Here is a 72,089-nt window from a genome sequence, read left to right as displayed (position 1 = left end):
GAGCATTTCGCTTGGGAGATCATCTCTGCCCGCTGCCTTTCCTGGTCTCAGTCTCCGGATCGCCTTCAGTACTTCCTCAACAGATGGCACCTCAGCCAGCCACTCACAGGGGGTGACTAATTCCAATATTTGAGGCACCGCAGCCTCAGCAGGGTCATCCTCACTTTGTGCCACGATGTTTTCCTGGCTGAGGGATTTTCCTTCCCCCAGGACCTCACGAAAATGCTCAGCAAATCTGTAAACCTGTTCCTGGGGGTCAGAGATTGGATCACCGTTTTTCCCCTAATGATGGTAATAGGTGTGGCGCTGCAGATTTCTTTTTTGATGGAGTTAAATAGAGATTTGTGATCACAGGCCACTGAGGCAGACTCCATCTCCTCAGCAACCCGCGACCACCACCCATCCTTGCAGCACCTCACGGCTCTCTGAACCTCCGAGCGAAGACTGCGGTAAGCCTCCTCATTCTCTGACGTGGGATTCTGTAGTCGATGACAGTGGGCCTGTCGCTTTTTCTCAACCATCCTGAACACCTCCTCTGTCAGCCAGGGTCTCTGGGGAGGTCTGGACCGCGTACCCAAAGCAGCCATTGCAGCTGCATGAGTCACAGTCCTAAACCTCGCCCATTTACCCTCGAGGGCAGATCAGCTCCACGGTAGGTCCTGGTGTCAAGGACATGGGCTCGCATCCGCTGGTCCGTCACTATGTAGTCCAGCAGACGTTCTTGCTTGGATCCAGCATGCATCCATGATGTTGTGTGGATGCGCCGATGCCGGAACAGCGTGTTGGTAATTACAAGCCCATGGGCTGCACAAAAATCTAGCAGCCTCCTACCGTTGTTATTGAGCTGATCTGGCCCATGCCCTCCAATCACTCCAGACCAGGTGCCAGTATGATGACCAACTCGGGCATTGAAGTCACCCAACATGATGACTCTATCCCGAGGAGCCACTTTAGCTAGCACCTGTGACAGGAGGTCATAGAAGGCATCTGACTCATCGGCTTTGCCTGCATCCCTCCACGGATGTTCATCTTCGGTGGGGGCATAAGTAACCACGACCACCATTCCTCGCCTCTGGTTGATGGGAAGGTGAGCCCAAAGTAGCCTGGGGCTTACAGCTTCCCACACCTCACCGCCACGCTCCCACGCCCCCTTCATTCTTTTGTTCAAAAGAAGAGCCACACCCTGTTGTTTGGCAGTCTGCTGCCCCGAGTAGAGGACTGTCCACGCCTCATGGTGGCAGGAGCCAGAGCCGGTCCACCGGTCCTCCTGAATGCCACAGAGATACAGGCGGTACCAGTCCAGCTCCCGACAGAGGAGTGGCAGCCTCTCCTCCGCAGTGAGCGTTCGAACATTCCATGTGGCCACACGAAGTGGCTTTTCCTTGTTTCTCGAGGAGCTCCGAGGGTAGAGATTCAAACTCCTGGCTCCGACAATTGGGGTTTGGTCAGGAGACGTCATAGACGCCTGTCCCGCCGGGGCCTCCGGCACAAGCTTATTAGTTACATATTTTAGTCGTAGTTTAGTGGTAATTTTTTTTAAGGTGGAGGGGTTACCAGCCCCTCGCACCCGTCCAGAGCCCCCGTTTAGCCACTGTGGTGGTCACAGACGCCATGAGGGGAGAGGGCCAATTGGAATTGGCCCTCCCTCCACAGCACTGTCCACGACAGAGCTACCCGTCCGGCACCGCGAGGAGGTAGGGGGTTGTTTTGCCACACACAGACATACACAGACACACAGATACACAGACACACATACACACAGACACACACAGGCACACACAGGCACACAGACACACAGATACACAGACACAGACCGGAACTCATCTTCTTTGGTTCTTTCGGTAAAGTCACGTAGAATGAGAATAAAATAATAAATTGATAAAATAAAATAACACAATAATATTCTCACGACGTTTCGGCCACAACACAAGCGGCCTTCGTTCGCTCCAGCGCTGTCCTCCAGACAGTCTCGTCCCTTCACCTGATGAAGGCCGCTTGTGTTGTGGCCGAAACGTCGTGAGAATTTAATTGCGTTATTTTATTTTATCAATTTATTATTTTATTCTCATTCTACGTGGTGGTGACTTTACCGAAAGAACCAAAGAAGATGAATGCTTGCAGTCACGAAAGCTTTAAATCGAAACAGACCGGGACGCTGCATCACTGCTGTCGCCCGTGTCTATCGATGGCCGATAGATTCCGGCAGCAGCCAAACTCCCCACTCACTGCTGCACTACACCGGCGTGTGGCACATTCTGATGATGATACTGCTGCTGATGCTGACGCTAGTGATGATGATGCCACTGATGACGACACTGCTGCCGATGCTAATGATGATGATGATTATGGTGAATGTTTGGCAGCGAGTGAGCTGGCTGTATCTATGTCCTCGCAAGGGACAACCCAAGAGGAGGGGATTTGATGTCCGCATTTCACTCGTGGCTGGATGGGACCCATGTCATTGTCCTCCCCTTTGACCCCGTGACCCTGTGACCCCGTGACCCTGTGACTCTGTGTTCCCCCCATGTACCTCCCCGTGTCCCCTCCGTGTGCTCCCCTTGTACCCACTGTGTATCCCCCTTGTACCCCTGTGTGTGTCCCCCTTGTACCCCTGTGTGTATCCCCTTGTACCCCTGTGAGTCCCCCTTGTACCCACTGTGTATCCCCCTTGTACCCCTGTGTGTCCCCCTTGTACCCCTGTGTCCCCTTTGTACCCCTGTGTGTATCCCCTTGTACCCCTGTGAGTCCCCCTTGTACCCACTGTGTATCCCCCTTGTACCCCTGTGTGTGTCCCTTGTACCCCTGTGAGTCCCCCTTGTACCCACTGTGTATCCCCCTTGTACCCCTGTGTGTGTCCCTTGTACCCCTGTGTGTCCCCCATGTACCCCTGTGTGTCCCCCTTGTACCCCTGTGTATCCCCCTTGTACGCCTGTGTGTCCCCCTTGTACCCCTGTGTGTCCCCCTTGTACCCCTGTGTATCCCCCTTGTACCCCTGTGTGTGTCCCTTGTATTCCTGTGTGTGTCCCTTGTACCCCTGTGTGTCCCCCTTGTACCCCTGTGTGTCCCCTCTCCCCCCATCCCCCAGGCTGGCACACGTGGCCTTCAACGTGTCGCTGCAGCTGCTGCTGGGGGTGCCGCTGGAGATGGCGCACGGCACGGTGCCTGTGCTGGCGCTCTACCTGGCCGGGGTGCTTGCAGGTGAGTCACGAATCACGCACACACACAGGTGAGTCACACATACACAGTGTGACACTGTGTGTGTGTGTGTGTGGCTCACACACACACACACAGTGTGACACTGTGTGTGTGTGTGAGCCACACACACAGTGTGAGCCACACACACACAGCGTGACTCACACACACACAGGTGATTCACACACACACAGTATGAGGCACACACACACACAGGTGAGTCACACATACACAGTGTGACACTGTGTGTGTGTGAGCCACACACACACACACAGTGTGAGTCACACACACACACAGGTGATTCACACACACACCGTGTGAGTCACACACACACAGTGTGAGTCACACACACACAGGTGAGTCACACATACACAGTGTGACACTGTGTGTGTGTGAGCCACACACACACACACACAGTGTGACTCACACACACACAGGTGATTCACACACACACAGTGTGAGTCACACACACACAGGTGAGTCACACACACACAGTGTGAGTCATACACACAGTGTGAGTCTCACACACAGTGTGTGAGACTCACACAGGTGAGTCACACACACAGATGAGTCACACACACACAGGTGAGTCACACATACACAGTGTGAGTCTCACTCACACACACAGGTGAGTCACACACACACAGTGTGAGTCTCACACACACAGTGTGTGTGAGACTCACACAGGTGAGTCATACACACACACAGTGTGAGTCTCACACACACAGTGTGTGTGAGACTCACACAGGTGAGTCACACACACACAGGTGAGTCACACACAGGTGAGTCACACACAGGTGAGTCACACACAGTGTGAGTCACACACAGTGTGAGTCACACACAGGTGAGTCACACACAGTGTGAGTCACACACAGGTGAGTCACACACAGTGTGAGTCACACACAGGTGAGTCACACACAGTGTGAGTCACACACAGGTGAGTCACACACAGTGTGAGTCACACAGGTGAGGTATGAAACGCAGTTGTGTAACCGGTGTGTATTTGTTGTGTGGCTTACGATACGTGTGTGTACGCGTGTGTACGCGTGTGTACGCGTGTGTGTTGTGTACGCGTGCGTGTTGTGTACGTGTGTACGCGTGTGTGCGCGCGTGGGTTGTGTACGTGTGTGTGTTGTGTATGTGTGTTGTGTACGTGTGTGTGTTGTGTACGTGTGTTGTGTACGTGTATGTGTGTTGTGTACGTGTATGTGTGTTGTGTACATGTGTTGTGTATGTGTGTGTGTGTTGTGTATGTGTGCTGTGTGTTGTGTACGTGTGTGTGTGTTGTGTACGTGTGTGTGTGTTGTGTACGTGTGTGTGTGTGTTGTGTACGTGTGTTTTGTGTACGTGTGTGTGTGTTGTGTACATGTGGTGTGTGTTGTGTACATGTGTTGTGTGTTGTGTACGTGTGTGTGTGTGTGTTGTGTACGCGTGTGTGTGTTGTGTGTGTGTTGTGTATGTGTGTTGTGTACGCGTGTGTGTGTTGTGTATGTGTGTGGAGTTGCAGTGTAGCGGTTAGCGCTACGCCGCGCTACGAACCCGGCGCACCGAGTTCGATCACCACTCACAGCAAAAATCGGCCACGAATAATCTGAGCCGGTCCCGGGCTTCCCCTAGGTCGACTCGGCCTCAAATGAGTAACCTGGTGCAGTGCGTAGTAAACATCGCCACTGGGGGAGACAAAGGCGGCCGGGCGTGATGCTGGCCACCCACCCCCTCGTGTGTGCCGTGCCGGCCTTCATAGGTGCTCGTTAACAGCACTTGCCCCAACATTGTGTTACAGGCTACACGGGGGGATCTTTGTCTTTGTGTGTGCAGGTTCCCTAGTGTCGTCCGTCATCGACATGTCTGCGCCGCTGGTGGGAGCGTCCGGGGGAGTGTACGCTCTGCTGTCCGCACACTTCACCAATGTCGTGCTGGTGAGCTATTAGGACACAACAAGGAAAGTTGGAAAATCTGAGATTTTTCATTTGAAGGCCCCCCCCTCCCCCCCCCCAAATCTCGATTTTTTTTTAAGGACCCCATCAACATGTTTGTTGTGCGTGGTGTCATTCACAAAACGTTCAAAATGATAAAATAAAAATTGCGTTTCCCCCACCGGACCCCCGTTTGATAGAGCCTTAAACGGCAACTGAAATTAAAGCGAGAGCCATTGTTGTATGTCTTTGATTGTTTTTGAGATATTTCGGATGCAAAAAAGTGAAATGCGTTTCGTGACGTTCAAATCTGAATAATTTTAAAACTGCGAAAGATAGGAGTACTTCTCCTCATAGACTATTAAGTTTATTGACTTTTTGTTCTTTCTAATATTAAAAAAACGAACGGAACCTTCAAATCGAGTGGTTTTCTGATGGGTACGTCTTTAAGTATATTAAAAGTTGAATCAAGTTGTCAAAAATAAAAATTTGTGCAAAAAAAATACAAAATGTTTGGAGGAGTAGTTAGTGTCTGATTTTGGATACGCAATTGTAAAAAAAAAATGTAAAAAAATCACATTGGATTAATTATTACAATTATTGAAAACTTTTGCCACCTTAAGCGTGATCAATCAATTAAGACCCGAAATGGTTGATCAAATCCTTCCAATGATTGCTAAGCCAGAATCCATCTGTATTGTTCTGTTTTGTCGTTGTATTTTATTGTTGTGTTGTGTACGGTTATGTATTGTTGTCGTTGTGTATGGTTATGTATTATTGTCGTTGTGTATGGTTATGTAATGTTGTGTTGTGTATGGTTATGTCTTATTGTCGTTGTGTATGGTTATGTATTGTTGTGTTGTGTATGGTTATGTATTGTTGTGTTGTGTATGGTTATGTATTATTGTCGTTGTGTATGGTTATGTCTTATTGTCGTTGTGTATGGTTATGTATTGTTGTTGTGTTGTGTATGGTTATGTATTGTTGTCGTTGTGTATGGTTATGTATTGTTGTCTTGTGTATGGTTATGTATTGTTGTGCTGTGTATGGTTATGTATTGTCGTTGTGTATGGTTATGTATTATTGTTGTGTTGTGTATGGTTATGTATTGTTGTGTTGTTTATGGTTATGTATTGTTGTGTTGTGTATGGTTATGAATTGTTGTGTTGTGTATGGTTACGTATTATTGTGTTGTGTATGGTTATGTATTATTGTTGTGTATGGTTATGTATTGTTGTGTTGTGTATGGTTATGTATTATTGTCGTTGTGTATGGTTATGTATTATTGTCGTTGTGTATGGTTATGTATTGTTGTGTTGTGTATGGTTATGTTTTATTGTCATTGTGTATGGTTATGTCTTATTGTGTTGTGCATGGTTATGTATTGTTGTGATGTGTATGGTTATGTATTATTGTCGTTGTGTATGGTTATGTATTATTGTGTTGTGTATGGTTATGTCTTATTGTCGTTGTGTATGGTTATGTATTGTTGTGTTGTGTATGGTTATGTATTATTGTGTTGTGTATGGTTATGTATTGTTGTGTTGTGTATGGTTATGTATTATTGTGTTGTGTATGGTTATGTATTGTTGTGTTGTGTATGGTTATGTATTATTGTCGTTGTGTATGGCTATGTATTATTGTGTTGTGTATGGTTATGTATTATTGTGTTGTGTATGGTTATGTCTTATTGTCGTTGTGTATGGTTATGTATTATCGTCGTTGTGTATGGTTATGTATTGTTGTGTTGTGTATGGTTATGTATTATTGTCGTTGTGTATGGTATGTATTGTTGTGTTGTGTATGGTTATGTATTATTGTCGTTGTGTATGGTTATGTATTATTGTGTTGTGTATGGTTATGTATTATTGTCGTTGTGTATGGTTATGTATTGTTGTGTTGTGTATGGTTATGTATTATTGTCGTTGTGTATGGTTATGTATTATTGTCGTTGTGTATGGTTATGTATTGTTGTGTTGTGTATGGTTATGTTTTATTGTCATTGTGTATGGTTATGTCTTATTGTGTTGTGCATGGTTATGTATTGTTGTGATGTGTATGGTTATGTATTATTGTTGTTGTGTATGGTTATGTATTATTGTGTTGTGTATGGTTATGTCTTATTGTCGTTGTGTATGGTTATGTATTGTTGTGTTGTGTATGGTTATGTATTATTGTGTTGTGTATGGTTATGTATTGTTGTGTTGTGTATGGTTATGTATTATTGTCGTTGTGTATGGCTATGTATTGTTGTGTTGTGTATGGTTATGTATTACTGTGTTGTGTATGGTTATGTCTTATTGTCGTTGTGTATGGTTATGTATTATTGTCGTTGTGTATGGTTATGTATTGTTGTGTTGTGTATGGTTATGTATTATTGTCGTTGTGTATGGTTATGTATTATTGTGTTGTGTATGGTTATGTATTATTGTCGTTGTGTATGGTTATGTATTGTTGTGTTGTGTATGGTTATGTATTGTCGTTGTGTATGGTTATGTATTGTTGTGTTGTGTATGGTTATGTATTATTGTGTTGTGTATGGTTATGCATTATTGTGTTGTGTATGGTTATGTATTATTGTGTTGTGTATGGTTATGTATTATTGTTGTGTTGTGTATGGTTATGTATTATTGTCGTTGTGTATGGTTATGTATTGTTGTGTTGTGTATGGTTATGTATTATTGTGTTGTGTATGGTTATGTTTTGTTGTGTTGTGTATGGTTATGTATTGTTGTGTTGTGTATGGTTATGTATTGTTGTGTTGTGTATGGTTATGTCTTATTGTCGTGTTGTGTATGGTTATGTATTGTTGTGTTGTGTATGGTTATGTATTATTGTCGTTGTGTATGGTTATGTCTTATTGTCGTTGTGTATGGTTATGTATTATTGTCGTTGTGTATGGTTATGTATTGTTGTGTTGTGTATGGTTATGTATTATTGTCGTTGTGTATGGTTATGTATTGTTGTGTTGTGTATGGTTATGTATTGTTGTGTTGTGTATGGTTATGTATTGTTGTGTTGTGTATGGTTATGTATTGTCGTTGTGTATGGTTATGTATTGTTGTGTTGTGTATGGTTATGTATTATTGTGTTGTGTATGGTTATGCATTATTGTGTTGTGTATGGTTACGTATTGTTGTGTTGTGTATGGTTATATATTGTTGTGTTGTATATGGTTATGTATTATTGTGTTGTGTATGGTTATGTATTGTCGTTGTGTATGGTTATGTATTGTTGTGTTGTGTATGGTTATGTATTGTTGTGTTGTGTATGGTTATGTATTATTGTCGTTGTGTATGGTTATGTATTGCTGTGTTGTGTATGGTTATGTATTATTGTTGTGTTGTGTATGGTTATGTATTATTGTGTTGTGTATGGTTATGTATTATTGTCGTTGTGTATGGTTATGTATTGTTGTGTTGTGTATGGTTATGTATTGTTGTGTTGTGTATGATTATGCATTGTTGTGTTGTGTATGGTTATGTATTGTTGTGTTGTGTATGGTTATGTATTGTTGTGTTGTGTATGGTTATGTATTGTTGTGTTGTGTATGGTTATGTATTGTTGTGTTGTGTATGGTTATGTATTGTTGTGTTGTGTATGGTTATGTATTGTTGTGTTGTGTATGGTTATGTATTGTTGTGTTGTGTATGGTTATGTATTATTGTCGTTGTGTATGGTCATGTATTGTTGTGTTGTGTATGGTTATGTATTATTGTCGTAGTGTATGGTTATGTATTATTGTGTTGTGTATGGTTATGTATTATTGTCGTAGTGTATGGTTATGTATTGTTGTGTTGTGTATGGTTATGTATTATTGTCGTTGTGTATGGTTATGTATTATTGTAGTCGTGTATGGTTATGTATTGTTGTGTTGTGTATGGTTATGTATTGTTGTGTTGTGTATGGTTATGTATTATTGTTGTGTTGTGTATGGTTATGTATTATTGTCGTTGTGTATGGTTATGTATTATTGTCGTTGTGTATGGTTATGTATTGTTGTGTTGTGTATGGTTATGTATTGTTGTGTTGTGTATGGTTATGTATTATTGTTGTGTTGTGTATGGTTATGTATTATTGTCGTTGTGTATGGTTATGTATTGTTGTGTTGTGTATGGTTATGTATTATTGTGTTGTGTATGGTTATGTATTGTTGTGTTGTGTATGGTTATGTATTATTGTCGTTGTGTATGGTCATGTATTGTTGTGTTGTGTATGGTTATGTATTATTGTCGTAGTGTATGGTTATGTATTATTGTGTTGTGTATGGTTATGTATTATTGTCGTTGTGTATGGTTATGTATTGTTGTGTTGTGTATGGTTATGTATTGTTGTGTTGTGTATGGTTATGTATTGTCGTTGTGTATGGTTATGTATTATTGTCGTTGTGTATGGTTATGTATTGTTGTCGTTGTGTATGGTTATGTATTGTTGTGTTGTGTATGGTTATGTATTGTTGTGTTGTGTATGGTTATGTATTGTTGTGTTGTGTATGGTTATGTATTGTTGTGTTGTGTATGGTTATGTATTATTGTCGTTGTGTATGGTTATGTATTGTTGTGTTGTTTATGGTTATGTATTGTTGTGTTGTGTATGGTTATGTATTGTTGTGTTGTTTATGGTTATGTATTGTTGTGTTGTGTATGGTTATGTATTATTGTCGTTGTGTATGGTTATGTATTGTTGTGTTGTGTATGGTTATGTATTGTTGTGTTGTGTATGGTTATGTATTGTTGTGTTGTGTATGGTTATGTATTGTTGTGTTGTGTATGGTTATGTATTGTTGTGTTGTGTATGGTTATGTATTGTTGTGTTGTTTATGGTTATGTATTGTTGTGTTGTGTATGGTTATGTATTATTGTGTTGTGTATGGTTATGTATTGTTGTCGTCGTGTATGGTTATGTATTATTGTCGTAGTGTATGGTTATGTATTGTTGTGTTGTGTATTGTTATGTATTGTCGTTGTGTATGGTTATGTATTATTGTCGTTGTGTATGGTTATGTATTGTTGTCGTTGTGTATGGTTATGCATTGTTGTGTTGTGTATGGTTATGTATTATTGTCGTAGTGTATGGTTATGTATTGTTGTGTTGTGTATGGTTATGTATTGTTGTGTTGTGTCTGGTTATGTATTATTGTCGTTGTGTATGGTTATGTATTGTTGTGTTGTGTATGGTTATGTATTGTTGTGTTGTGTATGGTTATGTATTGTTGTGTTGTGTATGGTTATGTATTATTGTCGTTGTGTATGGTTATGTATTGTTGTGTTGCGCGTTGGTCGATTGTTGTGTATTGTTTAGTATTGTTGCTGTGTATTGTTGTTGTGTTGTGTGATGTTCCGGATTATTATTGTTATTATTGTTGTGTATTGTTCTTTTTTGTTGTGTATTATTGTTGCTGTGTATTGTTGTGGTGTTGTGTATTGTTCTGTATTATTATTGTCGCTGTGTATTGTTGTGGTGTTGTGTATTGTTCTGTATTATTATTGTTGTTATGTATTGTTGTTGTGTATTGTTCTATTTTTTGTTGTGTATTATTGTTGTTGTGTACTGTTGTTGTGTCGTGTATTGTTGTTGTGTATTATTGTTGCTGTGTATTGTTGCGGTGTTGTGTATTGTTCTGTATTATTATTGTTGTTGTGTACTGTTGTTGTGTTGTGTATTGTTGTTGTGTATTATTGTCGCTGTGTATTGTTGTTGTGTTGTGTAATGTTCCGGATTATTATTATTGTTGCTGTGTATTGTTGTTGTGTTGTGTGTTGTTCTGTATTATTATTGTTGTTGTGTATCGTTGTTGTGTTGTGTATTGTTGTGTAGTATTATTATTGTTGTGTATTGTTCTATTTTTGTTGTGTCTTATTGTTGCTGTGTATTGTTGTTGTGTAATTGTTCTGTATTATTATTATTGTTGTTGTGTATCGTTGTTGTGTTGTGTATTGTTGTGTAGTATTATTGTTGTTGTGTACTGTTGTCAATTGTTGTTTTGCGCATTGGTCTGTATTATTTGTTGTTGTGTATTATTGTTGTTGTGTATTGTTGTGGTGTATATTGTTACGTATTGTTAAGTCTTGTGTATTGTTGTTGTGTATTGTTCTGTTTTTGTTGTGTATTATTGTCGCTGTGTATTATTGTTGTTGTGTTGTGAATTGTTCTGTATTATTGTTGTTGTGTATTGTTGTTATGTATTGTTCTATTTTTTTGTTGTGTATTATTGTCGCTGTGTATTGATTATTGTGTTCTGAATTGTTCTGTATTATTGTTATTGTGTATTGTTGTTGTGTATTGTTCTGTTTTTTTGTTGTGTATTATTGTCGCTGTGTATTGTTGTTGTGTTGTGTATTGTTCTGTATTATTGTTGTTGTGTATTGTTCTGTATTATTGTTGTTGTGTACTGTTGTTGTGTTGTGTATTGTGGTTGTGTTTTCTTGTTGTGTATTGTTGTTGCGCGTCGTTGCCGTTGTGTCGTAGTATTATTATTGTTGTTGTTGTCTCTGCAGCACTGGTCGGATGTTTCCTGCACCGCCAAACCTTTGTTCCTCGCCATTGCCGTGCTGGGCAGTAAGTGGCACAGCGGAAATTCCACATTCATATGGCGGGGGGCGGGGTCCAGCCTGCTGACTTCTCACAAAGCGGTAGCAGGGAGTTTCTCAACATCTGTGCGGTGATCCACCAACCCCCACCACCACTGCCTCCACGGCACTGGACGAGTATCGGTAGCAGCCGCGTGCTGCAGCAGCGTAGCCACCACCACCACCACCGCCACCACCGCCACCACCACCACCACCACTGCCGCCACCACCGCCACCACCACTGCCACCGCCACCACCACTGCCACCGCCACCACCACTGCCACCGCCACTACCACCACTGCCACCACTGCCACCACCGCCACCACTGCCACCACCGCCACCACCACCACTGCCGCCACCACCACTGCCACCGCCACAACCACCACTGCCACCGCCACTACCACCACTGCCACCACTGCCACCACCACCACTGCCACCGCCACCACCACCACTGCCGCCACCACCACTGCCACCGCCACAACCACCACTGCCGCCGCCACCACCACTGCGACCACCACCACTACCACCACCGCCACTACCACCACCGCCACTACCACCACCGCCACCACCACCACCACTGCGGCCACCATCGCCACCATCACTACCACTGCCACCACCACCACCATTGTCGCCACCATCGCTGCTACCACCGCCACCACCACCGTCACCACCGCGGCCACCACCACCCCCACAACCACCCCCACCACCACCATCATCACCGCCACCCCCAGCGCAACCGCCGTGTGCATTCAGGGGGCATTCGTGCGCCACTGCCAGTGCATCATCATCACCACACGCGTGTGTGTGGCGTGTGGTGTGTGGCGTGTGGTGTGTGGTGTGTAGCGTGTGGCGTGTGGCGTGTGGTGTGTGGCGTGTGGTGTGTGGTGTGTGGTGTGTGGCGTGTGGTGTGTGGCGTGTGGTGTGTGGCGTGTGGTGTGTGGTGTGTAGCGTGTGGCGTGTGGCGTGTGGTGTGTGGCGTGTGGTGTGTGGTGTGTGGTGTGTGGCGTGTGGTGTGTGGCGTGTGGTGTGTGGCGTGTGGTGTGTGGCGTGTGGCGTGTGGTGTGTGGTGTGTGGTGTGTGGCGTGTGGTGTGTGGCGTGTGGTGTGTGGTGTGTGGTGTGTGGCGTGTGGTGTGTGGTGTGTGGTGTGTGGTGTGTGGCGTGTGGTGTGTGGCGTGTGGTGTGTGGTGTGTGGCGTGTGGCGTGATATCGTCTCGATCGGTTTGCCCCGCTAACTGCTCACCCCCTGCCCCTCCTCCCCCCAACCCCCCAAAGACAAAGATCCCCCGTGTAGCCTTTACAGACCGTTGGGGCAAGTGCCGTTAGCGAGCAGCACCTATGAAGGCCGGCACGGTACACGAGAGGGTGGGTGGCCAGCACCACGCCCGGCCGCCTTTGTCTCCCCAGTGGCGATGTTTACTACACAACGCCCTAGGTACTCAATTGAGACCGAGTCCACCTAGGGGAGGCCCAGCACACGGTTCAGAGAATCGTCACCGGCGTTGGATGCCGTGAGCGGGGAATTGAACTCTGGGTCGCTGCTAACCGCTACAACACCCCCCCCCCCCGGCCCCCCACCCCCACCACCCCCCCCCCCCGTCACCGCCCCCCCTCCCCCCCCAGTGAGTGCTGAGGTTGGCCGCGCCGTGTGGTGCCGCTTCTCGGCCGCCGTGCCCCCCCAGCCGGGCTTCGCCGGCCACGTGGCCGGCTCGCTGCTGGGCATCACGCTGGGCGCAGCGGCGCTGGGCGGCGGCGCCCGCCGGTGCCCCCTCCTCCCCTGCCTCCACCGGCGCCGGCACCGGCGCCACCGCAACCCGGACGAGGGCGACGAGGAGGAGGAGGACGACGAGGAGGACGACGAAGCGGAGGACGAGGTGGACGACAACGGAGGAGGAGGTGGCGGCGAGAGCGGCGGCGGCGGCGGCGCCGGCGGCCGCGGCGGGCGCCGCCGGCGCTCCTCCGCCTGCCCGCTCGTCTGGTGGTTGGCGCTGGGACCCGCGCTGGCGTTTGTGGCGTTTGCGGCGCTCTGGAACGTGTTCGCCTACCCCCTGCTGGGGGTCGCGCAGCCCGCTCAGGGTCGCGACCTCCGGGCGTGAACTCCGCTCGTTTACGCCCACCCCCCCACCCCACCCATGACGACCCTGCGCCACCCCACGGCCTCTCCCGGTTAGGAGAGGTCAAGAGGTCAAGAGGTCAAGAGGTCAAGAGGTCAAGAGGTCAAGAGGTCAAGAGGTCAAAGGCCGCTCCGTCGTTCCGCGTGACCTCCCCCCCCCCCACGTTCGCGGCGAAGCGGTCGCCGAAGCGCGGTTCCGCGGCGCCGCCGATCCGGCTCCGGTCTCCCCGCCCGCCCGGGTGGCACAAAACCAACCAGCAAACGCGTGTCCAGCACCGTCCGGTCGATGGGGCAGGTCACGAGGGCCGCTACCCTCGCCTTCGGCCAGCGCGAAAGGAAGAGCGTGGCCCAAAAACAACCGCCGCCGCCGCCGCCGCCCGTTTGCCCTCCGCCCCCGCGTGCCAACGCGGTCGGCGTTCTGCCCGGCGACCCTTGCCGCCCGGTCCCCCGGGCGGCACACCGCCGGCGTGCCCGCGAGCGTGCGTGCCAACTTGCGCGCGCCGCTGGTGACGCCCCGCTCAACGCGGACGCGAGGGCGAGTTGAGCCGCGAGCGTGAGTGCGTGCACCAGGAGCGCACCAATCACGTGGACGTGAGGGCGGGCGCGCCATTCGGGGCGTACCGTGAGAGACGCTCGCGGAAGGGTTGAAGCGTCATCAGAGCAGAGCACAGGACCGTGAATATATATATTTAAACGCGACAAAGCTGAGCAAATCTGTAAATAGATAAATAATTATACGCATAACTATTTAACATGTGGGCTTTCGCGAATAATGTTATTCATAATATGGGTTTTTTGGGTTAGATCGCCTAAGTGTAAATGTTGTGTCGTAACCCGCCACCACCCGACGCAGACGGCAAGGTTTGTCACGTAAACAACGCGTGCCAATTAGTTACAATTAGCGACTGCTTCAGCCCGCCGGTGTGTTGGAGAGTAAATTCACGACATTTACAATCACGGAAAACGTGAGCGCGTGTACACAACATGTACAATTGTAAATGTTCTGAATGTTGTGGATTTACAATTGTGAATGTTTTGTTGGAGAGTACATCCACAGCATTTACAATTGTAATTTGTAAATGTTGTGGATTTACTCTCCAACACACCGGTGGGCCGAAGTAGTCACTAATTGGCGCGCGTTGTTTACGTGACGAGCCTTACTGACCGTGTCGGGTGGTGGAGGGTTACGACACAACAATTTATACTAACGCGATCTAAACCCAAAAACCTCGATTGTGAATGTATAACTCCTTCCGACAAGGGGTTGGCTTTTGACCATCCCTGGCCATGCGAGCGAGATGGCCGTGGCGGGGGAGCCCGCGACCGCCTCTCGTTGGCGAAGGCTCGCGGTTCTAATCCAGCGGGCCGACCCGGTGAATTCCGCGGCCCTTTTGCTTCACGGCGCGCCGTTAAGTATCCCCGTGACGTCGTTGGATCGATCGGGCGGCGGCGAGAGTCGGGGGGACTCGTCACGTACGCAGGCGGCGTTTGATTTGAAATTAAAGTTTGGGTCCGTTGTTAACCTGGGTTCGTGTGCGTACGTGCGTGCGCGTGTGTCTGTGCGTTGAACTTCTTTCGCGCCGTACGTAGCCAACCGTGCCAATCGGAGGTGTGGGGGAAGCACAACAAACTATGGGTCCCTGTGTGAGTCTGTGGGTCTCTGTGTGAGTCTATGGGTCTCTGTGTGAGTTTGTGGATCTCTGTGTGAGTCTGTGGGTCTCTGTGTGAGTCTATGGGTCTCTGTGTGAGTCTATGGGTCTCTCTATGAGCCTGTGGGTCTCTGTGTGAGTCCATGGGTCTCTGTGTGAGTCTGTGGATCTCTGTGTGAGTCTGTGTGTCTCTGTGTGAGTCTATGGGTCTCTGTGTGAGTCTATGGGTCTCTCTATGAGCCTGTGGGTCTCTGTGTGAGTCTATGGGTCTCTCTATGAGCCTGTGGGTCTCTGTGTGAGTCTATGGGTCTCTGTGTGAGTCTGTGGGTCTCTGTGTGAGTCTGTGGGTCTCTGTGTGAGTCTGTGGGTCTCTGTGCGAGTTCACCGTAATGCAACTGCTCACGCTTGGACGTCAGAGACCGCCCGTGGCGTCGTTCGCAAGAGGCCGTCGTGTGCCGGGGTGCTCGTGGGCCCAGCTTGTCCCGTTTCGAAAAAATTCCGCCGCAAATTGCCGTCCAGCGTAGCCTTCCCGCGCGCGGGTTTAGCCGTCGTGGTTATTTTGGGTTTCTCGCGCCAATTGCACCGGGGTACGGAGGTTCGCCGACCACGCCCCTCTAGCTCGGCCATTCGCGGGTGACCACGAGACTGCCGTGCGCGCCGTAGCCGCGCTGCTCGCGACGACGACGCTGCTGCTGCTGCCGCCGCCGCGGGAGAACGCACGCGGCGCCGTTCTCGTCCTCCGTCTCGTCTCCCCCGTGTGACCCACCGCATGCCCCCCCCCCCCCGCTCTCCCGTGGTATTCCCGGCCTCGAGTGAGCAGGCGGTGAGGTTCGGTCGCCCGCAAGCTCTCTCTTCCCGCACGTCAAATTTGTTCACCCCCTTCACGTTCAAACGAACTGGTTACATCCAACGCTCGAAGGTATTCCATCACATTCTTCACTCAACAAAATTATTCCCATTTAATGCGTTGGCCTGATGTGGGGGGGTTTGGTGTTGCGAAACGGCTGAACCTAACCAAAAACCCCTGCCAAGTTGTCGCGAATATGCCTTCGAGGTTTTTGCCGACCGCGGATTTGCCGATTCCCGGCTACTTCCCCAAGAACGACTCTGTGGCTGTCCTCCTGATGATGCTGGTTGCTGTTGTTGTAAACATCACGGTACTCGAACTGTAAATGTTGCAGTGGGTTTACATTCCAACGCACAGCCGGTGGTGTTGTACTCGTAACGAATTGGCACGTTCTCTTTATATGACACAACATTACCAATTGGCTGTGGACGAGTGGTGGCGGGGTTTAACGACGCACTATATATCCATGCGATCTAACCCAACAGAACCTCTCTTATGGATGATATTGCTTTATGAGACCTCCTTTGCCAGTAGCAAGATATAGTAATAGGTTTTACCCTTTTATCTGGCACCAAAACGGACACCTTTATACAAAGGATCATGTTGCAATAACCACAACACAAGCAGTCAAAATGCAAACAAAAATAAACAACTCTGATAATATTCTTGGTTCTTTCGGTAAAGTCACGTAGAAGGGAAACAATAAAATAATACAAATATAAAAAAAATGATAATATTCTTGGTTTTTCGGTAAAGTCACATAGAAGGGAAACAATAAAATAATAAAAATATAAAACAATAAAAAAATATATATATTATTTTATTGTTTCCCTTCTACGTGACTTTACCGAAAGAACCAAGAATATAAATCCCTGTAGTCACGAAAGCTTTAAATCAAAATTTTACTCTGATAATGATATGCACTGTCCTTGAAATCGATGGGTCCACACCCGAGACGGCTTTTCTTAGAGCCCAGTCTCCACTGGCGTCATCTGGTCCAACACCAGTGGAGACTGGCGTCATCTGGTCCAACGCCAGTGGAGACTAGGCTCTAAGAAACGCTGTCTCGCGTGTGGAACAATCAATTTCAAGGACAGTGCATATCATTATCAGAGTTGTTTCTTTTTGTTTGCATTTTGACTGCTTGTGTTGTGGTTATTGCAAACATTATCCCTTGTATAAAGGTGTTAGTTTTGGTGCCAAATAAAAGGGTAAAAACCTATTACTATGAGTGATATTGGTCGCGAAAGCCCTCCCACTACTGCTACGTGTTTAAACTTCCCCAGAACGTCAACCCAGACCCACAGCGATGGGCAAATCCACGGTTCGTCGCCCTCGTTCGGACATTCTTCTGCTCGAATTGTAAATGTCGTGGGTTTACTCTCCAACGCACCGCCGGTGCTGTACTAGTAACCAATTGGCACGTTCTGTTCACGTGGCCTACAGCCTTACTGATTGGCTGTGTGGACGAGTGGTGGCGGGGTTGAACGACGCATAATTCCTTGTAAAAGCTTTCTATTTATTGTTCTAACATCTTAGCACCTCCTGTTTTGTTGCCAGAAAGGGTAACACCGATTCTAATATTACTGCTATATCGAGGGCCCCCCCCCTCTTTGCGCCGATCCTCACCACGTCGTTACTCGCTCAAAGACCTCGAACATTTAAGAAAGTAGGGGAGGGGGGGGGCGTCCCCCTCCCCCTCCGGACTCAAAACGCAGCCGGCCACGACAGCCCCCCAGAACGGTGGCTGTCGACGGGGTGGCTCACGTAGCTTTGGCCACCGGGTGGGTGGGTGGGGGGGGGGGAGGCCTGGGTGACCCCCCCCCCCCCCCACACCGCCGGATACGCTCCTGGCTCTCGCCACGGTTGAACAAAGAACAACTCGGAGAGGCTCTGCGGGGGGTGGAGGGTGTGCCGTCGTTTTTCTCGCGGCGGCCACGCCGCTGTTGCCAAGTCGGGCCGCCGAGAACCCTCGAACGAGTGGTGGACCGGTGTTAGGGGCGGCTAATCGAGGAGGAGGAGGAGGGGGGGGGGGGTTGGTGACTCTTTTGCGGACGATCGTACTCGGCGGTATGCCGCGGTCGAGCAAGGTGGTGTGTCAGTGTAGTGTAAAGTAACACAATTAATAATCCCTAACGCTGAATGTAAGAGTATTGCAGTTGTTCATCCACGTGGTGCCTTCGTGCTGCCGCTGCTGCTGCTGCTGCTGCTGCATCGTCGTCGTCGTCGTCAGCCGGGATGTTTACACGTCGTCGTGATTGCGATGATATTGGCGCTGTAATATGATAAAATCGTACACCCGACAAAATCACCGATCAGAGATTGGCCCACATTGTATGCAGGGACTCGTCTACTTACGAACATTCGACTTACGAACGTTCAGAGATACGAACAAACCTGTCTGTATTTCATGTAGATGCCACGTGAAGAACCTGTGGCATCTACATCTGCAGAGCGTGAAGAACCAGTGGCATCTACATCTGCAGAACGTAAAGAACCAGTGGCATCTACATCTGTAGAAGGTGAAGAACCAGTGGCATCTGCATCTGCAGAACGTGAAGAACCAGTGGCATCTACATCTGCAGAACGTGAAGAACCAGTGGCATCTACATCTGCAGAACGTGAAGAACCAGTGGCATCTACATCTGCAGAACATGAAAAACCAGTGGCATCTACATCTGCAGAACGTGAAGAACCAGTGGCATCTACATCTGCAGAACGTGACGAACCAGTGGCATCTACATCTGCAGAACGTGAAGAACCAGTGACATCTACATCTGCAGAACGTGACGAACCAGTGGCATCTACATCTGCAAAACGTGAAGAACCAGTGGTATCTACATCTGTAGAACGTGACGAACCAGTGGCATCTACATCTGCAGAACGTGAAGAACCAGTGTCATATACATCTGCAGAACGTGAAGAACCAGTGGCATCTACATCTGCAGAACGTGAAGAACCAGTGTCATCTACATCTGCAGAACGTGAAGAACCAGTGGCATCTACATCTGCAGAACGTGAAGAACCAGTGGCATCTACCTCTGCAGAACGTGAAAAACCAGTGGCATCTACATCTGCAGAACATGAAGAATCAGTAGCATCTACATCTGCAGAGCCTGAAGAACCAGTGGCATCTGCACAACGTGAAGAACCACTGGCATCGTCATCTGCGGAACGTGAATAACCAGCGGCATCTACATCTGCTGAAGATTATATAACATTTAAAGCCATTCCCCGCGTTTAGCGAGCACGCCCCCACAACGCGTTTGGAATCGACAGGAGGAAAGTTGGCACGTACGAACAAATCGACCCACGAACAGTACCTGCGGAGCCTCACCCGTTCGTAAGTAGAGGAGTCGCCGTAGCAGATATTGCGTCTCGCCAAACGCCACCGTCACGTTGTGGGCGACGCGTCGATACGCCGCGTCAACCGAGGACCCGCGCCCTCTACGCCGCCGGGGATTTGCAAACGTCGAGAGCATTGTGCTGGCACAATCTCGGTGACGCGTAAGGGGGCCGTCCATAAATGACGTCACGCACCTTGGGAGGGAGGGGGGGGTGGGGTCAGACATTTGTGACGATGTGTGACGATGGGGGCGGGGGGCGGGGGCGGGGGGCGGGGGGTGAGAAATGTGACGTCACGTCAAAATTGCGCAACTTTAAATAAGTATAGACGGCACGTTCTGCTTCATTAAATAGACTTTTTAATGAATGTGTTCTCCTGCAACACCAAAGTGCAGCGCCACGTTAAATACGCGCTGCAATGACAACAATAGTTTAGAGCGATTTGAAGCATGTTTTATTTTATTTTTTGGGGGGGCGAAGGGGGGTCAGAGCTTTGTGACGTCATATTTTAGGGGGGGGGGTCTGACTTTTTGTGACGCCGTGCGACGAAGGGTGGGGGGGGAAGGGGGGGTGGTCAAAAATCGTCCAAACTCGCGTGACGTCATTTACGGACGCCCCCCCTAAGTCGGACGTCTCCCCCTTCCCTCCCCGGCGCCCTCGCCCGGCGTTGTTGAGCGGCCATCAACCCCCGGAGCACGTGGTCCCTACCAGTGGCGGCGAGGAGCCGTGGGTGACCCGCAGCGAGGTGTGTTGAGCCGGAGTTGAGTATCGGAGCAATAAGCGCGCGCGTGTGCGCTGCTGAGGTCGTGTGCGGTGCTTGACGCGCGTCCTCAAAACTTAGAGCATTGCCCCTCCTGTGCCGCGAGAACAGAGATAGCCCCTGTAGCCCGCGACAGAGTGTTGGGGCAAGCGCTGTTTAGCGAGTAGCAGCAACTATGAAGTGCGAGACTGCAGCACACGAGGGGGGGCGGGGGGGGGGTGGGGGGTGGTGGTGGCCAACACCACGTCTGTCCGCCTTTGTCTCCCTAGTGGCGATGTTTACACACCACACCAGGTGCTCTTGTGTCACACACACACACAGACACTTGGATGTGTACACATGCACCACGTATATGTAGATATATATTGTAATGATGATGTTGAATAAACGAGCCTATTTTGAGATGACTTTGTCCTTTTTGGCCTTGTTTTTCCCCGCAGCTACATACACGTGTAGTGGTTTCCATGGAGACACACACTGTAACTTGGAGGCAACACGTTTATTACAACACCCCGGCAGGGTAACTACATAAACGTGTACAGGATAGCGACATTGGTGGTAGCTAACTTCCACTGGAGACTAAACCACGACGGGCAACTACATAACGGGGTCAGGTCAGTAACGTACTTGCCTGACCCACGATGCCGAACGTGACAACTGAAGACCGAAGATCAAGGAGACTTACCACGGCGGGTTTATTCCAGAAGACAGCCCGGATAGGCGCTCGGGACTTCCCTTTTATGCCCCTGAGCGTGGCCTAGGCCACGCCCCAGGCCACGCCCCCTTCTAGATCCTACCAGGAGGTTCTGGGCCTTCTGTCACGTGTCCCTCTCGCTACCCATTGCCCCCCTCCACTCGCTCCCCTCTCCTGGTCACGTGCCCTCTCGGGTTAGGCCAGACCTGAAGTGCCCTCTCTCTGGCCCTCAGCAGAAGCACGACCCCTAGGGCCCGCTTCTATGCCATGCACATTCTGGTGCCAGAGAGAGATTCGCTCGCATGCACAGCACCGCACGTACTCTTGGCTTCTTTCAGCTAAAGTCACCTATGTAGAGAAAATAACAATAATAAAAAATATATATCACGACGTTTCGATTGCGATCGAAACGTCGTCGTATTTTATTTTTGGTTTTATTTTATTTGTCTACCCGCTACGTGATGACTTTACCGAAGGAGCCAAAGAGTATGGATGCCTGGAGTTACCAAAGCTTCAAATCAAGATAGCGCCGCCCTTTCTCCAATAGCTGGCGCTCGACATGCGCCAACTACACTTGCAACATGCATGCAACACACATGCTGCATACATGCGGCATACATGCTACATAAATGCAGCATACATGCTGCATGCATGTGTAATGAGCGACTTCCCCGTCATTACACACGCAACATACATGCTACATACACGCAACATACATGCTACATGCACGCAACATGCATGTTACATAAACCCAACATACATGCTACATACGCGCAACATGCATGTTACATACACCCAGCATGCATGCTACATACACGCAACATGCATGTTACATACACCCAACATGCATGTTACATACACCCAGCATGCATGCTACATACACGCAACATGCATGTTACATACACCCAACATGCATGCTACATACACGCAACATGCATGTTACATACACGCAACATACATGTTACACAAACCCAACATACATGCTACATACACGCAACATGCATGTTACATAAACCGAACATACATGATACATACACACAACATGCATGTTACATAAACCCAACATACATGCTACATACACGCAACATGCATGTTACATACACCCAACATGCATGCTACATACACGCAACATACATGCAACATACAACATGCATACACCTGGCGTGGGGGTAGGTGGGTGGAGGGGGACCTCATCCAGCAGTGGAGTGACACGATGACGTCACGACGACAGGCGCATCCCTCTCAGCGTCGGCACATCTCGGATTCGTGAATCGATCTGTGCGGATTTTTTGGGTGTGTTATTTATGGGCAAGCAAAAAACAAACCAAACAAACAAACAAACACATTTTTATATATCGATATTGTCAGGACTGAATTGGAGCTGTCTTTGGGGCGGCGCTCCGGATAATGACCCCCACCACCACTGTGGAGAGAGGGCGCAGTGGGTGTGGGGGGTGGGGGGGGGAGACATCTGGGGTGGGGGAGGGGCGGTTGTAAGAGAAATTACTGCCCAATTATTATAATAAACGGAATCAAAATCATCGTCAGCTTCATCATCAGCAGCTTCATCATCAGCAGCTTCGTTCCCATCATCAGCATCATATTCATTATCATCATCATCAGCAGCAGCAACTTCATCCCCACCATCAGCATCAGCTTCATCATCATCAACTTCACTCTCATCATCAGATTCATTATCATCATCAGCAGCAGCAGCTTCATCCCCACCATCAGCATCAGCTTCATCATCATCAACTTCACTCTCATCATCATCATCAGATTCATTATCATCATCATCAGCAGCAGCTTCATCCCCACCATCAGCATCAGCTTCATCATCATCAACTTCACTCTCATCATCATCATCAGATTAATTATCATCATCAGCAGCAGCAGCTTCATCCCCACCATCAGCATCAGCTTCATCATCATCATCAACTTCACTCTCATCATCATCATCAGCTCCATCATTATCATCAGCTTCATCATCATCAGCTTCATTATCAGCAGCAGCAGCTTCATCCCCACCATCATCATCAGCTTCATCATCATCATCATCAGCAGCAGCTTCATCCCCACCATCAGCTTCATCAGCTTCATCATCATCAATTTTACTCTCATCATCATCAGCTTCATCATCATCATCATCAACTTCACTCCCATCATCATCATCTTCATCAGCACCTTCATCATCATCAGCTCTATCACCACTATCATCATCAGCTTCATTCCCATCATCATCATCAGCTCCATCACCACTATCATCATCAGCTCCATCACCACTATCATCATCATCATCATCAACAACTTAATTTCCATTATCACCATCAGCTCCATCATCAACTTCATTCCCATCATCATCAGCTTCATGATCATCATCATCATCATCAGCTCCATCATCATCATCATCAGCTCCATACCCACCACCATCATCAGCAGCTTCATCATAATTTCGCTTCATTCCCATTATCATCATCATCAGCTCCATCATCATCAGCTTCATTACCATCATAATAATCAGCTTCATCATCATTTATCGTTATCATCAGCAGCAGCAGCTCCACCATCATCTCATCCAGCGCGCGCGCTCCGCATTCGTGACGTCACATGCCAGGCAGCACGTCGCTGATGCTGCTGCTACAGCTGTTGTGTACCTAACACAGCATAGCCATCCAGCGTCGCTGATGCTGCTGCTACAGATGTTGTGTACCTAACACAGCATAGCCACCCAGCGTCGCTGATGCTGCTGCTACAGCTGCTGCTACAGCTGCTGTGATCCTAACACAGCATAGCCACCCAGCGTCGCTGATGCTGCTGCTACAGCTGCTGCTACAGCTGCTGTGATCCTAACACAGCATAGCCACCCGGCGTCGCTGATGCTGCTGCTGCTACAGCTGCTGCCACAGCAGATGCGACTACAGCTGCTGTAGCTCATACTTGCTATTGACGCCGGTGTTATTTCCAGTGATGTAGCTGCCGATTTTCGCTGACGGAGCCGCTTTTGCGACTGCCGCTGTAAGCCGCTGCTGTTGCTGATACAATAGCTGCTGCTGCTGCTGCTGCCATAGGCCATGCTTCTGCTGTTGCAGCTGTAGGCTGTTGCAATGGAGACAGCCGTGCAATCTGCCTTGGACTTTTGCTACCACGGTGCTAGTGATGGTGATGATGGTGGTGATGGTGATGATGGTGGTGATGGGGCTATCATACGTCAGCGCCTGCCCATCCGACATCACCGGCAGGATGAGGTGAGTGATGGCTTGATGATGATGATGATGGGGGAGGTGGGGGGTGGTTGGTTACATTGTGATGGTGGCGGTGATGATGGGGTGATGTTGATGGTGGGTCACAGGGGTGTGATTTCATTCACGAGATGATGGGGCCTGGTTCAATTCCCGTAGGTGGTCACGGTGGTGGTGTCGATTAATTATCATTCTCATCATCATCATCATTGTGATCGTGATAATCAAGAACATCGTCACCATCATCATGGACATCATCATCATCATCATTGTACTCATTACAATTATCGTCATCATCTATCAACATCATTCATGCACCACTACAAAGCAGACTCGACCCCTTGCTAGGCTTCTGAAATTTGACATGTTCACACGTCTCCATCATCATCATCATCATCCATCATCATCCATCATCATCATAATCATCCTCATCATCCATCATCATCCATCATCATCATAATCATCCTCATCATCCATCATCATCATAATCATCCTCATCATCCATCATTATCCATCATCATCATCCATCATCATCATCCATCAACACCCATCAACACCCATCATCATCCATTATCATCATCCATCATCATCCATCAACAGCCATCAACATCCATCATCATCATCCATCATTACCCATCATCATCATCCATCATCATCCATCAACACCCAACAACATCCATCATCATCATCATCCATCATCATCATCCATCATCATCCATCCTCATCATCATCATCATCGCGCGGCGCTTTCAGATGCGCTTCTGCGGCCGTCTGGAACGCTCTTCCCTTCCGATTATAGGAAGCCACTGGGAGCTGTGCACTTTGAAATCGTCGTCGTCTAGATTGACAAAGTCATTTATTATCGAACTGTTTTTTTGTGTTTTGTTTGTAGAAAAATGGACTCACATAGAGACCAATAGACTCAGGCAGAGACCCATAGACTCACACAGACACCCACAGACGCACACAGAGACCCATAGACACACACAGAGACCCATAGACTCACACAGAGACCCATAGACTCACACAGAGACCCATTGACTCACAAAGAGACCCATAGACTCACACAGAGACCAATAGACTCAGGCAGAGACCCATAGACTCACGCAAACACACACACAGACTCACACAGAGACCCATAGACTGACACAGAAATCCATAGACTTACTACAGAGACCCATAGACTCACACAGACACCCACACAGACTAACACAGAGACCCATAGACTGACACAGAAACCTATAGACTAAGGCAGAGACCCATAGACTCACACAGACACCCACAGACTCACACATAGACCCATAGACTGACACAGAGACCCATAGACTCACACAGAGACCCATAGACTCACACAGAGACCCATAGACTCAGGCAGAGACCCATAGACTCACACAGACACCCACACAGACTCACACAGAGACCCATAGACTCACACAGAAACCCATGGACTCACTACAGAGATGCATAGACTCACACAGAGACCCATTGACTCACAAAGAGACCCATAGACTCACACAGAGACCTATAGACTCACGCAGAGACCCATAGACTCACACAGACACCCACAGACTCACACAGAGACCCATAGACACACACAGAGACCCATAGACTCACGCAGAGACCCATAGACTCACACAGACACCCACAGACTCACACAGAGACCCATAGACTCACACAGAGACCCATAGACTCAGGCAGAGACCCATAGACTCACACAGACACCCACACAGACTCACACAGAGACCCATAGACTGCCACAGAAACCCATAGACTCACTACAGAGATGCATAGACTCACACAGAGACCTATAGACTCACGCAGAGATCCATAGACTCACACAGAGACCCATAGACTCAGGCAGAGACCCATAGACTAATACAAACACCCACACAGACTCACACAGAGACCCATAGACTGACACAAAAACCCATACTCTCACACAGAGACCCATAGACTCAGGCAGAGACCCATAGACTCACACAGACACCCACAGACTCACACAGAGACCCATAGACTGACACAGAGACCCATAGACTCACAGAGACCCATAGACTCACACAGACACCCACACAGACTCACACAGAGACCCATAGACTGACACAGAAACCTATAGACTAAGGCAGAGACCCATAGACTCACACAGACACCCACAGACTCACACATAGACCCATAGACTGACACAGAGACCCATAGACTCACACAGAGACCCATAGACTCACACAGAGACCCATAGACTCAGGCAGAGACCCATACACTCACACAGACACCCACACAGACTCACACAGAGACCCATAGAATGACACAGAAACCCATAGACTCACTACAGAGACCCATAGACTCACTACAGAGATGCATAGACTCACACAGAGACCCATAGACTCACACAGAGACCCATAGACTCATACAGAGACCCACAGACTCACACAGAGACCCATAGACTCACACAGAGACCCATAGACTAACACAGAGACCCATAGACTCACACGGAGACCCATAGACTCACACAGAGACCCATAGACTCACACGGATACCCATAGACTCACACAGAGACCCATAGACTCACTACAGAGATGCATAGACTCACACAGAGACCCATAGACTCACTACAGAGATGCATAGACTCACACAGAGACCCATAGACTCACACAGAGACCCATAGACTCACACGGAGACCCATAGACTCACGCAGAAACCCATAGACTCACACAGAGACCCATAGAGTCACACAGAGACTCATAGATTCATAAAGAAACCCATAGACTCACACAGAGCACCCATAGACTCACACAGAGCACCCATAGACTCACACAGAGCACCCATAGACTCGCACAGAGACCCATAGACTCACACAGAGACCCATAAACTCGCACAGAGACCCATAGACTCGCACAGAGACCCATAGACTCGCACAGAGACCCATAGACTCGCACAGAGACCCATAGACTCACACAGAGACCCATAAACTCGCACAGAGACCCATAGACTCGCACAGAGACCCATAGACTCGCACAGAGACCCATAGACTCACACAGAGACCCATAGACTCACACAGAGACCCATAGACTCGCACAGAGACCCATAGACTCGCACAGAGACCCATAGACTCACACAGAGACCCATAGACTCACACAGAGAGCCATAAACTCGCACAGAGACCCATAGACTCGCACAGAGACCCATAGACTCGCACAGAGACCCATAGACTCACACAGAGACCCATAGACTCACACAGAGACCCATAAACTCGCACAAAGACCCATAGACTCGCACAGAGACCCATAGACTCGCACAGAGACCCATAGACTCACACAGAGACCCATAGACTCACACAGAGACCATAGACTCACACAGAGACCCATAGACTCGCACAGAGACCCATAGACTCGCACAGAGACCCATAGACTCACACAGAGACCCATAGACTCACACAGAGACCATAGACTCACACAGAGACCCATAGACTCGCACAGAGACCCATAGACTCGCACAGAGACCCATAGACTCACACAGAGACCCATAGACTCACACAGAGACCCATAAACTCGCACAGAGACCCATAGACTCGCACAGAGACCCATAGACTCGCACAGAGACCCATAGACTCGCACAGAGACCCATAGACTCGCACAGAGACCCATAGACTCACACAGAGACCCATAAACTCGCACAGAGACCCATAGACTCGCACAGAGACCCATAGACTCGCACAGAGACCCATAGACTCGCACAGAGACCCATAGACTCACACAGAGACCCATAAACTCGCACAGAGACCCATAGACTCGCACAGAGACCCATAGACTCGCACAGAGACCCATAGACTCACACAGAGACCCATAGACTCACACAGAGACCCATAGACTCACACAGAGACCCATAGACTCGCACAGAGACCCATAGACTTGCACAGAGACCCATAGACTCACACAGAGACCCATAGACTCACACAGAGACCCATAGACTCGCACAGAGACCCATAGACTCGCACAGAGACCCATAGACTCGCACAGAGACCCATAGACTCACACAGAGACCCATAGACTCACACAGAGACCCATAAACTCGCACAGAGACCCATAGACTCGCACAGAGACCCATAGACTCGCACAGAGACCCATAGACTCGCACAGAGACCCATAGACTCACACAGAGACCCATAAACTCGCACAGAGACCCATAGACTCGCACAGAGACCCATAGACTCGCACAGAGACCCATAGACTCACACAGAGATCCATAGACTCACACAGAGACCCATAGACTCACACAGAGACCCATAGACTCGCACAGAGACCCATAGACTTGCACAGAGACCCATAGACTCACACATAGACCCATAGACTCACACAGAGACCCATAGACTCGCACAGAGACCCATAGACTCGCACAGAGACCCATAGACTCACACAGAGACCCATAGACTCACAGAGAGACCCATAGACTAGCACAGAGACCCATAGACTCACACAGAGACCCACAGTTTTGTTGCCCTTCCCCCGCACCTCCGATTAGCGCGATTGGCTACGTACGGCGCGAAAGAAGCTCAGCGTACAGTGCACCCTCTTCATCATCCTCGACATCTTGACGTGGTCATTCCTTCTCCTCCCGCTCCCCACCCACCCTCTCTTTTCTCATCATTCTCCGTGCCTCTCTTCATTTTTGTCCGTCTAGGTGGGGATGGGTGGGGGGGGAGGTTTACTTCCATCTGTTCCATCCTCTTCCTTGCCCCTTACCTGTCCCATCCACCTTGCACCATCCCTCTCTGCCTTCTGCCCTATTGCGCAACTGACTCCTACTCGCCCACTCCCCCCCCCACCCCCACCCACCTTGCCCCCCCCCTCCCCCCACATCCCCCGGTATCAACTTGGCTACCCCAGGTGGGCACGAGGTCAAATCTCCTGGGGCACGAGGACGCGGAGTGCGACGGCTCCTTCCGGCGATTCTCGCAAGGGGTGCGGACCCTGGAGCACGCCGGTGAGCGAGCACGCGGGGTTGCGAGTTAGGGGGTGGGGGAGGAGGTTGCTCGGTAAATGTTGGCTCAACGTTGAGCCAACGTTGGGACAACGTTGAGAACACGTTGGGACAACGTTGAGCCAACAGTGAATTTTGGCTCAACGTCGACCTGCATAGCGACTGGGCACGTGCTCACCCGGTAAACGTGGAACGTCGTGGGGGGGCCCAAATTTGGGCCAAAGGCTTGACAGCCCAGCCACACGTTGTCTCAACGTTGTCTCAACGTTGGTGCCCCGACGTTCCGCGTTTACCGGGTGAGCGCAGAGGCGAGGAGATGTGCGGACGCAGGGGAGACACGGTCGTGGTGGTGGGGAGATGTTTCGAGGTGGGATCATAGGGGGTTTAACTTTCTGCTGGCTGCCTATCACGGTGTGTGAACTATCCTGGCCGATTGCCTGCTGCTGCATACGAAACTCGGGGGGGGGGGGGGTGTGTCATCGGCCACAGTTCATGCCCTGCCTTCTCCTGTGCGGAATGTGGGGCCCCTGTAAAGGAACGTCTACGCCGGTTCTCAACATTCAGGCTGGCCTGCATTACGGTTCTATCCTGGGGTTTAACCAGAGCTGGTTGGTTACACAGTGAACAGCTCATAGATCCTGAAATGATCTGGACACAGTCCCATCAGTGAGCATCTTCGCCGGTTCTCAACATTCAGGCTGGCCTGCATTACGGTTCTATCCTGGGGTTTAACAAGAGCTGGTTGGTTACACAGTGAACAGCTGATATATCTAATAATAGGGTTTTTCCCCTTTTTTTCTGGCAACAAAACTGAAACCTTTTTACACGAGGATTCATGTTTACTGCATTAACCACAATACCTGCAGTCAAAATGCAAACAAAAAACACAAACTATGATAATATGATGCATTGGCCTTGAAACTGATTGGTCCACACCAAGGGACGGCTTTCTTTTGAGCCTCGACCCAATTGGTGCTCGACCAGATGACGCCAAAAGGCGTACAGCATATAATATCATAGTATGTGTTTTGTTTGCATTTTGACTGCAGGTATTGTGGTTAATGCAGTAAACATGAATCCTCGTAAAAAGATTTAAGTTTTGTTGCCAGAAAAAAGTGGAAAAACCCTATTATTGCATTTTGGTACTGGCAAAGGAGGTCTAATGATGTAGAAGCTCATAGATCATTAAATGATCTGGACACAGTCCCATCAGTGAGCATCTTCGCCGGTTCTAAATATTCAGGCTGGCATGCCTTACGTTTCCATCCTGGCGTTTAACCAGACTAGGTTACAGCGTGTGATCACAGATCCTTGAAGAATCTGGACACAGTCCCATCAGTGAGCATCTTCGCCGGTTCTAAACATTCAGGCTGGCCTGCACTAAAGTCCATCTTGGAGTTTAAGCAGACCTGGTTGCTTACACAGTGAACAGCTCACAGATCCTTGATGCATCCGGACACAGTCCCATCAGTGAGGTCTTCCGGCAGGCGAGGCTGCGTTCGTTGGCTGGGTCACCGCAGCGTGCCCAAGCAGCTGGCACGCTGTTCGTGCACCTAGCCTGGCACACATTCGCCGTGATAACGACCACCGCCATTTCCTCTTGCGGTTAGTGGTGTCGACTGTGATGACAGTGGAGATGTTCTTACGATGATGGCCAAGATGGTCATGTTGTTCTACCACTCTGGACGACGCTGCTGGTGCTGCTGATTGTGCTATTTCTGTTGTGCCTGCTGATGCTGAAGCTGCTTGCTTGCTTGCTGGCGATGATGATGATGACGGTGACGATAAATGTTTGGCCAACTCAGGCTAACATCGAGGCCCGAGAGAATTCGGACAAATGGCGAGCTCACGCCGCGCGTACAGGCAGCGGCCGGTGAAAACAATCGGGCACAAGGTTGCTCCGGGCTTTGACATTTGACTCGAGAACAAGACGACATTAAGTTGAACGTAGACAGCGGGCGGTGGCAGCCGAGGCGGGCAGAGAATAAGGGAGGAATGGCGGCCCCAATGATTCGCGTTGCCACGGAAACGGAGAGGCGGCGGTTGCATGGCAACGCCCTGGGCAGGCTGCCCAACAAAAAAAAATGGAGGCCGCCTTTTGTAAGGCAGGGCAAAAATAATTGAGAATTAAAATGTTAAAAGAGAGGCGCGCTAACCCACGTTCGCCAGCCTATAGGGTTTAGTTTTTTGTATTCATCCAGTTCTCTCGTTGTTGTTGTTGTTGTTGGATTTGTTTGTTGTGATTATTGTGGTTATTATAGTTGTTTCGTTGTTTTAGTTTTTATTATTGCTGTTTGTTGTTGTCTTTGTTGTTGTGGTTGTTGTTATTTTTGTTGTTTTTATTGTTGCTGTTGTTTGTGTTTTTATTTTTTGTGGTAGTTTCTATTGCCGTTGCTATAGTTTTGATTTAAAGCTTTCGTGACTGCAGTAATTCATACTTTTTTTGTATTATATATACTTTATTATTTTATTGTTTCCCTTCAACGTGACTTTACCGAAAGAACTAAGAGTATGTTGCTATAGTTGTTGTTGTTATTGCTGCTGTTGTCAGTCTGTAACTTCGCACTGCTAAGCAAAGGCCTTTCACATTTTCTTCCTTTCCTGACTGAGTCTATGTGTCTCTGTGTGAGTCTATGTGTCTCTGTGTGAGTCTATGGGTCTCTGTGTGAGTCTATGGGTCTCTGTGTGAGTCTATGGGTCTCTGTGTGAGTCTATGGGTCTCTGTGTGAGTCTATGGGTCTCTGTGTGAGTCTATGGGTCTCTGTGTGAGTCTATGGGTCTCTGTGTGAGTCTATGGGTCTCTGTGTGAGTCTATGGGTCTCTGTGTGAGTCTATGGGTCTCTGGGTGAGTCTATGGGTCTCTGTGTGAGTCTATGGGTCTCTGTGTGAGTCTATGGGTCTCTGTGTGAGTCTATGGGTCTCTGGGTGAGTCTATGGGTCTCTGTGTGAGTCTATGGGTCTCTGGGTGAGTCTATGGGTCTCTGTGTGAGTCTATGGGTCTCTGTGTGAGTCTATGGGTCTCTGTGTGAGTCTATGGGTCTCTGTATGAGTCTATGGGTCTCTGTAGTGAGTCTATGGGTCTCCGTATGAGTCTATGGGTCTCTGTGTGAGTCTATGGGTCTGTGTGAGAGTCTATGTGTCTCTGTGTGAGTCTATGGGTCTCTGTGTGAGTCTATGGGTCTACCTGTGAGTCTATGGGTCTCTGTGTGAGTCTATGGGTCTCTGGGTGAGTCTATGGGTCTCTGTGTGAGTCTATGGGTCTCTGTGTGAGTCTATGGGTCTCTGTGTGAGTCTATGGGTCTCTGGGTGAGTCTATGGGTCTCTGTGTGAGTCTATGGGTCTCTGTGTGAGTCTATGGGTCTCTGTGTGAGTCTATGGGTCTCTGTGTGAGTCTATGGGTCTCTGTATGAGTCTATGGGTCTCTGTAGTGAGTCTATGGGTCTCCGTGTGAGTCTATGGGTCTCTGTGTGAGTCTATGGGTCTGTGTGAGAGTCTATGTGTCTCTGTGTGAGTCTATGGGTCTCTGTGTGAGTCTATGGGTCTACCTGTGAGTCTATGGGTCTCTGTGTGAGTCTATGGGTCTCTGTATGAGTCTATGGGTCTCTGTAATGAGTCTATGGGTCTCCGTGTGAGTCTACGGGTCTCTGAGTCTATGGGTCTCTGTGTGTGTCTTTTGGCCTCTGTGTGAGTCTATGGTGTATGTGTGTCTCTGTGGGTCTCTGTGTGAGTCTGTGGGTCTCTGTGTGAGTTTGTGGGTCTCTGTGTGAGTCTATGGGTCTACCTGTGAGTCTATGGGTCTCTGTGTGAGTCTATGGGTCTCTGTGTGAGTCTATGGGTCTCTGTGTGAGTCTATGGGTCTACCTGTGAGTCTATGGGTCTCTGTGTGAGTCTATGGGTCTCTGTATGAGTCTATGGGTCTCTGTGTGAGTCTATGGGTCTCTGTGTGAGTCTATGGGTCTCTGTGTGAGTCTATGGGTCTCTGTGTGAGTCTATGGGTCTCTGTGTGAGTCTATGGGTCTCTGTATGAGTCTATGGGTTTCTGTAGTGAGTCTATGGGGTCTCCGTGTGAGTCTACGGGTCTCTGAGTCTATGGGTCTCTGTGTGTGTCTATTGGTCTCTGTGTGAGTCTATGGTGTATGTGTGTCTCTGTGGGTCTCTGTGTGAGTCTGTGGGTCTCTGTGTGAGTTTGTGGGTCTCTGTGTGAGTCTATGGGTCTCTGTGTGAGTCTATGGGTCTCTGTGTGAATCTATGGGTCTCTGTGTGAGTCTATGGGTCTCTGTGTGAGTCTATGTGTCTCTGTGTGAGTCTATGGGTCTCTGTGTGAGTCTATTGGTCTCTGTGTGAGTCTATGGGTCTCTGTGTGACTCTATGGGTCTCTGTGTGAGCCTATGGGTCTCTGTGTGAGTCTATGGGTCTCTGTGTGAGTCTATGAGTCTCTGTGTGTGTCTATGGGTCTCTGTGTGAGTCTATGTGTCTCTATAGTGAGTCTATGGGTCTATGTGTGAGTCTGTGTCTCTGTGTGAGTCTATGGTGTATGTGTGTCTCTGTGGGTCTCTGTGTGAGTCTATGGGTCTCTGTGTGAGTCTATGTGTCTCTATAGTGAGTCTATGGGTCTATGTGTGAGTCTGTGTCTTTGTGTAAGTTTATAGGTCTGTGTGTGAGTCTATGGGTCTCTGTGTGAGTCTATGGGTCTCTGTGTGAGTCTATGGGTCTCTGTAGTGACACTATGGGTCTCTGTAGTGAGACTATGGGTCTCTGTGTGAGTCTATGTGTCTCTGTGAGTCTATGGGTCTCTGTGTTAGTCTATGTGTCTCTGTGTGAGTATATGGGTCTCTGTGTGAGCCTATGGGTCTCTGTGTGAGCCTATGGGTCTCTATGTGAGTCAGTGGGTCTCTGTGTGAGTCTATGGTGTATGTGTGTCTCTGTGAGTCTCTGTGTGAGTCTATGGGTGTCTGTGTGCATCTATGGGTCTCTGTGTGAGTCTATGGGTCTCATTGCGAGTCTATGGATCTGTGTATGGTGAGTCTGTGGGTCTCTATATGAGTCAGTGGGAGTCAATTGGTCTACGTGTGAGACTATAGGTTTTTCTGTGCGTCTGTAGGTCTCTGTTGAAGTCTATGAGTGTCTATGTGAGTCAGTGGATCAATGTGTGATTCTATGGGTCTCTGTGTGAGTCTATGGGTCTCTGTGTGAGTCTATGGTGTTTTGTGTGAGTCTATGCGTCTCTTTGTGGTAGTGGTTGTGATGAGTGTGGTGGTGGTGGTGGTGGTGATGATGGTGGTTGTGGTGGTGGTGGTGGTTGTGGTGGTGGTGATGATGGTGGTTGTCGTGGTGGTTGTGGTGGTGGTGGTGGTGGTTGTGGTGGTGGTGATGATGGTGGTTGTGGTGGTGGTGGTTGTGGTGGTGGTGATGATGGTGGTTGTGGTGGTGGTGGTGGTTGTGGTGGTGGTGGTGGTGGTAGTGGTGGTAGTGGTTGTGGTGGTGGTGGTGGTGGTGGTTGTGGTGGTGGTGGTGGTTGTGGTGGTGGTTGTGGTGGTGGTGGTTGTGGTGGTGGTGATGACAGTCGTCGTGGTGCTGCTTGTGGTGGTGCGGGGAGTGTTGGCGTAGCGGTGAGCGCGCGTCCTCAACGAACCTCGGCGACCCGGGTTCGATTCCCGCTCACGGCTCAACACCGGTGACGATTATCTGAACCGGTTCCGGGCCTCCCTTAGGTCGACTCAGCCTCAAATGAGTGCCTGGTGCGGTGTCTAAACATCTGGGGAGAAATAAATGCGGCCGGGCGTGGTGTTTGCCGTGACGGCCTCCATAAGTGCTGCTCGCGAACAGCACTTGCCCCAACAGTCCACTAACGGCCTATGCGGTTGGGGGGGGGGGGGGTCTTTGATCGCAGCAAAGGCGGTGGTGGTGTGGTGGTGGTGGTGGGGTGGTTGTGGTTGTGGTGGTGGTGGTGTGGTGGTGGTGGTGGGGTGGTGGTGGGGTGGTGGTGGGGTGGTGGTGGTGTGGTGGCGGTGGTGATGGTGGTGACTTTGGTTTCTTGTTGTTGCTTCCGTGCAGCTTGGGAGAGCGAAGGTCGACCACTGGAGCCTCAGTTCATGGACCCGGTAATCCAACTCGTCCCGTGCCCCCAGCAGAGTGGAGAGGTAATCGCACACACCGATGGCGATGACGACACAGACGATGACCACGCTGCTGATGGTGATGATGATTATGATGATTATGATTGTGGTGTTGGTGTTGCTGGTTCCACTGTTGCTGCTGCTGTTGTTGTTGTTGCAGAGGAGATTAGCGCTCGTGTGGTGAGTCCGGAGGCTCGGTTTTAAGAGCAATTCAAGAGATCGTCACGGTTTTGATTTTGACGAGTCACGGAGGACTGCTCTTATCCGTTCACCGATTCCGACTTTCAGCAGGAGCAGTAGCGTCCGTGAAAACTACGATCCGCCACCCCGTATCTCGCCGTTATCCACGACATTACCGCCGAACGGCTGCTGCCGCTGTTGATTCTGCTGATGCTGCTGATGTCTCTGATAGCAGCATTGCTGCTGATGCTGCTGATGCTGCTGCTGGTGCTGTTAACAATCTCTGTTACCGATGCTACTGCTGCAGTTGCTGCTGATGATGCTGCTGATGTCTCAGTACCGATGCTGCTGATGCTGCTGCTGTTTACAAGTCCTGTGTTGTTGCTGCTGCTGCTGCTGCTACTGAGAATGTTGCTGTTCATTGCCTTGGCGCAGACGGAGGAGAGACGCCCATCTTCAGACGCGTCCTTGCCCAGATCTCCTCCTCCTCCTCCGTCTCGCGAGCTCGCCGAGCACGACGGCGGCCCGGCCACCTTCTACGACTCGTCATCATCACCCCAGCACCACCACGGCCACCACGGCCACCTCCACCACCACCTCCACCACCTCCACCACCACCTCCACCACCACCACCACCACCCCCACCACCGTCAGCACCAGCACCTGCTGGACAGCTCCGCTCTGACCCTTAACCAAGAGGCCCCCAATATCCGACACGTCGTCGACACGGACGACGACGACGACGAGGAGGAGGATGACGTTGATGACGATGTTGATGATGGCGTGGAGGAGGATGCGGATGTGGCTGTGGGGGCGGGGGTGCTCGCGGTGGGAGGGCTGCGGGGCCCGGGGCCCGGGGCGAGGGGTCCCGGCTCGGACAGCACGTCGGGCATCGGCAGTGAGGATCGTGAAAGCAGCTGCAGCAGTCCTAGGGGGTGCTGGAAGGGGTGAGGTCTTGTCAGCATCAGCTTCATCCTATTGTTGGCATCATCATCATCATCATCCTATCAGCATCCTATCATAATCATTAGCAGCATCCTATCATTGTCATTCTATCATCAGCAGCATCATCATCATCATCATCATCCTATCATCATCTTTATTTAATCATTATCATCATCATCCAAGCAGCAGCAGCATCATATCATCATCAGCATCATATCATTATCTTCATCCTATGATCATCCTATGATCATCCTATCATCATCAGCATCCTATCATCATCTTAATCATATCATCATCCTATCAGAAACCTATCATAATCAGCAGCATCATCCTATCATCAGAATCCTATCATCAGCATCATATCATCATCCTATGATCATCCTATCATCATCAGCATCATCCTATCATCATCCTATGATCATCCTATCATCATCAGCATCATCCTATCGTCATCATCATGTCATCATCATCCTATCATGATCAGAATCCTACCATCAGCAGCAGCAGCAGCGACCCTTAACATTTAGTTTCCTCAGCATATTGCCTTTCACAAGCGTAGAATAGTCTATGGGTCCAGTGTTAGTCTATGGGTTCAGTGATAGTCTATGGGTCCAGTGTTAGTTTATGGGTCCAGTGTGAGTCTATGGGTCCAGTGTTAGACTATGGGTCCAGTGTGAGTCTATGGGTCCAGTGTGAGTCTATGGGTCCAGTGTTAGTCTATGGGTCCAGTGTTAGTCTATGGGTTCAGTGATAGTCTATTGGTCCAGTGTTAGTCTATGGGGCCAGTGTTAGTCTATGGGTCCAGTGTTAGTCTATGGGTCCAGTGTGAGTCTATGGGTCCAGTGTTAGTCTATGGGTCCAGTGTTAGTCTATGGGTGTAGTGTTAGTCTATGGGTCCAGTGTTAGTCTATGGGTCCAGTGTTAGTCTATGGGTCCAGTGTTAGTCTATGGGTCCAGTGTTAGTCTATGGGTCCAGTGTTAGTCTATGGGTCCAGTGTTAATCTATGGGTCCAGTGTTAGTCTATGGGCCCAGTAGTAGTCTATGGGTCTAGTGTTAGTCTATGGGTTCGTGTGAGTCTATGGGTCAGTGTGAGTCTATGGGTCCAGTGTTAGTCTATGGGTCCAGTGTTAGTGTATGGGTCCAGTGTTAGTCTATATGTCTAGTGTTAGTCTATATGTCTAGTGTCAGTCTATGGGTCCAGTGTTAGTCTATGGGTCCTGTGTTAGTCTGTGGGTCCAGTGTTAGTCTATGGGTCCAGTGTTAGTCTATGGGTCCAGTGTTAGTCTATATGTCTAGTGTCAGTCTATGGGTCCAGTGTGAGTCTATGGGTCCAGTGTTAGTCTATGGGTCCAGTGTTAGTCTATGGGTTCAATGTTAGTCTATGGGTCCAGTGTGAGTCTATGGGTCCAGTGTTAGTCTATGGGTCCAGTGATAGTCTATGGGTCCAGTGTTAGTCTATGGGTCCGGTGTAAGTCTATGGGTCCAGTGTTAGTCTATGGGTCCAGTGGTAGTCTATGGGTCCAGTGTGAGTCTATGGGTCCAGTGATAGTCTATGGGTCCAGTGGTAGTCTATGGGTCCAGTGTTAGTCTATGGGACCAGTGTTAGTCTATGGGTCTAGTGATAGTCTATGGGCACAATACCCATCCACACCGCTCCCTCGTGCACAGCACTTATCCCGACAGGCTGTGCCCAAGTCGTCTTTGTCCGTGGCCGTGCCGCAGGGCCGCTGCAGCGGTGTGCGTGGGCGAGGAGCTGTTCGAGGCCTACGGGGACGACGCGAGTCTGGGGCCGCCGGGAGGAGGCGCCCTGCGCAGTGAGCCCCGTAGCGGGGAGCACACCTCCTCCCTGCCGGCCAGGTGAGGCAGTCGGCGGGGTGGGTGAGTGGGGTGGTGAGTGGGTGGGTGAGTGGGGTGATGAGTGAGTGGGTGAGTGGGGTGGTGAGTGGGTGGGTGAGTGGGGTGATGAGTGGGTGGGTGAGTGGGGTGGTGAGTGGGTGGGTGAGTGGGGTGATGAGTGGGTGGGTGAGTGGGGTGGTGAGTGGGTGGGTGAGTGGGGTGATGAGTGAGTGGGTGAGTGGGGTAGTGAGTGGGGTGATGAGTGGGTGGGTGAGTGGGGTGGTGAGTGGGTGGGTGAGTGGGGTGATGAGTGAGTGGGTGGGTGGGGTGATGAGTGGGTGGGTGAGTGGGGTGGTGAGTGGGTGGGTGAGTGGGGTGATGAGTGGGTGGGTGAGTGGGGTGGTGAGTGGGTGGGTGAGTGGGGTGATGAGTGAGTGGGTGAGTGGGGTAGTGAGTGGGGTGGTGAGTGGGTGGGTGAGTGGGGTGATGAGTGGGTGGGTGAGTGGGGTGGTGAGTGGGTGGGTGAGTGGGGTGATGAGTGGGTGGGTGAGTGGGGTGGTGAGTGGGTGGGTGAGTGGGGTGATGAGTGGCGTGGTGAGTGGGTGGGTGAGTGGGGTGATGAGTGAGTGGATGAGTGGGGTGGTGAGTGGGTGGGTGAGTGGGGTGATGAGTGGGTGGGTGAGTGGGGTAGTGAGTGGGTGGGTGAGTGGGGTGAGTGAGTGAGTGGGTGAGTGGGGTGAGTGAGTGAGTGAGTGGGTGAGTGAGTGAGTGGGGTGAGTGAGTGAGTGAGTGGGTGAGTGGGGTGAGTGAGTGAGTGAGTGGGTGAGTGAATGAGTGAGTGGGGTGAGTGAGTGAGTGAGTGGGGTGAGTGAGTGAGTGGGTGAGTGAGTGAGTGGGTGAGTGGGGTGAGTGAGTGAGTGAGTGGGTGAGTGGAACGGCAGGTGAGCCCCGTAGCGGGGAGCACACCTCCTCCCTGCCGGCCAGGTGAGTGAGCCGGCGGGGTGATTGAGTGGGTGAGTTGGTGAGTGAGTGAATGGGCAGGTGAGTGGGTGAGTGAGTGAGTGGGCAGGTGGGTGAGTGGGTGAGTGAGTGGGCAGGTGAGTGGGTGGGTGAGTGAGTGGGCAGGTGGGTGAGTGAGTGAGTGAGTGGCAGGTGAGCGGGTGAGTGAGTGAGTGGGCAGGTGAGTGGGTGAGTGATTTGACGTCCCTCCCCCCCCAACAACAGCCCCGTGACGTCGCCGCGACGTTGGCTGAGCCTGTTCCCCCACGCGGCGGGGCTGGCCGTCTACTGCAGCCGCTGCAGCAGGAGCCGTGACACGCTGCACCAGCTGGAGGCACGCTTGCACCACCTGCAACAGGCCAGGTGTGTGTGTGTTGAACTTCTTTCGCACCGTACGTAGTCTATGGGTCTCTGTAGTGAGTCTGTGGGTCTCTGTGTGAGTCTGTGGGTCTCTGTGTGAGTCTGTGGGTCTCTATAGTGAGTCTGTGGGTCTCCGTGTGAGTCTATGGCTCTCTGTGTGAGTCTGTGGGTCTGTGTGTGAGTCTATGGGTCTCCGTGTGAGTCTATGGCTCTCTGTGTGAGTCTATGGGTCTCTGTGTGATGAGTATGTGGGTCTCCGTGTGAGTCTATGGCTCTCTGTGTGAGTCTGTGGGTCTCTGTGCGAGTCTATGGGTCTCTGTGTGAGTCTATGGGTCTCTGTGTGAGTCTATGGATCTCTATGTGAGTCTATGTGTCTCTGTGCGAGTCTATGGGTCTCCGTGTGAGTCTGTGGGTATCAATGTTAGTCTATGTGTGAGTCTGTGGGTCTCCGTGTGAGTCTATGGGTCTCTGGAGTGAGTCTATGGGTTTCTATAGTGAGTTTATGGGTCACTGTGAGTCTATGGGTCCCTGTGTGAGTCTGTGGGTCTCTGTGTGAGTCTATGGGTCTCTGTAGTGAGTCTATGACTCTATGCGTGAGTCTATGCGTCTCTATGTGAGTCTGTGGGTCTCTGCAGTGAGTCTGTGGGTCTCTGTGTGAGTCTATGGGTCTCTGTGTGAGTCTATCTGTCTCTGTGTGAGTCTATGGGTCTCTGTGTGAGTCCATGGGTCTCTGTGTGAATCTATGGGTCTCTAGTGAGTCTATGGGTCTCTGTGTGAGTCTGTGGGTCTCTAGTGAGTCTATGGGTCTCTGTGTGAGTCTATGGGTCTCTGTGTGAGTTTATGGGTCTCTGTGTGAATCTGTGGGTCTCTGTGTGAGTCTATGGGTCTCCGTGTGATTCTATGGGTCTCTGTAGTGAGTCTATGGGTCTCTGTGTGAGTCTATGGGTCTCCGTGTGAGTCTATGTGTCTCTGTAGTGGGTCTATGGGTCTCTGTAGTGAGTCTATGGGTCACTGTAATGAGTCTGTGGGTCTCCGTGTGAGTCTATGGGTCTCCGTGTGAGTCTGTGGGTCTCTGTAGTGAGTCTATGGTTCTCCGTGTTAGTCTGTGGGTCTCTGGTGAGTCTATGGGTCTCTGCGTGAGTCTATGGGTCTCTGTGTGAGTCTATGGGTCTCTGTGTGAGTCTATGGGTCTTTGTGTGAGTCTATGGGTCTCTGTGTGAGTCTATGGGTCTCTCTGTGAGTCTATGGGTCTCTGTGTGAGTCTATGAGTCTCTGCGTGAGTCTATGGGTCTCTGTGTGAGTCTAGGGCCTCTGTGTGAGTCTATGGGTCTTTGTGTGAGTCTATGGGTCTCTGTTTGAGTCTATGGGTCTCTGTGTGAGTCTATGGGTCTCTGTGTGAGTCTATGGGTCTTTGGCTGAGTCTATGGGTCTCTGTGTGAGTCTATGGGTCTCTGTGTGAGTCTATGGGTCTCTATGTGAGTCTATGGGTCTCTGTGTGAGTCTATGGGTCTCTGTGTGAGTCTATGGGTCTCTGTGTGAGTCTATGGGTCTTTGGCTGAGTCTATGGGTCTCTGTGTGAGTCTATGGGTCTCTGTGTGAGTCTATGGGTCTCTATGTGAGTCTATGGGTCTCTGTGTGAGTCTATGGGTCTCTGTGTGAGTCTATGGGTCTATGCGTGAGTCTATGGGTCTCTGTGTGAGTCTATCGTCTCTGTGTGAGTCTATGTATGTTCAAACTAAACACAACAAAAAGCAGCTCTAAAGATGACGATGATTTAACAGTCCACAGCTCCCAGTGGCTTACTAATATCGGAAGGGAAGAGCGTTCCAGACGGCCGCAGAAGCGCATCTGAAAGCACCGCGTGATGATGATGCGGTGTCCTCCACCGTATTTGTTCGACGCTTACCCACAAGTCGCTGTGAGGATCACGTGTTGTTGTTGTTGTTGTGTTGTTCTGTTGTTGTTGTTGTGTTGTTGGTTTTCTCGTTTCTCTCCCTCACACTCTCCGTGTAGCCCCAGCAAACGTGTCTCCAGCAGTACTGCAGTGGCGCGGTGAGACCCGGGGAACACTCACCAACACACTCACCAACACACTCACCAAGACACTCACCAACACACTCACCAACACACTCACCAACACACTCACCAACACACTCACCAACACACTCACCAACACACTCACCAACACACTCACCAAGACACTCACCAACACACTCACCAACACACTCACCAACACACTCACCAACACACTCACCAAGACACTCACCAACACACTCACCAACACACTCACCAACACACTCACCAACACACTCACCAACACACTCACCAACACACTCACCAGCACACTCACCAAGACACTCACCAACACACTCACCAACACACTCACCAACACACTCGCCAACACACTCACCAACACACTCACCAACACACTCACCAGCACACTCACCAAGACACTCACCAACACACTCACCAACACACTCACCAACACACTCACCAACACACTCACCAACACACTCACCAAGACACTCACCAACACACTCACCAACACACTCACCAACACACTCACCAACACACTCACCAACACACTCACCAAGACACTCACCAAGACACTCACCAACACACTCACCAACACACTCACCAACACACTCACCAAGACACTCACCAACACACTCACCAACACACTCACCAACACACTCACCAACACTCACCAAGACACTCACCAACACACTCACCAGCACACTCACCAACACACTCGCCAACACACTCACCAACACACTCACCAACACACTCACCAACACACTCACCAAGACACTCACCAAGACACTCACCAACACACTCACCAACACACTCACCAACACACTCACCAAGACACTCACCAACACACTCACCAACACACTCACCAACACACTCACCAACACTCACCAAGACACTCACCAACACACTCACCAGCACACTCACCAACACACTCGCCAACACACTCACCAACACACTCACCAACACACTCACCAACACACTCACCAAGACACTCACCAAGACACTCACCAACACACTCACCAACACACTCACCAACACACTCACCAAGACACTCACCAACACACTCACCAACACACTCACCAACACACTCACCAACACTCACCAAGACACTCACCAACACACTCACCAACACACTCACCAACACACTCACCAACACACTCACCAAGACACTCACCAACACACTCACCAACACACTCACCAACACACTCACCAAGACACTCACCAACACACTCACCAACACACTCACCAACACACTCACCAACACACTCACCAACACTCACCAAGACACTCACCAACACACTCACCAACACACTCACCAACACACTCACCAACACACTCACCAAGACACTCACCAACATACTCACCAACACACTCACCAACACACTCACCAACACACTCACCAAGACACTCACCAACACACTCATCAACACACTCGCCAACACACTCACCAACACACTCACCAACACACTCACCAACACACTCACCAAGACACTCACCAAGACACTCACCAACACACTCACCAACACACTCACCAACACACTCACCAACACACTCACCAAGACACTCACCAACACACTCACCAACACACTCACCAACACACTCACCAACACACTCACCAACACACTCACCAACACACTCACTAACACACTCACCAAGACACTCACCAACACACTCACCAACACACTCACCAACACACTCACCAACACACTCACCAGCACACTCACCAGCACACTCACCAACACACTCACCCACACCCTCACCAGCACACTCACCAACACACTCACCAGCACACTCACCAACACACTCACCAACACACTCACCAAGACACTCACCAACACACTCACCAACACACTCACCAACACACTCACCAGCACACTCACCAACGCCCTCACCAGCACACTCACCAACACTATGGGTATTTGTGGGTTACGTGTGTGTGCTCTGCGTGTTGACTGCGTGCAGACAGCTGCTGAGCTGTAGCGTGGTGAGCAGTACCTCGGACAGCACCGAGGACCTCTACCTGGCAGACCCCATCGACTTACCTGAGATCGGATTCGGAGAGAAGGTGGTGATGATGATGATGGCGGTGGTGTAGATGATGATAATGGGGTAATGATGGTGCTGGTGGTGGTGGTAATCCTGATGATTGGTGTGGGGAGGGTTGGTGCAGCGGTTGGCGCTATGCTGCGCTCCAAACCCAGCCGCTAGAATTCGATTCCCACTCAAGGCCAACACCAGTGACGATTATCTGAACCGATTGTGGGCCTCCTCTAGGTCGACTCAGCCTCAAATTAATACCCGGTGTCGTGCGTAAACATCGCCTCTAGGGAGACAAAGGCGGCCGGGCGTGGTGTTGGCCACCCACCCCCGTCGTGTGCCGTGCCGGCCTTCATTGGTGCTGCTCGCTAACAGCACTTGCCCCTACAGTCTGTTAAGGCTACACGGGGGGTAGCAGTAGTGATGGTGATAGTAGTGATGATGATTATGGTGGTGATGATGATGATGATCCTGTTGGTGATGGTGGTGATAGTAGTGATGATGATTATGGTGGTGATGATGATGATCCTGTTGGTGATGGTGATAGTAGTGATGATGATTATGGTGGTGATGATGATGATGATCCTGTTGGTGATGGTGGTTATGGTGGTGATGGTGATAGTAGTAATGATGGTGATGATGTTGATGATGATGATGATACTGTTGGTGATAGTGGTGTGGGTTGATGGGGGCGGTGGTGATGGTGATAGCAGTGATTATGGTGGTGGTGGTGATGATGATGATGATACTGTTGGTGATGGTGGTGATGGTGATAGTAACAATGATGATGGTGGTGATGTTGATGATGATGATAATGATACTGTTGGTGATGGTGGTGTGGGTTGATGGTGGCGGTGGTGATGGTGATAGCAGTGATGATGATGGTGGTGGTGGTGGTAATGTTGATGATGATGATCCTGTTGGTGATGGTGGTGTGGGTTGATGGTGGTGATGGTGATAGCAGTGATGATGGTGGTGGTGGTGATGATGATATTGGTGATGGTGGTGTGGGTTGATGGTGGTGATGGTGATAGCAGTGATGACGGTGGTGGTGGTGATGATGATGATGCTATTGTTGATGGTGGTGATGGTGATAGCAGTTATGATGGTGATGCTGGTGATGATGATGATGCTATTGGTGATGGTGGTGTGGGTTGATGGTGATGCTGGTGATGATGATGATGCTGGTGATGAGGATGATGCTATTGCTGATGGTGGTGTGGGTTGATGGTGGTGATGGTGATAGCAGTGATGATGGTGATGTTGGTGATGATGATGATGATGCTATTGCTGATGGTGGTGTGGGTTGATGGTGGTGATGGTGATAGCAGTGATGATGGTGGTGGTGGTGATGATGATGATATTGGTGATGGTGGTGTGGGTTGATGGTGGTGATGGTGATAGCAGTGATGATGGTGATGCTGGTGATGATGATGATGCAATTGCTGATGGTGGTGTGGGTTGATGGTGGTGATGGTGATAGCAGTGATGATGGTGATGCTGTTGATGATGATGCTATTGCTGATGGTGGTGTGGGGAGCAGTACCTTAGTGGCTCGTAGCGCATTAAGAGCAGCGAACGTCTGAACCGGCCCTGGCCCTTCCCTAGGTCAACTCAGCCTTAAATGGAGCACTCATTTTTTGTCGAGCATGTCAGCGGAATCAAAATCGGCATCTCCTTTCACGCTTGCAGGAACCCCGATTAGAAACACAGTTGAGCTCGTTGTTTCGTGCCGACGACATCCGTGAACAGCGCCGGGGAGAGACAAAGACGGCCGGGCGTGGTGCTGCCCTTACCCCCCCCCCCTTCCCGCCTCCGCCAGCAGAGAGCGGAGCGTGTTGGCTACCGGGGGGTGGTTGGTGGTGGTGGGGATCATTGTTTCCTGTCTTCGCAACGTCGCTGCAGGTGAGCTTGCTGGAGAAGAAGGTGCTTGTGCTGGAGCTGGAGACGGTGGCTCACGGTGACCAGCAGACGCGGCTCAAGCAGCACAACCTGCAGCTGGTGCACAGGCGAGTCGCGACAGCCGGGGCAGCGGCACGAGCCGCAGTCGCTGGTGCTGCTGATGATGCTGGTGATGGAAGTGATGCTGCTGATGATGATGATGTTGATGATGTTGATGTTGCTAATGGTGATGGTGATGATGCTGATGATCGAAATGATGCTGCTGATGATGATGATGTTGATGATGATGTTGCTAATGGTGATGGTGATGATGGTGCTGTCGGGGCTGGTGATGATAATAATGAAGATGATTATGGTGCTGGTGATGAAGGTGATAGTGCTGGTGATGATGCTGCTGCTGATGATGATGATGTTGCTAATGGTGATGGTGATGATGATGCTGTCGGGGCTGGTGATGATGATGAAGATGATTATGGTGCTGGTGATGAAGGTGTTGGTGCTGCTGGTGATGATGCTGCTGATGATGATGATGTTGATGTTGCTAATGGTGATGGTGATGCTGTCGGGGTTGGTGATGATGATGAAGATGATTATGGTGCTGGTGATGAAGGTGATGGTGCTGCTGGTGATGATGCTGCTGATGATGATGTTGATGTTGCTAATAGTGATGGTGATGATGATGCTGTCGGGGCTGGTGATGATGATGAAGATGATTATGGTGCTGGTGATGAAGGTGTTGGTGCTGCTGGTGATGATGCTGCTGATGATGATGTTGCTAATGGTGATGGTGATGATGATGCTGTCGGGGCTGGTGGTGAAGGTGATGGTGCTGCTGCTGATGGTTCTGCTGATGATGATGATGCTGATGATGGCACCGCTGATGATGATGCCACCGCTGCTGCCACTGATGATGCTGTGGCTGGTCACTGATGCTGATGATGATGATGTTGCTAATGGTGATGATGATGATGATGCTGTCGGGGCTGGTGATGATGATGATGATGATTATGGTGCTGGTGATGAAGGTGATGGTGCTGCTGGTGATGATGCTGCTGATGATGATGATGTTGCTAATGGTAATGATGATGATGATGCTGTCGGGGCTGGTGATGATGATAAAGATGATTATGGTGCTGCTGGTGATGATGCTGCTGATGATGATGATGATGTTGATGTTGCTAATGGTGATGATGATGCTGTCGGGGCTGGTGATGATGATGATGAAGATGATTACGGTGCTGAAGGTGACGATGCTGCTGATGATGATGTTGCTAATGGTGATGCTGATGTTGTCGGGGCTGGTGATGATGATGCTGATGATGATGTTGCTAATGGTGATGATGATGATGCTGTCGGGGCTGGTGATGATGATGAAGATGATTATGGTGCTGAAGGTGATGGTGCTACTGGTGATGATGCTGCTGATGCTGATGATGATGTTGCTAATGGTGATGCTGATGATGATGTTGTCGGGGCTGGTGATGATGATGCTGATGATGATGTTGATGTTGCTAATAGTGATGATGATGAAGATGATTATGGTGCTGAAGGTGATGGTGCTACTGGTGATGATGCTGCTGATGCTGATGATGATGTTGCTAATGGTGATGATGATGTTGATGTTGCTAATGGTGATGATGATGCTGATGTTGATGTTGCTAATAGTGGTGATGATGATGATGATGTTGTCGGGGCTGGTGATGATGATGCTGATGATGATGCTGATGTTGCTAATGGTGATGATGATGTTGATGTTGCTAATGGTGATGATGATGCTGATGTTGATGTTGCTAATAGTGGTGATGATGATGATGATGTTGTCGGGGCTGGTGATGATGATGCTGATGTTGCTAATGGTGATGATGATGTTGATGTTGCTAATAGTGATGATGATGCTGATGATGATGTTGATGTTGCTAATGGTGATGATGCTGATGATGATGTTGCTAATAGTGATGATGATGATGTTGCTAATAGTGATGATGATGATGTTGCTAATAGTGATGATGCTGATGATGATGTTGATGTTGCTAATGATGATGATACTGATGATGATGTTGTCGGGGCTGGTGCGTGCAGGGTGCATGCGTTGGAGGAGGCGGTGCGCGAAGGCGAGGAACGTTCGGAGGAGCGGCTGGAGCAGGAGGAGAGGCGCTGCCGCGAGCGGACGGTGCGGGCACACAGAGAGGCGGAGGTGGAGATGGATAGCGTGGCCAGCAGGTACCATCATCAACATCACCACTCAACATCAACACTCAACATCAACACTCAACATTAACGTCACCACTCATCATCAACATCACCACTCAACATCAACATCACCACTCAACATCAACATCACCACTCAACATCAACACTCAACATCAACACTCAACATCAACACTCAACATTAACGTCACCACTCATCATCAACATCACCACTCAACATCAACACTCAACATCAACACTCAACATTAACGTCACCACTCATCATCAACATCACCATTAACATCACCACTCATCATCAACATCACCACTCAACATCAACACTCAACATCAACATCACCATTAACGTCACCACTCATCATCAACATCACCACTCAACATCAACACTCAACATCAACATCACCATTAACGTCACCACTCATCATCAACATCACCATTAACATCACCACTCATCATCAACATCACCACTCAACATCAACATCACCACTGAACATCACCACTCAACATCAACATCACCACTCATCATCAACATCACCACTCAACATCACCACTCAACATCAACACTCAACATCAACACTCAACATCAACACTCAACATTAACGTCACCACTCATCATCAACATCACCACTCAACATCAACACTCAACATCAACACTCAACATTAACGTCACCACTCATCATCAACATCACCATTAACATCACCACTCATCATCAACATCACCACTCAACATCAACACTCAACATCAACATCACCATTAACGTCACCACTCATCATCAACATCACCACTCAACATCAACACTCAACATCAACATCACCATTAACGTCACCACTCATCATCAACATCACCATTAACATCACCACTCATCATCAACATCACCACTCAACATCAACATCACCACTGAACATCACCACTCAACATCAACATCACCACTCATCATCAACATCACCACTCAACATCAACACTCAACATCAACACTCAACATCAACACTCAACATCAACACTCAACATCAACATCAACACTCAACATCAACACTCAACATCAACACTCAACATCAACACTCAACATTAACACTCAACATTAACATCACCACTCAACATCAACATCACCACTCAACATCAACATCACCACTCAACATCAACATCACCACTCAACATCAACATCAACACTCAACATCAACATCAACACTCAACATCAACACTCAACATCAACACTCAACATCAACACTCAACATTAACATCACCACTCAACATCACCACTCACCATCAACATCACCACTCAACATCAACATCACCACTCAACATCAACATCACCACTCATCATCGACATCACCACTCAACATCAACATCACCACTCAACATCACCACTCAACATGACCATTAACATCACCACTCATCATCAACATCACTACTCAACATCACCACTCAACATCACCACTCAACATCACCACTCAACATCACCATTAACATCACCACTCACCATCACCACTCACCATCACCACTCATCATCAACATCACCACTCATCATCAACATCACCACTCAACATCACCATTAACATCACCACTCAACATCACCACTCACCATCACCATCAACATCACCACTCACCACTCACCATCAACATCACCACTCATCATCAACATCACCACTCACCATCAACATCACCACTCAACATCAACATCACCACTCAACATCACCACTCACCATCAACATCACCACTCAATATCACCACTCAACATCACCACTCACCATCAACATCACCACTCACCACTCAACATCACCACTCAACATCAGCACTCACCATCAACATCACCACTCACCATCAACATCACCACTCAACATCACCACTCACCATCAACATCACCACTCATCGTCAACATCACCACTCAACATCACCACTCACCATCAACATCACCACTCAACAGCACCACTCACCATCAACATCACCACTCAACATCCACATCACCGCTTACCATCAACATCACCATCAACATCACCACTCAACATCCACATCATCACCATCATCATCTTTATCATCGTTGCCAGGAGTAACAGCATTAGCTGAATCGTCATCATCATCATCATCAGCAGCAGCACGATCGCCATTCCTGTCATAGTCATCACTAGCAGTACCAGCAGAAATTGTAGAATCATCATCATTAGCAGCAGCATCTTAATCAATAGTGTCATCATCATCATCATCACCAGAAGAAACAGCAGCATTAGCATCATCATCAGCAGCAGCAGCAGTAGCAACAAAAATTGTAGAATCATCATCATCAGCAGCAGCATCTTAATCAATAGTGTCATCATCACTAGAAGAAACAGCAGCATTAGCATCATCATCAGCAGCAGTAGCAAGAGAAATTGTAGAATCATCATCATCAGCAGCAGCAGCAGCATCTTAATCAATAGTGTCATCATCACTAGAAGAAACAGCAGCATTAGCATCATCAGCAGCAGCAGCAGTAGCAACAGAAATTGTAGAATCATCATCATCAGCAGCATCTTAATCAATAGTGTCATCATCATCACCAGAAGTAGCAGCAGCATTAGCGTCATCAGCAGCAGTAGCAACAGAAATTGTGAATCATCATCATCAGCAGCAGCAGCATCTTAATCAATAGTGCCATCATCACTAGAAGAAGCAGCAGCATTATCATCATCATCAGCAGCAGCAGCAACAGCATCTTAATCAACAGTGTCATCATCGCCAGTAGAAACAGCAGCATTGTCATCATCATCAGCAGTACCAGCAGAAATTGTAGAATCATCATCATCAGCAGCAGCATCTTAATCAATAGTGTCATCATCATCACCAGAAGTAGCAGCAGCAGCAACATCGTCACACCCTGAAGCAGGGGTTCTTAGGACAGAGATACATGGATTAAAAACAAGAAACCACGGTACCATGTTCCACTGAATTTACGTAGAGACTCATTCACTGGGCCGGCTTGCCGTCCTTGCAGTTGAGTGAAGGTCCCCACCCACCCACCCCTCTCTCCCCTCCCCCCTCTGGGTGAGCTGCTTGCAGGCTGCTGGAGGCGGAGGAAGAGAACGAGGAGCTGAAGATGAGTATCCCTCGTCTCAGGTCGCAGATCGAGAAGCTGGAGGAGGTGAGGTGGTCGGGGGGTTAACACTGACAGTGAGGGAAACAAGTATTTGATGCCCTGCTGATTTTGTACGTTTGTCCACTGACGAAGAAATGATCAGTCTATAATTTTGATGGTAGGTTTGTTTGAACAGTGAGAGACAGAATAACAGCAACAAAAATCCAGAAAAACGCACGTCAAAAATGTTATAAATTGATTTGCATTTCAACGAGGGAAATAAGTATTTGACCCCTCTGCAAAACGTGACTTAGTACTTGGTGGCAAAACCCTTGTTGGCAATCAGAGAGGTCAGACGTTTCTTGTAGTTGGCCACCATGGTTTGCACACATCTCAGGAGGGATTTTGTCCCACTCCTCTTTGCAGATCTTCTCCAAGTCATTAAGGTTTCGAGGCTGACGTTTGTAAACTCGAACCTTCAGCTCCCTCCACATATTTTCTATGGGATTAAGGTCTGGAGACTGGCTAGGCCACTCCAGGACCTTAATGTGCTTCTTCTTGAGCCACTCCTTTGTTGCCTTGGCCGTGTGCTTTGGGTCATTGTCATGCTGGAATACCCATCCACGACCCAATTTCAATGCCCTGGCTGAGGGAAGGAGGTTCTCACCCAAGATTTGACGGTACATGGCCCCGTCCATTGTCCCTTTGATGCGGTGAAGTTGTCCTGTCCCCTTAGCAGAAAAACACCCCAAAAGCATAATGTTTCCACCTCCATGTTTGACGGTGGGGATGGTGTTCTTGGGGTCATAGGCAGCATTCCTCCTCCTCCAAACACGGCGAGTTGAGTTAATGCCAAAGAGCTCCATTTTGGTCTCATCTGACCACAACACTTTCACCCAGTTGTCCTCTGAATCATTCACATGTTCATTGGCAAACTTCAGACGGGCATGTATATGTGCTTTCTTGAGCAGGGGGACCTTGCGGGCGCTGCAGGATTTCAGTCCTTCACAGCGTAGTGTGTTACAAATTGTTTTCTTAGTGACTATGGTCCCAGCTGCCTTGAGATCATTGACAATATCCTACTGTGTAGTTCTGGGCTGATTCCTCACCGTTCTCATGATCATTGCAACTCCACGAGGTGAGATCTTGCATGGAACCCCAGGCCGAGGGAGATTGACAGATATTTTGTGTTTCTTCCATTTGCGAATAATCGCACCAACTGTTGTCACCTTCTCACCAAGCTGCTTGGCAATGGTCGTGTAGCCCATTCCAGCCTTGTGTAGGTCTACAATCTTGTCCCTGACATCCTTGGAGAGCTCCTTGGTCTTGGCCATGGTGGAGAGTTTGGAATCTGATTGATTGATTGCTTCTGTAGACAGGTGTCTTTTATACAGGTAACAAGCTGAGATTAGGAGCACTCCCTTTAAGAGTGTGCTCCTAATCTCAGCTCGTTACCTGTATAAAAGACACTTGGGAGCCAGAAATCTTTCTCATTGAGAGGGGGTCAAAATACTTATTTCCCTCATTAAAATGCAAATCAATTTATAACATTTTTGACATGCGTTTTTCCGGATATTTTTGTTGTTATTCTGTCTCTCACTGTTCAAATAAACCTACCATTAAAATTATAGACTGATCATTTCTTTGTCAGTGGGCAAACGTACAAAATCAGCAGGCGATCAAATACTTTTTCCCTCACTGTAGCAGTCCGTAGCAAGAGGCATTTGCCACCGATATGGTCCGTAATTGAGGGGGGGGGGGTTTGGGGGGGTAAGATCGAGAAAAATACGACGTCTCGCCAGTAATTACAACCAGCTTCATCAGGCAACAGCCAGATTTGTGGAGAAGTCTTTCTGTTTCATTCCTCACTCACTCATTCACTCACTCACTCACTCCTCACTCACTCTTCACTCACTCACTCACTCCTCACTCACTCACTCACTCCTCACTCACTCACTTACTCACTCCTCACTCACTCGCTCCTCACTCACTCACTCCTCACTCACTTCCCACTCACTCCTCACTCACTCACTGACTCACTCCTCACTCACTCACTCACTCCTCACTCACTTACTCCTCACTCACTCACTCCTCACTCACTTCCCACTCACTCATCACTCACTCATCACTCACTCACTCATTCACTTCTCACTCACTCACTCAACCTCATCATCCTCATCCTCTTCATCATCAGCCTCATCATCATCCTCCTCCTCACTCACTCCTCACTCACTCACTCACTCCTCACTCACTCCTCACTCACTCACTCACTCCTCACTCACTCACTCATCACTCACTCATCACTCACTCACTCACTCCTCACTCACTCCTCACTCACTCACTCATCACTCACTCATCACTCACACGTCACTCACTCACTCCTCACTCACTCACTCCTCACTCACTCCTCACTCACTCACTCCTCACTCACTCCTCACTCACTCACTCACTCCTCACTCACTCCTCACTCACTCCTCACTCACTCACTCACTCCTCACTCACTCCTCACTCACCCCTCACTCACTCACTCACTCCTCACTCATCACTCACTCACTCCTTACTCACTCACTCACTCACTCCTCACTCACTCCTCACTCCCTCACTCACTCCCTCACTCACTCACTCCTCACTCACTCCTCACTCACTCCTCACTCACTCACTCACTCACTCCTCACTCACTCCTCACTCACCCCTCACTCACTCACTCACTCCTCACTCATCACTCACTCACTCCTTACTCACTCACTCACTCACTCCTCACTCACTCCTCACTCCCTCACTCACTCCCTCACTCACTCCTCACTCACTCATTCACTCACTCCTCACTCACTCACTCACTCACTCCTCACTCACTCACTGACTCACTCCTCACTCACTCACTCGCTCACTCACTCACTCATCACTCACTCATCACTCACTCACTCACTTCTCACTCACTCATTCACTCAACCTCATCATCCTCATCCTCTTCATCATCATTCTCATCATCCTCCTCATCATCCTCATCATCCTCATCATCATCTTCATCATCATCATCCTCATCATCCTCCTCCTCATCATCATCCTCTTCATCATCAGCCTCATCGTCATCCTCATCATCCTCTTCATCATCATCCTCATCATCATCCTCATCATCATCCTCTTCATCATCCTCTTCATCATCCTCATCATCATCATCATCTTCTTCATCACCATCCTCATCGTCATCCTCATCGTCCTCTTCATCATCATCATCCTCATCGTCATCCTCATCCTTCATCCTCCTCATCCTCCTCATCATCATCCTCATCATCATCCTCTTCATTATCAGCCCCATCGTCATCCTCATCATCCTCTTCATCCTCATCATCCTCATCATCATCCTCATCCTTCATCCTCCTCCTCATCCTCCTGCTCCCCCTGCTGCTGCTGCTCGACGCTGCGTGCCCGTGGTGTCGAGCAGGAGAAGACGCGGCTCCAGGAGAAGCTGCGCGAGCTGCTGACGAGGCTCCAGGAGGAGGGCCGCCTCAGCCAGCAGCTCGTGGCGCGCGTGAGGCGCGACCGGCGCGAGTTCCAGCGCGAGACGGAGGAGACGCAAGCGGTGAGGACGCTGGTGGTGGTGGTGGGGGCGGTGGTGGTGGTGGTGAGGATGGTGGTGGTGGTGAGGATGGTGGTGGTGGTGGTGGGGCGGTGGTGGTGGTGGCGGTGGTGGTGGTGGTGGGGGCGGTGGTGGTGAGGACGGTGGTGGTGGTGGTGGCGGTGGTGGTGGTGATGGTGGTGGTGATGGTGGTGGTGGTGGTGGTGAGGACGGTGGTGGTGGTGGTGGTGGCGGTGGTGGTGAGGACGGTGGTGGTGGTGGTGGTGGTGGGGGCGGTGGTGGTGAGGACGCTGGTGGTGGTGGTGGTGGCGGTGGGGGCGGTGGCACAACAACCCCCTATCTCCTCGCGGTGCCGGACGGGCAACGCTCTCGTGGGCAGTGCCGTGGGGGGGGAGGGCCAATTCGAGATTGGCCTTTTCCCCTCATGGCATTTGTAGCCACCACAGCGGCTAAATGGGGGCTCTGGACGGGTGCGAGGGGCTGGTGGCCCCTCCACCCTCAATAAATTACCGCTAAACCACGACCGCAAAATGTAATACATAAGCTTGTGCCGGAGGACCCCGGAGGGGACAGGCGTCTATGACGTCTCTCCTGGCCAAACCCCATTTGGCGGAGCCAGGAGACTGAATCCTTACCCTCGGGGCTCCTCCAGAAACAACGAAAAACCACTACGTGTGGCCACGTGGAATGTTTGAACGCTCACTGCGGAGGAGAGGCTGCCACTACTCTGTCGGGAGCTGGACCGGTACCGTCTGGATCTCTGTGGTAATCAGGAGGTCCGGTGGACCGACTCTGGCTCCTGCCACCATGAGGGGTGGACAGTCCTCTACTCGGGGCAGGAGACTAAAATAATGAAGGGGGCGTGGGAGCGTAGCGGTGAGGTGTGGGAAACTGTAAGCCCCAGGCTACTTTGGGCTCGCCTTCCCATCAACCGGAGGCGAGGAGTGGTGGTCGTGGTTACTTATACCCCCACCGACGATGAACATCCGTGGAGGGATGCAGGCAAGGCCGATGGGTCAGATGCCTTCTATGACCTCCTGTCACAGGTGCTATTTAAAGTGGCCCCTCGGGAGAGAGGCATCTTGTTGGGCGACTTCAATGCCCGAGTTGTTCATGATGCTGGCACCTGGTCTGGAGTGATTGGAAGGTATTGGCCAGATCAGCTCAATAACAACAACGGGAGGCTGCTAGATTTTTGTGCAGCCCATGGGGTTGTCATTACCAATACGCTGTTCCGGCATCGGCGCATCCACACCACTTCATGGATGCATGCCGGGTCCAAGCAAGAACATCTGCTGGACTACATAGTGACGGACCAGCGGATGCGAACCCATGTCCTTGACACCAGGACCTACCGTGGAGCTGATCTGCCCACTGACCATCGACTTGTCATATGTAAGATGCGCCTGCCATTCTTCCACTCCGGTGGTGGGTGTACACCCAGGACCCAATTCAAACCATTAGTGGCATGGTCTCAGCTAGCAGATGAAAATTGCAAGCGAGAATTTAATCTGGGGTTGGTATTGTCCCCCACTCCTCCTGATGTCGAGGGTAAATGGGCGAGGTTTAGGACTGTGACTCATGGAGCTGCAATGGCTGCTTTGGGTACGCGGTCCAGACCTCCCCAGAGACCGTGGCTGACAGAGGAGGTGTTCAGGATAGTTGAGAAAAAGCGACCGGCCCACTGTCATTGGCTACAGAATCCCACGTCAGAGAATGAGGAGGCTTACCGCAGCCTTCGCTCGGAGGTTCGGAGAGCCATGAGGCGCTGCAAGGATGGGTGGTGGTCGTGGGTTGCTGAGGAGAAGGAGTCTGCCTCAGTGGCCCGCGATCACAAATCGCTCTATAAAAAGTAACCTGCAGTGCCACACCTATTACCATCATTGGGGGAAAGAACGGTGATCAAATCTATGACACCCAGGAACAGGTTTGCAGATTGGCTGAACATTTCTGTGAGGTCCTGGGGGAGGGAAAATCCCCACGCCAGGAAAACATCGTGGCACAAAGTGAGGATGACCCTGCTGAGGCTGCGGTGCCTCAAATATTGGAGAAGGAAGTCACCCCCTGTGAGTGGCTGGCTGAGGTGCCATCTGTTGAGGAAGTAGTGAAGGCAATCCAGAGTCTGAGACCAGGAAAGGCACTGGGCAGAGATGATCTCCCAAGCGAAATGCTGAGGGAGGTTGGCGTTTGTGCACAGACTGCCCTATATGACATCATAACAACAGTCTGGACGACCGGAGGGGTTCCGCAGGATTGGAAGGATGCCCTGGTGGTCTCCCTCTTTAAGAAGGGGTACTGCACAGACTGTAACAACTACAGGGGCATCTCACTCCTCAGTGTGCCGGGAAAGGTCCTGACCAAGGATTATTCAACATCGCCTTGCTATGCATGCTGAGGACAGGCTTGCGGAGCCCCAATGCGTTTTCAGGAAAGGGCGGTCCGCACAGATGCCATATTTTCTGTCCGTCTGCTACAGAATAGGTGTAGGGAATTCCAACAAGACCTACATCTCTACTTTATTGACCTGGTCAAGGCCGATGATACCATCAGTAGGCCTGGGCTTTGGGTTGTTCTTCGTGCTTTCAGAGTCCCTGAGACTCTGCTCACGATCGTTAAGGACCTTCATGATGGTGAGCGGGCCCGGGTAAAACTACGTGGCCGGGAGTCAGAGCCATTCCCTGTACACCTTGGGGTGCAACAGGGATGTCCTCTGGCTCCCGCATTATTTAACATCTATTTTGACCACGTAGTTCGTGAGGCCTTCAATAGCTCTACTGGAGGAATTTCCATTTGGTACAGATACAATGGGAGGCTGATCGATGCCCGGGTGCGGTTAAGGGATGGCTCCCTATTGCTCAACCACGTTATGTATGCCGATGATCTGGTAATTTCTGCTCACTCAGAGGAGGAGTTGGAGGCGCTGCTGCTGAACCTGGAGCTTGCCACCAAGAGGTGGGGCCTTACCATCAGCCCCACCAAAACTAAGCACCTGCCTGGGTATTTTGTACCATCGGACACTCCACCCCCACAACTCCTAATCGGTGATGGGCCAGTTGTGGAGAGAGTGGAGAGTTTCCCATATCTGGGCAGTGTGCTCATGGCCGGCTCCAGTTTAACAGCAGAGGTCTCACTCCGAATCAGTCGAGCGGCAATATCTTTTCATCGGTTGCGTAACGCTGTGTGGAAGCTACCCGGTCTGTAGCTCCGCACTCAGCTTCAGGTCTTCTCGGCCACGGTCATTCTCTCCCTTCTCTACGCTTGCGAAACGTGGACCCCCTTAATGGAACATCTTCGCCGGTTAGAAACATTTAGGCTAGCCTGCCTACGATCCATCCTGGGTTTAACCAGGCTGGATTGTGTGAGCTCACAAATCCTTGAAAGATGTGGACAAAGTCTCATCAGTGAGCTCCTCCGGCAGGCAAGGCTGCGTTGGCTGGGTCATGTAGCCCGCATGCCCAGCCACCGCATGCCGAAACAGCTTTTGTTCGGCCGGATCGAGGGGGCTAAACGGGCACGGCACGGGCTAGAGAAGAGATGGAGTGATGTGGTACAGGAGGACGTGGAGCTGAGTGGACTTGCCGATGACTGGTACCAGCGGTGTCAAGATCGGCCTCTGCAGAGGAGGCTCGTGAAGGACGCTACTGGGCAGTTGGAGGCATTCGCCCTCCAACAACAACGGAGGGCGGAGGAGCGACGCTCACAACAACGAGCGGAGTGCCGGGTGGCTAAAGCACAGCAAGTTGGCACAGTAGGGGACACAGGTGGTGCATCAGCCAGTCGTCTCAGTCAATTGACCTGTGGCATCTGCTGGGTCTGCCCCGTGACCTCCTGCCAGCGGGTGTTCGACACTTCACGTGGCCTCAAGGTGCATATAGCCTGGCACAAGCGTCGTGGTGGCGAATGTCGGTTGTTGTTGTTGGTGGCGGTGGTGGTGGCGGTGGTGACAGTGGTAGTGGTGGTGGTGGTGACGGTGTTGGTGGTGACGGTGGTGGCGGTGACAGTTGTGGTGACAGTGACAGTGGTGGTGGTGGTGGCAGGGAGGACAGTGGTGGTGGTGGCGGTGGTGGTGGTGGTGGCGGTGTGGACGGTGGTGACGGTGACAGTGGTGGTGATGATGGCGGTGGTGTTGTGGTCGTCGTTGCTATCATTGTTGTGGCCCATCACATTTGTGCTCGTTGTTGTTGTTGTTGTCGTCGTCGTTGTTGTTGTTGTTGTCGTCTCGGTCAGCTGGTGGAGGACCTGCGCCGCGAGCTGCTGCACCAGCAGCAGCTGCGCCGCTCGGAGCGCGGGGGGCCCGGGGGCTGGGGGGCCGGCGGGGGGAGCGGGGGGGCGGGGCGCACGCCGCGTGAGGGCGAGCTGGAGGGGGAGGTGCGGAGGCTGAGACAGGTAACACTCACCCGAGCACTCACCCGAGCACTCACCCGAGCACTCACCCGAGCACTCACCCGAGCACTCACCCGAGCACTCACCCGAGCACTCACCCGAGCACTCACCCGAACACTCACCCGAGCACTCACCCGAACACTCACCCGAACACTCACCCGAGCACTCACCCGAACACTCACCCTCACACTCACCCGCACACTCACCCGAGCACTCACCCGAACACTCACCCGAACACTCACCCGAGCACTCACCCGAACACTCACCCGAACACTCACCCGAGCACTCACCCGAGCACTCACCCGCACACTCACCCGAGCACTCACCCGAACACTCACCCGAGCACTCACCCGAACACTCACCCGAACACTCACCCGAGCACTCACCCGAACACTCACCCGAGCACTCACCCGAGCACTCACCCGAACACTCACCCGAGCACTCACCCGAGCACTCACCCGCACACTCACCCGAGCACTCACCCGAACACTCACCCGAACACTCACCCGAACACTCACCCGAGCACTCACCCCCACGCTCACCCCCACACTCACCCGAGCACTCACCCGAACACTCACCCCCACACTCACCCGAGCACTCACCCCCACACTCACCCCCACACTCACCCGAGCACTCACCCGAACACTCACCCGAACACTCACCCGAACACTCACCCGAGCACTCACCCGAGCACTCACCCGAGCACTCACCCCCACGCTCACCCGAGCACTCACCCGAGCACTCACCCGAGCACTCACCCCCACGCTCACCCGAACACTCACCCGAGCACTCACCCCCACGCTCACCCGAACACTCACCCGAGCACTCACCCGAGCACTCACCCCCACGCTCACCCGAACACTCACCCGAGCACTCACCCGAACACTCACCCGAACACTCACCCGAACACTCACCCGAGCACTCACCCCCACGCTCACCCCCACACTCACCCGAGCACTCACCCGAACACTCACCCCCACACTCACCCGAGCACTCACCCCCACACTCACCCCCACACTCACCCGAGCACTCACCCGAACACTCACCCGAACACTCACCCGAACACTCACCCGAGCACTCACCCGAGCACTCACCCGAGCACTCACCCCCACGCTCACCCGAGCACTCACCCGAGCACTCACCCGAGCACTCACCCCCACGCTCACCCGAACACTCACCCGAGCACTCACCCCCACGCTCACCCGAACACTCACCCGAGCACTCACCCGAGCACTCACCCCCACGCTCACCCGAACACTCACCCGAGCACTCACCCGAACACTCACCCGAACACTCACCCGAACACTCACCCGAGCACTCACCCCCACGCTCACCCCCACACTCACCCGAGCACTCACCCGAACACTCACCCCCACACTCACCCGAGCACTCACCCCCACACTCACCCCCACACTCACCCGAGCACTCACCCGAACACTCACCCGAACACTCACCCGAACACTCACCCGAGCACTCACCCGAGCACTCACCCGAGCACTCACCCCCACGCTCACCCGAGCACTCACCCGAGCACTCACCCGAGCACTCACCCCCACGCTCACCCGAACACTCACCCGAGCACTCACCCCCACGCTCACCCGAACACTCACCCGAGCACTCACCCGAGCACTCACCCCCACGCTCACCCGAACACTCACCCGAGCACTCACCCGAACACTCACCCGAGCACTCACCCGAGCACTCACCCGAACACTCACCCGAACACTCACCCGAGCACTCACCCGAGCACTCACCCGAGCACTCACCCCCACGCTCACCCGCACACTCACCTGCACACTCACCTGAGCACTCACCCGAGCACTCACCCGAGCACTCACCCGAGCACTCACCCTCACACTCACCCTCACACTCACCCGCTCGCTCACCCTCACACTCACCCTCACCCGAGCACTCACCCGAGCACTCACCCGAGCACTCACCCGAGCGCTCACCCGAGCACACACCCGAGCACTCACCCCCACGCTCACCCGCACACTCACCCGCACACTCACCCGAGCACTCACCCGAGCACTCACCCGAGCACTCACCCCCACGCTCACCCGCACACTCACCCGCACACTCACCCGAGCACTCACCCGAGCACTCACCCGAGCACTCACCCGCACGCTCACCCCCACACTCACCCGCACACTCACCCGCACACTCACCCCCACACTCACCCCCACGCTCACCCGCACGCTCACCCGCACGCTCACCCCCACGCTCACCCGCACGCTCACCCGCACGCTCACCCCCACGTTCACCCCCACGCTCACCCCCACGCTCACCCGCACGCTCACCCCCACGCTCACCCCCACGCTCACCCCCACGCTCACCTCCACGCTCACCCGCACGCTCACCCCCACGCTCACCCCCACGCTCACCTCCACGCTCACCCGCACGCTCACCCCCACGCTCACCCCCACGCTCACCCGCACGCTCACCCGCACGCTCACCCCCACGCTCACCCCCACGCTCACCCCCACGCTCACCCGCACGCTCACCCCCACGCTCACCCCCACGCTCACCCCCACGCTCACCTCCACGCTCACCCGCACGCTCACCCCCACGCTCACCCCCACGCTCACCCCCACGCTCACCCGCACGCTCACCCGCTCGCTCACCCCGACGACGGTGTTGACGACGACGATGATGATGACGACACCCCTGGTCAGGAGAACGGCAAGCTGAAGGAGTCGAACGAGGAGCTGAACGGGCAGCTCGTGGGGCTGGGCCTGCATGAGGCCAAGGGCCTCCTGTCGGCCGCCGTCAAGTCTCAGTCCCTGGCCGCCGAGATCGACTCAGCCTCACGGGGCCAGGTCAGTCTGAACTCGCCACCCCCACCCCCACTCTCTACACCCCCCACTCACACCACCCCCCACCCTCACACCCCCTCATCTCACCCTCACCCCCACTCTCTCCACACTCTCTACACCCCCCACTCACACCACCCCCCACCCTCACACCCCCACTCTCTACACCCCCCACTCACACCACCCTCCTCACTCCCCCACCTTCACCCCCTCCTCACCCCCCCCTCATCCCACCCTCACCCCCCCACCCTCACCCCCCCACCCTCACCCCCCCACCCCCACTCTCTACACCCCCCCCACTCACCCCCCCCACCCTCTCCACCCCCCACTCATCCCCCCCACCCTCACCCCCCCACTCTCTCCACCCCCCACTCACACCCACCCTCACCCCCCCCACTCTCTTCACCCCCCCACTTTCTCCACCCCACCTTCACCCCCCTCCTCACCCCCCTCACCCCACCCTCACCCCCCCCACCCCCCCCACCCACTCTCTCCACCCCCCCTCACTCCTCCCTACTCTCTCCATCCCCCACTCACCCCCCCACCCCACACCCCCTCACCCCCCTCCCACTCTCTCAACCCCCCTCACCCCTCACCCCCCCACCCTCACCCCCCTCCTCACCCCCCCTCACCCCACCCTCACCCCCCCTCACCTCACCCCCCACTCTCCCAACCCCCCTCACCCCCCCACCCTCACCCCCCCTGCTGATGACGATGCTCCAGTTGCCGAAGATGCCCATGATGCCGATGATGATACCGATGATGATGATGATGCTCTGGCTGCTGATGATGATTGTACTCTTATACTGCTGATGATGATGAGGATGCTTCTGGTGATGAGAATGCTGCTGAGAATTATTATGATGATGCTGCTGCTACTTCTGCTACTGATGATGACGACAATGATGTTGCTGATTATTCTGGTGCTGCTGCTGATGATGTTGCTGCCAATGATGCTGATGGTGATGATGCTGATGGTGATGATGATGTGTGGTGATTGCAGCTGATGGACGCTCTGAAGGAGCTGGAAGGGATCAACTTCCACCTTCGTCAGTACATGGACAAGATCATCCTCGCCATCATCGATCACAGCCCGTCCATCCTGGAGATCCGGCGATGAGCTCACCGCTCAGCGCTCACCACTCACCGCTCACCACTCACCACTCACCGCTCCCCGCTCACCACTCACTCAGAGCCCGTTCGTCATGGAGATCCGGCGATCAGCTCACCGCTCACCACCCACCACTCACCGCTCTCCGCTCACCACTCACTCAGAGCCCGTTCGTCATGGAGATCTGGCGATGAGCTCACCGCTCACTCATCGCTCACCACTATCCACTTACTGTTCACGACTCACCACTCAAATCGCTCACCACTGAAACTCACTTAAAGCCCGTTCATTATGGAGATCCGGCGATTAAACTCCCCACTCACTCACTACTCACCACACACTCACCACTCACCACACACTCACCACTCACTCACCACTCACCACACACCACACACTCACCACTCACCACACACTCACCACACACTCACCACACACACACACACAGCCAGCCCATCCATCATGAAGATCCGGCGACGAGCTCACCGCTCACTACTCACCGCTCACTACTCACCGCTCACTACTCACCGCTCACTACTCACCAATCACTACTCACCAATCACACTCACCACTCACTACTCACCAATCACACTCACCACTCACTACTCACCAATCACACTCACCACTCACTACTCACCAATCACACTCACCACTCACTACTCACCACTCACTACTCACCAATCACTACTCACCAATCACACTCACCACTCACTACTCACCACTCACTACTCACCAATCACTACTCACCAATCACACTCACCACTCACTACTCACCACTCACTACTCACCAATCACTACTCACCAATCACACTCACCACTCACTACTCACCGCTCACTACTCACCAATCACTACTCACCAATCACACTCACCACCCACTACTCACCACCCACTACTCACCACCCACTACTCACCAATCACTACTCACCAATCACACTCACCACCCACTACTCACCACCCACTACTCACCACCCACTACTCACCAATCACTACTCACCACTCACTACTCACCACTCACTACTCACCACTCACTACTCACCACTCACTACTCACCAATCACACTCACCACCCACTACTCACCACCCACTACTCACCGCTCACACTCACTACTCACCAATCACACTCACCACTCACTACTCACCACTCACTACTCACCACTCACTACTCACCAATGACACTCACTCGCAGGTCGTCCATCATGGGTATCCTGCGATGAGCTCACCGCTCACCCCTTACCGCTCACCCCTCACCGCTCACCCCTCACCGCTCACCCCTCACCGCTCACCCCTTACCGCTCACCCCTTACCGCTCACCCCTCACCGCTCACCCCTCACCGCTCACCCCTTACCGCTCACCCCTTACCGCTCACCCCTTACCGCTCACCCCTCACCGCTCACCCCTTACCGCTCACCCCTTACCGCTTACCGCTCACCGCTCACCCCTTACCGCTCACCCCTTACCGCTCACCCCTTACCGCTCACCCCTTACCGCTCACCCCTTACCGCTCACCCCTTACCGCTCACCCCTTACCGCTCACCCCTTACCGCTCACCCCTCACCGCTCACCCCTCACCGCTCACCCCTCACCGCTCACCCCTCACCGCTCACCCCTTACCGCTCACCCCTTACCGCTCACCCCTTACCGCTCACCCCTTACCGCTCACCCCTTACCGCTCACCCCTTACCGCTCACCCCTTACCGCTCACCCCTCACCGCTCACCCCTCACCGCTCACCCCTTACCGCTCACCCCTTACCGCTCACCACTTACCGCTCACCCCTTACCACTCCCCCTTACCGCTCACCCCTTACCGCTCACCCCTTACCGCTCACCCCTTACCGCTCACCCCTTACCGCTCACCCCTCACCGCTCACCCCTCACCGCTCACCCCTCACCGCTCACCCCTCACCGCTCACCCCTCACCGCTCACCCCTTACCGCTCACCCCTTACCGCTCACCCCTTACCGCTCACCCCTTACCACTCACCCCTTACCGCTCACCCCTTACCGCTCACCCCTTACCGCTCTCCGCTCTCACCTTCACCACCCACGCAAGCCCATCTGTCGTGACGATTCAGCTATGTGGGGGGTGGGGTGTCACGTGCCCCCCCCCCCCCCCCCAATGATCCGATAGAAATCCCTAATTTCGATCGGATCATTGGGGGTTTATTAGTAATACATCGGCATTTTGCGACCCTCCACTGCCACTGTGTAGCATATTATTATTATTACGTGGCCAGGCACTCTACGAGATGATAGGACAATAGTCTGAGTCCATAATTGGCAATAAGTAACGGCAAAGCGGTTTATAAGCGACTCACAGAATTGTGCTCAGTCGCGTCTACAGAGTCCACGACTTCCCTGAAGGCATCGACACCTTCAGCGAGCGCGATGGCGATCAGTAACAACGCGGTTCGCAATTGGACCCCTCGGTCGATGCGCTGCCCCATCGCCACACACACGTCGAGTACAAATCAAGGGACAAGTCCTCGCTTACTAACAACTCCTTACTAACAACTCCTTACTAACAACTCCTTAATTACTAACAAGTCCTCGCTTACTAACAACTCCTTACTAACAACTCCTTAATTACAACAAGTACTTGCTTACTAACAACTCCTTACTAACAACTCCTAACTAGCAACTCCTTAATTACTAACAAGTCCTTGCTTACTAACAACTCCTTACTTACTAACAACTCCTTACTTCATGAGACCTCCTTTGCCAGTACTAAAATGTAATAATAATAGGGGTTTCCCCTTTTTTCTGGCAACAACACTGAAATCTTTTTTACACAAGGATTCATGTTTACTGCATTAACCACAATACCTGCAGTCAAAACGCAAACAAAAAACATACTATGATAATATTTCAGTGTTGTTGCCAGAAAAAAGGGGAAACCCTATTATTATTACATTTTAGTACTGGCAAAGGAGGTCTAATGATGTAGATGCTCACCCCGAGCCCTCATTACTTTGATAGTGGCATTGTCTTTGAGCTGTGTGACGCCTTCCGGCGTCATCTGGTCGAGCACCAATTGGGTCGAGGCTCAAAAGAAAGCCGTCCCTTGGTGTGGACCAATCAGTTTCAAGGACAATGCATCATATATTATCATGGTGTGTGTTTTTGTTTGCATTTTGACTGCAGGTATTGTGGTTAATGCAGACATGAATCCTTTTGTAAAAAGGTTTCAGTTTTGTTGGCAGAAAAAAGGGGAAAGCCCTAACTCCTCACTTACTAACAACTCCCTACTAACAACTCCTTACTAACAACTCCTTAATTACTAACAAGCAATTACTTACTAACAACTCCTTACTAACAACTCCTTAATTACTAACAAGTCCTTACTTGCTAACAACTCCTTACTAACAACTCCTTAATTACTAACAAGTCCTTACTTACTAACAACTCCTTACTAACAACTCCTTACTTACTAACAACTCCTTAATTACTAACAACTCCTTAATTACTAACAAGTCCTTACTAACAACTCCTTACTAACAACTCCTTACTTACTAACAACTCCTTACTTACTAACAACTCCTCTATCATTTTTTCATTGCCCGAGTTGTTGCTCCCACCCCTTCTACCTGATCATCCTGGCTCCGCCATTGGCCACGTGACCTCCGCCCACCGCTGCACAACAGGAGCCATGGCTGTGGCCGTGCCGAGCCGGCCCGGCTCAGAAGGTAGCCCAGCTGCTGATGTTTTTCCACTGCGGAAGCCGGGCCGTGCCGACTGACGTCACACGCGCGCGGCGAACGTAGCGGGGACGCGCGTGGGCGACGCGGTGGTGCTCACCGCGTGCCGACTGGTGTCACGCACGCAACGAACGCCTCATTAGCTCAGCCCCTGGCCCTGTCCTGCCCCAAGCCAGATCCTGACGCCTTCTTGTGAGGCCAGCAGCGTAGCACGGTTCGGTTCTGGCCCTGCAAGGAAAATAGTTGTAGTGGCAAAACCACCCGTGCCGTGAGGGCCTCGGGCTGGCTCGGGTGTGGCAGTGGAAACACCGCCCGTGGAAGGGCCCCAGGCTGGCTCGGGTGTGGCAGTGGAAACACCACCCGTACTGTGAGGGCCTCGGGCTGGCTCGGGTGTGGCAGTGGAAACACCACTCGTACCGTGAGGGCCCCAGGTTGGCTCGGGTGTGGCAGTGGAAACACCACCCGTAACATGAGGGCCCCAGGCTGGCTCGGGTGTGGCAGTGGAAACACCACTCCTACCGTGAGGCCCTCAGGCTGGCTCGGGTGTGGCAGTGGAAACACCACCTGTACAGTGAGGGCCCCAGGCTGGCTCGGGTGTGGCAGTGGAAACACCACCCGTACCGTGAGGGCCCCGGGCTGGCTCTGGTGTGGCAGTGGAAACACCACCCGTACCGTGAGGGCCCCGGGCTGACTCGGGTGTGGCAGTGGAAACACCACCCGTACCGTGAGGGCCTCAGGCTGGCTCGGGTGTGGCAGCGGAAACACCACTCGTACCGTGAGGGCCTCGGGCTGGCTCGGGTGTGGCAGTGGAAACACCACCCGTACCGTGAGGGCCCTAGGCTGGCTCGGGTGTGGCAGTGGAAACACCACTCCTACCGTGAGGCCCTCAGGCTGGCTCGGGTGTGGCAGTGGAAACACCACCCGTACCCTCCAGGGAACCGCGCTGGCTCGGCTCGGACGTGCCAGCAGAATCGGGGCGCTCGAGTTCAGAGCTTGACCGGCGACCCATGACTCCAGTCCGGGACTCGTTTTTTTGTTGTTGTTGTTGTTGTTGTGTCGACAAACGTCGCACTCCCACGGTGGGACAGGGCCAATCGCTCGGTCCGCCCACCACGTGGCGGTCACCCTCTTGACGAGTCTTCGGCTGGAGACGCCATCAACCTCCCCGGCTCGGGCTTCGCTTCGACAAGCGCTGCGGACGGAGGTTTTCGGTGGGGGGGGGGGGGGGGCGGATCCGACGATTTGAAATCGCGCTCCGTCTCCGGCGCGCGTGAACCGCGCCTCCTCCTCTCGGGCGCTCGCTCCCTCCTTTGACTTCCACTCCGCCCCTCGGTCTCGACCGCCGCCACCCCCCCCCTCCCTCCACCCACCCACCAACCACCCCCCCCCCCCCCCACCACCTTCACCGCTGACGCGTGGCCGCTCCGCGCAAATGTTTGTGAACGTTCGGCGGTCGATGTCTCTCCAACTTGCGCCCCCGGCCACAACCACGCCGCCCCACGCTTTCTCCGCGCACAGATTCCCTTCCGTCCTTCTCGTGGACGTGCGTTGCTGCTGCCGGTGACAACGAGAGCGACAGAACCACCGGGCGCGCTCATCGACAACAGCGATTGGCAGCGGGGTCGAGAACAATTCACGTCGATTCACGATACGAGGGAGCGGTGGGTGATGATGGGGTGATGATGGGGGGGGGTGGGTGCAAATTGTTCTGATCGGTGATTTTGTCGAGTGTACGACTTTTACAGTAGCGCCCTACTACGGCTGCACAGTGGCTATGAGATGTTATCTCCCTCGCCTGATGTGCAGGAGGTCGCACAGGTTTCGATCCCGACACTGACGACGCCTGTTGCGTAGTTGGAGCTTTGTGGCGTCTCTGCCTCTGTCTGTCTCCCCGTGGTACCTGCCGTGGTCCTCCGCTGGTTCCCATTCCACGTTGGGAATCGACGTCACGCGTCTATAGAGTTACTGGGGCTGCTGCTGTAAATGCACACACGATGATGGTGATGATGTGGTGATGGTGATGATGATGATGGTGATGATGATGGTGATGAAGATGGTGATGATGATGGTGATGATGGTGATGATGGTGATGATGATGATAGTGATGATGGTGATGATGATGGAGATGATGGAAATGATGATGATGGTGATGATGATGATGCTGGTGATCATGATGGTGATGATGGTGATGATGATGGTGATGATGGTGATGATGGTGATGATGGTGATGAAGATGGTGATGATGAAGATGGTGATGATGATGGTGATGATGATGGCGATGATGATGATGATGGCGATGATGATGATGGCGATGATGATGGTGATGATGGTGATGATGATGGTGATGATGAAGATGGTGATGATGATGGTGATGATGATGGTGATGATGATGGTGATGATGATGGCGATGATGATGATGGTGATGATGGTGATGATGATGAAGCCCCCACTTCGTCGCTTTTGAAAGAGAGTGTACGCAGCTCAGTGGGCCTTACACCTGGTAAAGTAAAAAAATAGTTTAGTTCTAATAGTTTTAGCTTCAACACGTCGGCTTTCACTACACCAATATCACCCATAACGTAGGCCCTTTTGGGTTAGATCGCGTACGCATAAATGTGCTGTATCAGTAACGGATTGGCACGTTCTGTTTACGTGACACCCCTTGCTAATTGGCCGCGTCGGGTGGTGGCGGGTTTAACAACAACAACAAAACCCTCTATTATTATTATGGAGTTTTAACTTATTCTCGACGGACGTTGATGTGTTTTTTTTTTCATCCCGAGTCCTCTGTGCGCGCCGTGGCATCCGCTCGACTGTACCTGTGCCAAATGTGACGGATGTGTCTCGGAAACCCCGAGAGAATCATGATGATTTACACCAGACACAAACCCACGTCGTCCGTGCGTGTTGTGGCGTGTGCTCGTGTGTGTTCATGTGTGTTCATGTGTTTTCATGTGTGCGTGTGTTCATGTGTGCGTGTGGGTTCGTGTGTGCGCGTGTGTTCATGTGCGTGTGTGTGTTCATGTGCGTGTGTGTTCATGTATGCGTGTGTGTTCATGTGCGTGTGTGTTCATGTGCGCGCGTGTGTTCATGTGTGCGCGTGTGTTCATGTGTGCGTGTGTGTGTTCATGTGCGTGCGCGCGTGTGTGTTCATGTGCGTGTTCATGTGCGTGTGTGTTCATGTGCGCGCGTGTGTTCATGTGTGCGCGTGTGTTCATGTGTGCGTGTGTGTTCATGTGCGTGCGCGCGTGTGTGTTCATGTGCGTGTGTGTGTTCGTGTGTGTGTTCATGTGCGCGTGTGTGTTCATGTGCGCGCGTGTGTTCATGTGCATGTGTGTGTTCATGTGTGCGCGTGTGTTCATGTGCATGTGTGTGTTCATGTGCGCGTGTGTGTTCATGTGTGCGTGTGTGTTCATGTGTGTGTGTTCATGTGTGCGCGTGTGTTCATGTGTGTGTGTTCATGTGTGTGTGTTCATGTGTGTGTGTTCATGTGCGTGCGCGCTTGGCGGTGCGGAGCGGCGGCGCAGCGACCAGCGCCGCTGCTCCGCACCGCCAACCCGCCAAGCCCCGAGTTCCACTTCCCCGCTTCCCGCGGGGCCCAACAGCGGTGACCAATATCTGAGCCGGTCCCCGGTCCTCCGCCACGAGGTAGGCTCAGCCTCAAACTGAGCACCTTGGCGCGGTGGTGTACGATAAAACATCACTCCTAGGGAGACAAAGGCGTCCGGGCGTGGTTTTTGCTGGCCACCCACCCCCAGCTCGCCCCAAGCAGTCTGTTCAGGCTATACGGGGGCGGGGAGTGGAGTGGCCTTCGTCTTGGATTGCAGTGGTTAGCGCACCGCGCCTGGAACCCTGCGAGGCGAGTTCTATTCCTGCTCACGGCTCGCAACAGTGGCAGTGTTGTTCCCTTTCTCTCTCTCTCTCTAGCTGTGTGTGTGTGCGTGTCCCAGAGGGATCGCGTGAATGGTTTTCGGAGTGCCGCCGGCTTTGCCCTCACATTGAGCATCAAACAGGCGTTGAGATTATGAGCTGTTTAAACGTCCAGACGTGATTTGAAGCTTTCGTGACCGCAGGAATTACTCTCCGGTTCTTTCGGTGAAGTCACGTCGAAAGATAATAAGTTGAATAATAGAGTACGACGTTTGGATTGCAACACCAGCAGTCGTCATCAGGTGGAACTAAATTTGAGAGAGAGAGAGAGACACAACACAGACACGGAGACACACAGACAGACACACAAGCAGCGAGAGAGACACACAGAGACACACAGAGAGACACACAAGCAGAGATAGACAACACAGATACACACACAGACAGACACACAAGCAGGGAGAGACAACACAGAGACACACAACACAGAGACACACAGACAGACACACAGAGACGCACAGAGAGAGACAACACAGAGACACACAGAGAGAGACAAAACAGAGACACACAGAGAGAGACACACAACATGTGTTTCTGTGTTGTCTCTCTGTGTGTCTCTGTGTGTCTATATTGTGTGTCTCTCTCTGTGTGTCTCTGTGTTGTCTCTCTGTGTGCCTCTCTGTGTGTCTCTATGTGTCTATGTTGTGTGTCTCTCTCTCTGTGTCTCTGTGTTGTCTCTCTGTGTGTCTATGTTGTGTGTCTCTCTCTGTGTGTCTCTGTGTGTCTCTCTCTGTGTGTCTATGTGTGCCTATGTTGTGTGTCTCTCTCTGTGTGTCTATGTGTGTCTATGTTGTGTGTCTCTGTGTGTCTCTGTGTTGTCTCTCTGTGTGTCTCTGTGTGTCTCTGTGTCTGTGTTGTGTGTCTCTCTCTGTGTCTCTGTGTGTCTATGTTGTGTGTCTCTCTCTGTGTCTCTGTGTTTCTCTCTCTGTGTGTCTCTGTGTGTCTATGTTGTGTGTCTCTCTATCTGTGTTTCTCTCTCTGTGTGTCTCTGTGTGTCTGTGTTGTGTGTCTCTCTCTGTGTGTCTCTGTGTGTCTATGTTGTGTGTCTCTCTCTCTGTGTCTCTGTGTTTCTCTGTGTGTGTCTGTGTGTCTATGTTGTGTGTCTCTCTATCTGTGTTTCTCTCTCTGTGTGTCTCTGTGTCTATGTTGTGTGTCTCTCTATCTGTGTGTCTCTCTCTGTGTGTCTCTGTGTGTCTATGTTGTGTGTCTCTCTCTGTGTCTCTGTGTTTCTCTCTCTGTGTGTCTCTGTGTGTCTATGTTGTGTGTCTCTCTATCTGTGTGTGTTTCTGTGTGTCTATATTGTGTGTCTCTCTCTGTGTGTCTCTGTGTTGTCTCTCTGTGTGCCTCTCTGTGTGTCTCTATGTGTCTATGTTGTGCGTCTCTCTCTGTGTGTCTGTGTTGTCTCTCTGTGTGTCTATGTTGTGTGTCTCTCTCTGTGTGTCTCTCTCTGTGTGTCTATGTGTGTCTATGTTGTGTGTCTCTCTCTGTGTGTCTATGTGTGTCTATGTTGTGTGTCTCTGTGTGTCTCTGTGTTGTCTCTCTGTGTGTCTCTGTGTGTCTCTGTGTCTGTGTTGTGTGTCTCTCTCTGTGTCTCTGTGTGTCTATGTTGTGTGTCTCTCTCTCTGTG

General features: G+C 51.2%; 2 protein-coding genes across 2 annotated transcripts in view; both read left to right on the top strand.

The window, feature by feature from the left end:
- LOC116955181 (rhomboid-related protein 1-like) overlaps window positions 1-18,592 on the top strand; it is a 51,775-nt gene extending 33,183 nt beyond the window's left edge. Inside the window, exons 5-8 of the mRNA XM_076052876.1 lie at window positions 3,086-3,198; window positions 5,011-5,111; window positions 11,606-11,666; window positions 13,299-18,592. Coding sequence (XP_075908991.1) covers window positions 3,086-3,198; window positions 5,011-5,111; window positions 11,606-11,666; window positions 13,299-13,771 — 748 coding nt within the window. The 3' untranslated portion in view covers window positions 13,772-18,592. The remainder of the gene's footprint in view (window positions 1-3,085; window positions 3,199-5,010; window positions 5,112-11,605; window positions 11,667-13,298) is intronic.
- Window positions 18,593-23,683: 5,091 nt separating this feature from the next.
- Window positions 23,684-63,866, top strand: LOC116955182 (rab11 family-interacting protein 4B-like). Its single transcript, XM_076052781.1, has 15 exons — window positions 23,684-24,328; window positions 29,200-29,296; window positions 35,348-35,433; window positions 36,025-36,536; window positions 38,258-38,392; window positions 39,596-39,733; window positions 41,744-41,782; window positions 43,727-43,829; window positions 45,707-45,810; window positions 47,783-47,923; window positions 50,940-51,021; window positions 54,398-54,535; window positions 58,760-58,918; window positions 61,591-61,734; window positions 62,732-63,866. The coding sequence occupies exons 1-15, from the start codon at window positions 24,188-24,190 to the stop codon at window positions 62,846-62,848; spliced, it is 2,136 nt and encodes a 711-aa protein (XP_075908896.1). The 5' UTR covers window positions 23,684-24,187; the 3' UTR covers window positions 62,849-63,866.
- Window positions 63,867-72,089: the final 8,223 nt, after the last annotated feature.

This window comes from Petromyzon marinus, chromosome 58 (assembly GCF_048934315.1).
Source record: "Petromyzon marinus isolate PM22_M1 ecotype Great Lakes invasive population chromosome 58, UKy_Petmar_22M1.pri1.0, whole genome shotgun sequence".
NCBI lineage: Eukaryota > Metazoa > Chordata > Hyperoartia > Petromyzontiformes > Petromyzontidae > Petromyzon > Petromyzon marinus.
Note: the sequence above shows the minus strand (reverse complement) of the source record. Positions and strands in the feature narration are given on the sequence as shown.

What these genes read in the sequence shown, in the direction of transcription:
- LOC116955182 (XM_076052781.1), top strand. Translation starts at nt 24,188, where the DNA reads ATGGAGACAGCCGTGCAATCTGCCTTGGACTTTTGCTACCACGGTGCT. An exon ending in ACCTCCTCCCTGCCGGCCAG is followed by an intron (nt 38,393 to 39,595) that starts GTGAGGCAGTCG and finishes CCCCAACAACAG; the next exon opens with CCCCGTGACGTCGCCGCGAC. An exon ending in CACCACCTGCAACAGGCCAG is followed by an intron (nt 39,734 to 41,743) that starts GTGTGTGTGTGT and finishes CTCTCCGTGTAG; the next exon opens with CCCCAGCAAACGTGTCTCCA.